Below are 59,166 nucleotides of genomic sequence, written 5' to 3'. Positions count from 1 at the left end.
CCACACTTTCACTTCATTCGATTATGATTCGACGTGAAAGGTACTCATCACTGGGTTTGGTTTTGGGGAGACACAAATGGGTGTCTACAGAAGCCCCCACTTTGACTGAGTTTGGAGAAACGCGAGTTTCGAAAACAAAAGTCAAAGTATCGATAGGGACGGAGAATGATTCAGAACGTTCTGCGATCCTAAACCACTCTTGTAACGCCGATACCTCCAAAACTAGCGTTAGTTAAACAGATAAAAGAGTTAAGAAACGCGTATCTTGCACCGTCGAGCACACGTCTCTGAAAGTAACCGATTGTTTTGATGACCTCCTGCAAGCTAGAGAATGCCATCCCATTTGAAAACCGCTACGCCTGTAACTGCTTCCAAATTAGAAGATTGCTTTGCCTGAAACGATCCTCCTTCGCTTTGATAATATTTCACGTCCAAGGGAATACTATCGAAGATTGCTTCTCTTGAAACAATCCTCAGTTGTTTGTGACAACTCTCCATAATCTAGGGAACGCCACCTTGCTGTTTTGATGTTCACTCATCTCTGAACAAAGAGCTTCTTTTTTATATGCTCTTCTGAATGATGTGTCCACGCGTCTCTGAACGAAGAGCTTGATAATAGGATGCCCACACATCTCTGAGCAAAAGAGCTTGAAAATAGGAGATGTTCACGCGTCTCTGGAACCAAAGAGCTTGATGATATGTCCACGTGTCTCTAGAGCAAAGAGCTTGAATGAAATGTCCACGCGTCACTAAACAAAAGAGCTTTGATGATATGCCCACGCGTCTCTGAACAAAAGATCTTTTGATGATATGCCCACGCATCTCTAAACATTAGAGCTTGAATGAAATGTCCACGCGTCTCTGAACAAACGATCTTTGATGATATGCCCACGCGTCTCTAAAGCAAAGAGCTTTGATGGAGATGTTCACGCGTCTCTGAACAATAGAGCTTCGGTACTTGAGCGTTTGTTGTGATAATATTCTGAAGAAAAATTTCCGAAGACCAACGTTTGTCGATCTCTAAAGCTCGCCTGAACTTTGCTTCCGCTAAAACCAGTATGTCGGTGTTTCCGTGATGAGCCAATTCTTAGGCGCTTTAAGCTAAGTGAGACGATCTTTCATCAGGTCGACCACTTATTGTGATTGTAATCAAACTGACTACTTAATCATGTCAAATTGCTTATAGGGGCTAACTGGCGTACCAAGGAACCCGAAATTGCTGTATGAGGTCGAAATCATTTTTCTGAGAGGCTTCGAGCTCTGTCGTTGCTGAGATATCTCTAGCGCCAGGAATTGACTCTGTCGCCAGACGCTGTGATAGGGTCTTCCCTATTCTGCTGCACCCGTATTTATTTTGACTATAGAACTTTTCTTATCTCTTTAATTATCTTAGGTTTGACCTAAGGTTTAGCGTTGCTTGACTTATTAACTTGACACGACTCAAGGTATAAACTTGATTCGATATGATTGACTGACTCGAGGTTGACTTGACTCAAAGTGAAATGACATATGTGTCTCATGACCCGTGTGTGCATAGTGTTGACTCAATGTGACTCAAAAATGCAAAAAAGCAAAAATTTTCCGTCATTTTTGTGGAGAGTACCGACTTTCTCCCGAAAAAGAAAGACGTGAAAAAAGAATCGAAAGTTTGAAGATGCATGTTGAATGAGCTTAGTCAAATGTTGTTTGATACTATCTCTCAAGGTGCAAGAATTAATCCATCCTAGGCTATCTCAACTGTTAACTCCATGATGAAAGTATTTGGGTAACTTAGGCACGGAGGCTAAGTACTTCATACTTCGTGATGTAATGACAATTATGATTGATTAGTAATGTTGATATGACAAGGCATGATTCAATGTTAAGATTTCATGACAAAGGGTTCCTAAGGGAAGTATATTTGGTCATGTATCTGTGATGTGTGTGATAGTGACACTAAAGTTAGGCCGCAAGAGCTAAGTGTGTGGAAAAATATTTATTTTTAGAAGAGTCAAATGATGGTGACTCTTAAGCTAAGGTAAGCTAATAATGTAAGGATCAAGCCCCCAAGTCTAGCTCTAAGTAAATAGGGATGAGCATAGGAGATCCCTTGATATGATCATGGTGTAAGTGTGTGAATGTGAATATGAATGCATTTTTATTACGGCCGCACCTCGATGTGAGGTTGCCTACGTATACATTAGGAATCAGGCCGAACGTAGCTCTAGCCGAACCTCGCACAAGCGTGTATACCTCAAAAAGGTCTTTTTAAGGGTTGTAACGTGGTAAGGCTAAAGGTTATAGAAGAAGGGGATAAAGGCTCAAGACCCTAGATAAGCCCCCAAGGTGTGCAACTTTGCTTTTGGATCTTTATATTTTTATGCTTGAGTTTCTACTCTTTTTTAGCTCTCTTTTATCTTTTGCTTTAGCATTTATTTTATTTTTGCAAGTGTGGGCAATCCCGATCATGCGGTCTATCACTCACTTGGCATTCATGTTTCTCAGATACGGTACCGAGCACTCGATAAGAGACGCAATCTGAGATGTGTTCTTGTCGAATATATTTTCATATCGAAGACATTGGAACACTTGCCCTTTTGTACACTCTTATTTATTTTTTGCTTATTATTATCTTTTGAATTCACTCAAGCCTTTTTTAGAAATGCATAAGTTGCACACCATCCCATCCCAAGGTTAGGTAGATGTAGGTTGAAGAAAGAAAGGTATATCGTTAGACGAGGCTCAAAGTGGTTTATGAAGAAAGGATTGCATATTAGAAAGGTGAAAGGAGATATGATGTGGCTACAAGGGGTGCCTCAAATCATTGGTATACCTTGTGCTTAATTCGACATGGATTTTTTTTATTATTATTATTTAATGCAAAATAATGAAATGATCATATATAAGGAAATAAATGCTCATTTTATTAAAAGAAAAAAATATAAGGATCCTACAAAATAAATCTAAGGAGAATAAAAAGGTGCCTATGCTAGACTTATTGGGGAAAGGGTAAATAAGAAAGAAATAGAAAAAAGAGGTCACGAAATCTTGTCCTTGAAGCTCGCCTCTTGTCTTGTGTTTTTTCCTTTATCATCACCCGCTCTTCTTGTTAACTGGAGGAATGGGAAGCTTGTTATTATCAATCAAATGTTGGATATCCTCCTTTAGCTTCCAACAGCTCTCAGTAGCATGACCCCTACCTTGATGGTACTTGCAGTGTTCGTTTGGATTCCAACTAGGCAATCTTTTCTTAAGTGGGGGATCTTGAATAGGTCCAATGGGAGTAATGATTCCCTTGGCATGGAGTCGATCGAAAGCATCATCGTAGCTAATTCCAATAGGGGTAAATTCCCTTTTCGGTTGCTTTCGATTACCCATGGCTAGGATCTCACTAAGGTCGAAAGTACCAACACTATTACTAGAGTAGGTGTTTCCAGAAGAAGAAGGATAGTCGTTCTTCTTCCATTTACAGCCACTGTTATTATTATTACTAATCTTGGCCTTCTTGTCGCGCGGAGGAACATGAAGGAGATTTGAATCAATGAAGTCTTGAACACGATCCTTGAGGGCGAGGCACTTTTCAGTAGTGTGACCGCGACCTCTATGGTATCGACAATAGGAATTTGGATTCCAATTGGGAAAACGTTTTTCAGGTGGAGGGTCTTGACCTTGATCATGAAGACAGTCAAAAGCTTCATTGTAAGTCATTCTTATTGGTGTGTATTCTTCAATGGTCTGTTTTTCCTGTGGCTTAGGAGCATTGAGTTATTCATTAAACCCTTGGCGAGAATTTTGTTCGATGGCCATTACCCGATTTGCTAATCCTTTTACCACATTCAAGAGCATGGCAATGACATCTTGCAGTTTTCGAACGTCCTCTTTTAGACTTGACGATTCTTCCCTGGTATTATCTAAGAAAAGACTTTCATCCTCCCCGATCATGGCCACTTCATCGAGAGAGGTCATATAAGCTGTCTCGATCATGGGCTCTCCTACAGATGTGATAAGAAGTGATGGGTCGAAGGATGCTTGGTCATCTTCGATGGCTTGAATCTCGGAAGTTTCATTGTTATCGATCAGATCTTGAATAGCTTCTTTGAGTTTCCAACACTCCTCAGTGCCGTGACCCTTTCCTTGATGATATTTGCAGTGCTTATTAGGGTCCCACTTAGATGGCCTGGCTTCTAGAACTGGATCTTTGATGGGCCCTATGGGCATGACTAGTCCTTTGTGATGTAGCTTCTCGAAAGTCGTTTCATAATCATACCAAGTGGAGTGAACACTCTTTTTGATCTTTGGATTCGTGGTTTAGAGGCGTTCGTGGCATGTACTTTGTTAGTGGGAGAGGAAGAAGAAGGATGGTCGTTCTTCTTTCCTCTTGCACCATTATCTTTTAGAAAGTCATCTTCAATGTCAATGCCTATATTATAGACAGCTTTGAAAGTATTTAAATTGTGTTGGTACTTTAAGTGCTTTGAATACTTCGCTTGAAGATTCTTGATAAACATCCTCACAGATTCTTTTTCGGTAGGAGCCTTGACCATATTAGCGGAAGTTTCCCTCAATTTATTGAAGAAAGAAGTGAACCCTTCGTTTTCTTTTTGTTTTAACATCTCAAGTTGTCTGTGGTCTGTTTCGTCTTGGATGTTGCACTTATATCTATCTATGAAAGCGTTTGTTATCGACTCCCAAGAAGAGGTTTTTTCTTTCTCGAGAGAAAAGAACCATTGTTAACAAACGGTTTCGAGAGATAGTGGGAATGGAGAGGGGAAAACCTTCTTATCGATATCCTTAATGCTCATTATAGTTTCAAAAGCTCTTAGATGGAAGTAAGGGTTATCTGTTGCCTTGAATTTAGGGATGTCAGTGGCGCTAAACTTATGCGGAAGAAGTTCCTTGTCCAGCGAGACCCCTTGTGAACTCATGCCCTGAAATTTATAGTCACTAGATAGCTTGCTTAAACTCTCTTGCATGAGGTCCATTTGTTGTTGCTTCACGGGATCATCGATCTTGAGTGTGAGTAGCTTCAGTGTTTCAGTCACGGTAACCAATTGGTTCCTAAGCTCATTGACTTCTTCTTGAGTTGCCATTATCTTTTTAGCCTTCCTCTTTTGACGAATCGGTTTATCAAAAAGTGAAACCTGAATAAAGAGGTTGTCCTTGATTAATCGCCCTTCTCTCCTTGACCAAGTATTGTGGAAAAGGAATTTGGGGATATTCATTGTTAATTATTTGACTCAAACTTTATTCAACATGCAATGGAAGGAGGAAGTGAAGAAAGATTGGAATAGAATGTGAAGAAAAATGATGTAAATGGAGGGATATGGAGAATTAGGAATAGAATGTACCCCCAACTCAAATGACGGAAAAAATCGACTCATGCATGAACCTAAGACATGGTCATGGTGACATAGACTCAAAGTGTGTGCCAAGACTAGTGAGTGTAGGTGACATGTTAAGACTTGTGTCATGACCATGTGGCTAGACTATGTGACTAGACTCAATTAATGACTCGACAAGGTGTTATTGACAGCGAAAATTAACCGAATTGATTAGCAAACTGGTTAATTAGACACTAGGTGATGACTTGACCAATAATCCGAACTGTCGGCCAAACGACAGGACTGGCGCCTCACTGTGTAGTGTAGCGCCAGACGATAGAGTTGTCGCCAGGCGCCACACTCCACAGGGTGGCGCTACATCTCAGATTTTTGCGCCAATGGTGGAGCTTCAATCTGAGACTGTTTTCGGTGTTATTAATCAACAAGGGTATGCCTAAAGTCGTACTAGGTCAATTCTGATTAAAATACTAGACTTTATTTACTAAAATTAATTAATTAATTAATTAATTAATTAGGAAAAGTTCTTTAAGTCATTAATTTATTTAATCTCAACACAAGTCAAACAAACGGTTAAGAAAACATAGAATATATGCGCAACAAATAATGCACAATTAGTCAAGTAGGCACAATATGATGCAATGAGTTTGCAACCTAACCATGGCTCTAGTTCTCTAAAGTTCGGGATATGGTTTAGTCAATAGAGGGTCCATGGTTAATTGTCCGGATGCACCGCGCGGAAGCCTAACCGTGAAGGGTTGGCGCGAGTGGATGGGACACCGCGAGCTTTAGAAAAAACTCGCTTCCATGGTTTGGTGAATTCAACATTCTCGGATTTACCCTTTGTTGCACAGAGCGTTCAATCAGGTAGATGGAGCATGAATTCCCAGAGGGTTATGTCCATATGTAGAACACATATGGGTTTCAGAAAAGTGAGAAAAAAATTCAATCAGGAAGTAGGATCGAGCAAACAATACAAAAACCGGTTGAAATTATAACGCATATTTCTTGCTCGGTATTGGGGGAAATTAGCGCCAGCAAACAGAGACTGACGCCATTTTTTTTACTGTAGCGCCTGACGTCAATGCTGGCGTCTGGCGCTACGGCTAAAAGTCTGGCGCCAATGCTCTGGCCCCTAGCGCTACTTCCCACATGCCTCATCAGCTTTCTGTGCTCGATAAAAATTTCCAGTTTTGCGCGGTGTTATTTCGGTCCTAGTTGTGAAAGATATTTCTCAAATTTCCTGCGTGTAAAATCCTATGTTTTTAACTCATTATGGATGGTCTTTCCAATGAGATCTTTTTTTATGCATATGACAATAATGTTAATCAAAATTACGCACATGAAATACTTAGAACGTTTCGAGTCTCATCCACTCATTCTAAATCATTGCCGAAACAAATTCAGGAATTAAAATAGAAATCCTCCCCACTGGAGTCGCCAAAAACTGTAGGGAATAAATTTCAAGCGTTAATCCCCTAGCTTGAACCCCACTGTGATCATACACTAAAGTACGGTGGCGTCCAAAGGGAAAGAAGATAGAGCAAAAGAGTCGCCAACAAGTTTTAGGAACTTGTAAACCGTTCACGAGGTGAAGGTTACACCCCTTAACGATCCAAGAGATCGTCAACTCCATAAGGTCTTAAACCAAATAAGGGTTCGGGGATGAAGGTACAAATCCAACCTAAAAGAGATTGAACCTGCCCTAATAATAGGCCTTTACTTTATTCTGATCGTATTCATGTGCGCTTTCTGACTAACATGCAATCAATAGGTTAACCCTAAACCTGTTTAATCTATGTTGGTTGAATTTAATGCACAAATAAACTATTATTGGCGATCACTTGAAATTATAATCACATTAACCCTAAACAAGATTATTAATTATCTTATTAAGCGTGATTACAAATACAAATTCCCCTTAAACATGCATAAAAGGTGTGATCAAGCAATAACAAATAAATATATCAAGCAACATAATAAATAATCAAAATAATTGAAACGACAATCATAATTAATAATTATAATCATAATAATCATAAAGAAAATAATCATCATCATAATCAAAACAATTATAAAAAATAATCATAAATCATGTTAAAGCATAATAATAATAATAGCAAGATCCTAGGCATGATACTAACAAGATTAATAACAAACCCTAGCATGTCACTAAGCAATAAAAATCAAATATTTAACCCTAACATGATACTAACATGAATAAATGTTAGGAAGAACATAGGAAGCATCATAGAAATCATTGTTGATATTAAAATTACCCTAGACATGATACTAGGAATCAAAATAACAATCTAAACATGATTTCTACATCATAACATCAATAAAACCATAAAAGTACTTACTTTGATGTCTCGTACCTCTTTCTAATAACAAAATACACACGTTAGTAACTTCAAGGAAAATAATAATCAAACTATTAAATTAAATAACTGAAAGAGAGATTTGGGACCAAACCCTCAGAAATTAAGCCTTTCACGTCTAGGGCGAAGGAAACTTCGAATATGGCTAGGTGTTTCTAGATCTTGCGAATGCGGAATTTTGTATGTAAAAGGCGAGTTTAGAAAAAGAGAGAGAGAGGAAGTTGGTGAATGAGAAGAGAATGAGAGAACGACGAATGAAAACTGGTTGTAGGTGTATATAATTGAAAACTGGTTGTTGATGAATGAAAACGGAGTTTTTACGACGTTATTTATAGACAAAATCAGCCAAAAAGATAAAATTATTAAAACAGAGTTTTGGCGTACCTAAAATAGATTTGGCGCCAACGCCATCTGATTGGCGCCAGGCGCCAACATTAGCGCCTGGCACCAATGCTAGCGCTAGGCGCCAGGCTTAGCGCCAGGCGCCAACGCCTAGCGCTAGGCGCTAACCCTGTTTTTGACGCGTTTTCTAAAATCAGATAAATTTTGCCGTACAGGAGGATAAAATCGTATCTTTTTTCAAAAATGCTCTTTGATTTTAATTAAAACTCTGAAAAGTCAACAAAAGTCAATTTATCAATGCTAATTGAATTAGAAATGAAAAGAACCTTCTAGAAGAATCTAGAAGACTAAAACCATTCCTAATTGCATTAGGAATGATAAATCATATTAGGCCCTCCCCTAGATCATTGGGCCGCATATAAGGCTCAAATCGGGCCTAGTTTAGTAAATTGGCCATAACTTCCTCAATATTCATCAGAATTGGGCTTATAATATATCGTTGGAAAGCCCTTGTCAAGCCCCATCCAACTACACTACTATTGGACCCATATCATGGATCAAACAAACTGGATTGACTGCTTTCTTAAAATAAGTTTTCAAAAACAGAGAGAAGAGAAAATAAATTAAAACTATCCGCAACACTAAACTTTCCACACTTTCACTTCATTCGATTATGATTCGACGTGAAAGGTACTCATCACTGGGTTTGGTTTTGGGGAGACACAAATGGGTGTCTACACACATATATTTAATAACGTACACATATATATAGAATATTTCTTGGTTTTATAAATATGTTTTTTGTACATCAATTTTGAAAATACACATTTTCACAATAACAATCCCTCACATACTTAGATAATATACAAAAGTCGGGTATTTTGATTATATAAGCTTCTACTCCTTAATACACATATTAGGAACTGTATAAGTTGGGGTTTTATCTTGGGTTCGACGTGCCGTTTACTTCCTGTGATTTGTATTAGAGGACGTGAATCATCTTGAGGAGAGCTGAAAGTGATCCGCGACTCACCCAACTAAATTTCCAGATTATTGTTCACTTTATATTTCTTTATTTTTTTCCTTATATTATTTCCAACATTGTAGTGTTACCATTTTGGCTTGAACTTTCCACGCGGATCATGAATTTGCACTCGATTTTCTTTAAGTACCAAGTCCCCTTTTTCAATATTCCTTTCAATTCCCTGACATTTTTATTAAAAGTCTAAGTGATGCATTTTTGATAGAGTTGAATATTGTGAAGGGCTTGTAACCTTCGTTCACTTGCTAGAGAAATTTCATCGTATCGTTCTTTAAATCATTGTTTTTTAGATACCTCTGTTTTGTTCATTACGCAAAGTGATTGAATCTCTGTCTTGATTGGAAGAAGTGGGTCCATTCCATATACCAAAGAATATGAGTAGTCCTAGTTGGTGTTCGAATGGATATTCTATACCCTTAAAGTGCATATGGAAGTTTATCATGCCATTCCCTAACCTTATCTGTCTTCTAGGGGATTATCATCTTGATGGTTTTGTTAGCTGAGTTCAATAGCAACATTGGTTTGAGGACGATATGACAATAATTGGTGATGCCTGATTTTGTACTTTTCAAGGGTCTCTTTAATATGTCCTTCGAATTCCAAAACATTGTCGGAGATAATATCAAAAGGTATCCGATACCGACATTTGATGTTATTAATCACGAATTTTGAGACTTGTTTTGCTCCTAATTTTGAATATGATGATGCCTCCACCCATTTCAAAAAAAAGTCAACAACTACAAGAATATATTAATGTACGTTCGAAGCTTTAGGATGTATTTGCCCAATTCAATGATAGCTATACCCTAACATGAAAAGGGCCATGGTGAAGTAAAATTATTCAGACTAAAAGGCGGCATGTGATAAAGATTTGCAAATATCTGACAATTTTTGGATGTTCGTACGAACAGGATATAATCACTTTACAAGGTTGTCCAATAATACCCTGCTCAAAGATTCTTCCAAGCAAGCATTCTTCCATTCATATGAGGTCCATATTCTCCATTAATGCATAATTGTAGGCCAGGTTTCCATTAAAATTTTTATGATAAAATAAACCTTTTAATGTCGTGAAATGAGAAGCTAGCCTTTGAATAGCCAACTGATCTTTCTTGTGGCTTCCCTCAGGATACTCTCCATCGATTAAATACTTTTTAATATTAGTATACCAAGCATCCTCATTATCTTCCCAGGTTAACAGAGCAATTATTGGTTCATAATTAACCACTAGAATTTCTTTTTCTACCATCATTACCAATTGTACCTTTACATCATCATCCCAAGTCAAATTCACCGCAAGGTTTGCCAAAGCATCGGTGAAGTTGTTTTTCTCATGGGGGGAGATGCTTGAATTCTATATCTTCAAAGTATAGGATAACTTGCTGAAGATACTCTATGTACATTTGCAACCTTTCATCCTGAATTTTCCAAGCTCCAATAGTCTAGGAATTTATGAGATAAGAATCAACGTATATTGTGAGATGTTTTGCACTGGCTACTAATGCAGCTTTGATTCCGTAGATGCAGGGTTCATATTCATCCGTGTTATTCATCGTTTCTAGGAAACTAAGCTTTACAACGAATGAAATATGTACTCCACATGGATCAATTAATAATACTCCTGCACCATTTCCCCTCTTGTTAGAGGCTCTGTCAAAGTACATTTTCCATTGTGACGTACTAAGACAGAATATATGCTCATTTGGAAAATCATCATCAATATCATCACCTGATATAGGTCCATTAGCTAAAGCTTCAAATATAGCCTTTCTTTTTGGTTCATGCATTGAATGTCAAATTCTGACAATATTACATGCCATCTTGCTATTTATCCTTTCACTTAAGATTGGTTTCTCAAAGATATACTTGATTGGATCTAATCTTGAAACTAGATAAGTAGTATGTGCTTGTTGATAATGTTGAAGCATCTTTGTTGCATAAATAAGGGCAATGAAAGCTATTTCTAAAGGAGTATTTCTAGTTTTATACTCAAGGAACTTTTTACTAAGGTAGTAGATAGCTACTTCCTTCCTGGTACCCTCTTGGTATTGTTCCAAAAAAGCTACCATGGCCGTTTTCATGATAGTAAGATATAATATTAAGGGTTGCCCCGGTTTCGGCGACATTAAAATTAGAGGGTTGGAGAGGTGTTCTTTCTATCATTCCATTTTGTAGGGACATTTTTAAGTAGCTTGAATATAGGTTCCAATCGGGTTGTCAATTGAGATATATGAACTTATAACTATATTGGATTCTACCAAGAAATTCTCGAATCTCCTTTTTTGTTCTTGGTAGAGGAAGCTCTCGTGTAGCCTTTACCTTGTCAGAGTCTACCTTAATTCTGTCTTGACTTACAACAAATCCCAGAAGCTTTCCAAAGAAACCCCGAATACACATTATTAAGGATTTACCTCATATTGTATTTCTTAATTTTGTCAAAAATGATTTTAAAGCATTGATGTGAATCTCACGATCATGACTTTTGACAATCATATCATTAATATAGACCTCTACAATATCATGGATGAGATCATACAAAATTGTCGTTGCAGCCCATTGATAGGTAGCCCTTGCATTCTTTTTCCGAAGGGCATTACTCTATAACAAAAGATCCCCCATGGGATGATAAAAGAAGTTTTCAACATATCCTCTTCTAACATGAGTATCTGATTGTATCATGAGAATCCGTCCATGAATGAGAACATGGCGTGTCATGTAGTGTTATTAACCAAAACATCAATGTGGGGCAATGGAAAATAGTCTTTTGGTGATGCTAAATTCAAATCCCTAAAATCAATGCACACTTTGACCCTTTCATCATTCTTGGACACTACCACCACATTCGCCAGTCATTTCGGATGCTTGATTGGTTTAATGAAGTTGGCATCAAGTTGCTTTTGAATTTCTTCCTTAACTTTGAGACAAACTTTCGCTTTCATTATAAGAAGCTTTTGTTGCTTTGGCTAGCTTTCGGGGTAGAGCTAGAGGTATATGATGTTCAGCAATATCACGATCGACACCAAGCATATTAGTATAACACCATGCAAATACATCCACATATTCTGTAAGTAAAATAATGAATGCATTTTGTTCATCAAAGGAAAGGGAAGATTCTATCTTGACTTCTTTTACATCACTTTACGTACCCATGTTTACAATTATAGACTCTTCCATGGGTGTCACGCATGATTTAAGTTCATTATTAGAAGATGCATCATGATCAAGATTAATTTCTTGTACCTAAACATGTAACAAACACCTTTTTCGTTGTCTTCATGGTATGAGGTATCGGGCAGTGTATGGATAGATGATTGGCTAGATGATGAGCTATTAGTTTCATGTCCGTCGAGGTTGAGGATTATTGAAAGGTATGCGGTTAATGAAAGATGATATTGTTGACTATTTATAAAGAACGGTTATTGTTGACTATGTTATATGATATATACGTTCGTTAGAAAATATGTATAGTTCGCTGGAGGATATATATTATTTGATAGAGGGATAATAAAAAACTTAAGGGCATGTTCTAATAGACTGAAATCAGGTGAACTAAACTGAACTGAATTGAACTGAACTGAATTGAGCTGAGCTGAACTGAACTGAAATGAATATTTTATAAGAGAAGGAAATTAGGAGCTGAACTGAACTGAGCTGAGCTGAAATGAACTGAACAGAAAATAAATGTATGAGAACAGGCCCTAAGAGTTTAAGGATTAGTAATTTTCTGAAATTTAATACTACCAAAAAATCATCATGACGGGTCTCGAGCTTCCACCTTGCACCATAAGCCTCTTCCAACCCAAAAAATCATCATGACGGGTCTCGAGCTTCACCATACGCCTACAAACCAAGAAATAAGAACCAATAAAAGAGAAAACAAGAGAAAATCTACAAAAATGAAGAAAACACAATATAAGCAAGAAATAGAAAAACTAAGGAACAAATGAACAAACTAAGCATGCATATAAAGGGAAAGAAAGCTATTAAAAGAAAGCAAAACATCCTAAAATACTACCATTTGAGTGCCATAATGACACCCATCAATAACTCCATCGCATTGTTACTGGAAAAGAGAGGAAAGGTGGCAAATGGATGTCGAAGGCGTAGTGAGGAGAGAAAAAAAAAGTTGAAAATGGTGTCAATTAGAAAAGAGAAAATTGTGAGAAAGGACCTTTTAAGTGGTCGACTTTTTGAAAAAGGACCTTTTAAGTGAAAACTTGTGAAAAAGGACCTTTTAAGTTGTATTTTGTTTGTATGGGGTACTTGGGTGAGCTTGCATGGTGGTAAACGTCGGAGCTTCGACGTGATGGTCAATGCGGTTAGTCACGTGACTTTTTTTTTTAAAATAAAAAATCCCCGAGTTTCCCTCCTTTCCCGACCTATCCCTTTCATTGAATGCTTTGTCTTCAATTTGGGTTAGGTCGAGAAAGGAGGGAAATTTAGGGAATTTTTTTTTATTTTTATAAATAAGTCACGTGACTAACATGTGATAGTCTGCGCTGGAGCTCTGGCGTTGACAACCACGCAAGCTCACCTAAGTACCCTATACAAACAATATACAACTTAAAAGGTCCTTTTTCACAAGTTTTCACTTAAAAGGTCCTTTTTCAAAACGTCGACCACTTAAAAAGTCCTTTTTCACAATTTTCTCATTAGAAATTGATTGCAAAAACAAAATTTCGGCATCTAAGAAATTGATTAGTGAAATCGCCAATCAATTTTAGGAATTTAAGAGAAAGAGGGGGGGAATCGTATTGGAATTTAGATAGAGATTAGAGAATAGCTGCAAGAAATTCAAGGGTTTCTATAGTAGCCAACGATGGGGTGTGGTGGTGGTTGCGGTGGCGGGTGGAGGAGAGAGAAAGGAAAAAGCGTTGGGCATATTGTAGTTACTAGTGGATGAGGAATTTTGTGTGATGATGATGTGATTATATTGCCGTTGCTAGCTAGTGAGAACCATATATAATCGATGTCTCACAAACTGTTGCCTCACCCAATAGTATATGTTAATATTTACAATTTTCATAATTTTTACATATATGAAAATGAAGATAAAAATCATTATAACACGCATCTTGGAGACCATAATTAATCAATAGGCTAAATTATTAGGGACAAAGGGAGTATATGTTATTAAAATAAAATAAAATAAAAGGGTAATATTTTGGAAACATACATAAACAAAATACTTTACTAGTACATGATCAAAGTTAGCATATAAATCAAAAGACAAATTAGGGCCTATTCTGATTTACTGAATTGAGCTAAACTGGCCTAAACTGAACTGAACAGATTGGAGCTGAACTGAACTTAATATTTTATAAGAGAAGGAAATTAAAAACTGAACTAAATTGAAACAGATTTGAGCTAAACTGAATTAAACTGAAAGTAAGATGAAGAGAACAGATCCTTAATGCAATTATTACGAAACAGAAATAGTAAACAATGTCGACAAGATATTATCAAAACTTTGTAATAATTAGCCTCAACTACATCGTCTAACCTGTTAGGACAATCCTACCCACACTCTAGTCGAATAATCGAGAAGGTTAAGGTAAGCCATATCATGAGTTGCACAATTAACTTCCCTATTTTATTAGTAATGGACAATGGGCATAAAAATAAGGATAGAAAAAGTATTACTCATATTTAGAGGTGTCAAAAGCACACCCGACCCGATCCGAAAAATATCCGATTCATATTTAAACTCGCATAGACATAACAATTTAATATGACTTAATTTTAAAAATTTACCCGATTTGACCCAACCATATCAGACCCGATCCGATCCGATCATGCGAATTGATACCCCTACTCATATTTAATGAGTTGCACAAGCTTAAGATTTAAAATTTAAATAAAGCTTTCTAAAGAATCTTAAGGTTTAAAATTTAAAATTTAAAGAAATCTTTCTGAAGATTTATACGTACAAGCAAAAGATTTAGCTAGGTCTTCTTAGGATAAGAGTGGTTCACTCAAACAGCTACTCTACAAGTCTAGAACATGCGCGGGAATTTTGAGTGATGCTACACATACAATGGTTGTATGTGGGCTACCACATACAATACCATTGTATGTATGCCATGTCAAAAGGGAGCAAAAAAATAAAAGGGAAAAATAGAGGGAAAAAGGTGGACCCCAAAATGCAAACCAATTAAATGCTGCCAACAATGGTTGTATGTAGATGGCCCACATACAACCATTGTATGTGTAGCCTTTTCCGGGAATTTTATTACAATATTTTTTTATTGGTTAATGCGGTGTTATAAATTCACTCACTCACTCACTCACTTTTCTTCTGTGTTAACTCCTGTCACTGATCATTTTGTGATAAAATTCAAACACACTTTTCTTCTTTCAAAATTCAAACCCTAAATTCCTTCTTTTTTTTTCTTTCTCAATTACTATCTTCTTTACTTCATCAATTGCTGCTGTATTGTGTCGGTAATGTCGCTGGAGGCATCGTCAGAGGAGCTACGGCTTAATGTGTCGAGGAGTCGAAGAGAGATTGTGTTAGATGCGCTTCAAACACTTGAATTCCGAAAGGTTTTCTTGATTCTAAATTACATTGGAAGGTAATATTCGTTTAAGTTTATTTCTCACTTGATTTTAATTTATCTACTAATTTCAGAAATTAAGGTTTTTTTTTTTTTTTGGGGGGGGGGGGGGGGGGGCAGTTGTAATCTGGAGGATGTTGTTTCTGCTGATAAAATTATGAATTATCAAACACTTTCTATGAAGAATTTGAGGTTGAGATTTGGAATTATTTTGGCAGAATCATTCTCCATGAAGATGACCGACTTAATATGGTCAGATTATTATTGTTGCATAATTTTTAATTTTGCAGTATTTCATCACTTTATTATTATTATTATTATTATTATTATTATTATTATTATTATTATTATTATTATTATTATTATTTTATTTTATTTTATTTTATTTTATTTTATTTTTTTATTAATGAAATTTACAGGTGAACTGGGAAAGTAGAGAAAGGTACTACTACTATTGACTGGCGGACCTACTACCCCTCAAAAAAAAAAAAAAAAAAACTGCAAAATGTTTAAAAATACTACAGCAATATATATATATATATATATATATATATATATATATATATATATATATATATTTCATATATTAAGTACAATGTGCATTGCTCTGGTGGTGCGGTCAATGTGGTTAGAATTGTTTAATTGCAATAGGTTGGGAGTTAGAGACCTATAGGCTACTCATTTAATGTGTTTTTTTTTTCTTTTTCGAAAGCTTCCCATTTTCGTATGAATTACCATGTAAAAATAACTTTCTAATTTACAATACTCTTCCCATTTTCGTGCATATCTTTTTTTCTTATATTCAATGCATCATGCATTCATGACGTATAAAACTTTAACCAATTGATAGATAATAATTCTAATACATACTTTGTACAAGTAACAGTGTTTATGAAAATTTACATAGAAATGTATATAAAAAATATCGCATGTTATATATATATATATATATATATATATATATATATATATATATATATATATATTCTTATATTCAATGCATCATGCATTCATGACGTATAAAACTTTAACCAATTGATAGATAATAATGCTCATACTTTATCATTAAATTATTTAGCTTTATACAAGTAATAGTGTTTATGAAAATTTACATAGAAATGTATATAAAAAATATCGCATGTATATATATATATATATATATATATATATATATATATATATATATATATATATATATATATATATATATATATATATATATATATTCTTATATTCAATGCATCATGCATTCATGACGTATAAAACTTTAACCAATTGATAGATAATAATTCTAATACATACTTTGTAATGTATAATTCATGGAGCATTTAAGGGAGTACTTTTTAATTTGATAACAATTATAAACGGAATATATATTATGGACAAATTAAATGGCACTAATATTAGTAAATATGGGGTTTTGTTTTAACAAGTCAAAGTGGTACATGTATAGTAAAAAGGTCAAAATTGTGCATGCACTTAAAAAATAAGAAGGGGGTATAATTTTTAGATAACGCATTATTCCCTCTGTGTTTTAATAAGTGTTACAGTTTGACTTTTTCACTATTCACTTAATGTTTTGACTTGATTAATTTACCAATATATAAAAAAACAAATGTTATTGAATAATACATTGTTGGATTCGTTACAATGCATACTTTCATATTACAAAATTTCCTATGATTATACTAACATTTAATTAGATAAATTAATGTTCAAAGTAGTGTCTCGACATGCATATTTGATCAATTTGTAACACTTATTAAACACACGGAGGGAGTATATAAAGTTAACCCAATTCGTTCGTTTGATTGTAGTATACTGCGACAATTTAAATAGTTTATTATGACTTTATGAGTTCTAGCTATTTACAGTTTGCTAATAGTTATTTAATGCGTAGTGCTACCCCTAGTTTGAAATCCTGGATCCGCCACTGATGTTTATTGTCATGTTGATGGACAAGGAAATTGCCGCTTCAAGGTTCTTACTTATCCTTGTTACTGTACAACTTTTTACTTCTTCCATTATTACCTCCTTTCACCTTCTTTTCCAATTTATACGTGTAAATTTCTAAATATCAACTAGTTTTTAGGGTTGGGCGATGCCCATGATCAAATTATTACATAGAAGTATAGACCTGATCATTAATATATATATATATTGTAATTTATGATCAATTTTCTTGTAATTAATTTGTTGCTCATACTCTCATTTGCTACATATTTATATTTCACAAAGCAAAAACTAATTAGTGCCCTCGGATTTCTAAATAAGAACAACATTTAATGCATCGCCTTTCTCACATTTATTGCTCATATATCAAATAAGGGCATGTTCTCTTACGTTGAAATTCAGCTCAGTTCAGCTCAGCTCCTAATTTCCTTCTCTTATAAAATATTCATTTCAATTCAGCTCAATTCAATTTAGTTCAGTTCAGCTGAATTCAGTCAATGAGAACAAACCCTAAGTAGTATTGTTTATTGTCCCCAAAAAATATGCTAGTAATTGAGTACTATGTGAATACTGAGTAATTCCAAGTTTCTCTTCTTGTTTGCGTAAAAAAAAAATTTCTTCTTGATAAACATGATAAGTATCTCAAAGGGATGTTTTTGTCATTTTGGGTATGTAAGTGGGGCTAATTATGTAAATTGTTCTTAAACTGGCATTCTTTTCCTCTGTCCGTTCTCCTTCTTCCCTCCATCTGTTCTCCATTCTCTCACCTACTTTAATGAGATTCAATGGAGAAATCAGAATACATGAACATCTTCGATGAAGGTAAAAGTCGAATCTTTCCCTAAAGGGTTAACCAAGCCCTAATTTCTCTATTTTTATTAGGGTTTTTCGTTTGATTCGGTGGTGAAGCCGCCGAAAAGGTATGGAGGTTGAAGAAAATAGGGGACGACGAAGATGATGGTGGTTTATGAGCAACACGATGATGGTGGTTTATGGTTGATAGTGGTTTAATGGAGTACACTGGTGATTTGGTGAAGGTGAGGGGACAAAAGATTAGAAACAAAAAAGTACAAAAAATAAAATAAAATATTAAAAAAGTTACTTTTATTTACCAATATGCCATTTTGAGATACAATGATATTTATTAATATGAGAAATTGGGGATTACCCGTGAATACTAACCAATAAATTACTGCCATAACTTTCATTAAATAACAGAAGATAGAAAGCCAATTTATTTTACACGTATATCAGTATATCACTCTAGTTCTTTCAATTGTCATAAAACAAAAACAAAAACAAAAAGACTATCAACACAACAAAAAGGTAATATACTCCGTAGTATAAGCAAATAAAAACGTAAAGTTCCAATAATATTGGACATTGACTATCGACAAAACAAAAAGGGTAATTATGTAAGCAATTCACTCTAGCATATAGAAAATAAAGAAGATATCGTTGAAAGAGGTTACAGTATATTATTTCTTGAATATTGGCAGCATATTATAGTCAAGAATATATACTATTTGGCAACTAAAGTAATTCTAGGAGAAAATTACGAAAGAAATACAACTAAATTCTAGAGCTAATTTAACTATGGAATGAATATTAACCAAATACGATGCAAGTAATTGTGATAGATAAGGATGACTTTGAAATATAATGGCTACCCAATAATAGTTGGGTAGATAAGGATGACTAAGGTTAATAAGTCAATCCCTATCATAGCATGCATGTAGTTTATGAATCAGGAGCAAAGCCAGGATTTTCAAATCCCGGGGGCCGGACTTATTAGACAAAAGATTGATGGAAAAAATTAAAGTGTACTAATATTTTATTGTCACAAAAAAAACGTTACTCGATGATTTTTCATAGAAGCAAAATCATGAATCAAAGATTAAACATTAAAATCTACGACAATCTCTTTTTCTATGTATACAATCAAAACATCTCTAAGAAAATCATATTCCTTTTTACTCCTTAGTTGAATTTTGACGATATTCATTGCAGAAATGACCCTCTTGTTGAATATTAACTTTTTGTAAAAAGAAATTTGCCTTTGAAGTGGAACCCTCTTGTTGATTATTAACTTTTTTGTACAAAAAAAATCTAGTGTTTTTTATTTCATGATTTAATCTATATCAATACAAAAATTACAATTCTCAAATTAAGTAGAATATAACCGTAAAATTTGGTCCTAAATGTCCATTCAATAAATTAAAAATTACCCAAAATTATTAAGTAAATAAACATATTAAGCAAGTAAACAATTAAACCTAGCCCACTTGAAAAAATAAAACATTACCCAACCAACATGACAAGGTATATTTATTGTTATAATTGTGTCTTGAATATTATACTCCCTCCGTCCCCGATTGATAGTTACTTTAGCCATTTTTGGTGACTCAAAATGTTAGTCACATTTGCTTTTTTCAAGTACCATTAATATTATTTTTTTACCAAAATTCTCTAACATTTGCAAAAATATTTGTGCAAATTTAACTTTTCCATGTAAATTTTACTTTCCTATGCATGTACTTTAATTATTTTCTCTCTCTACTTTTTGCATACCCAATGTAAATTTACTTTTTCAATGTACTTCCTTTATTTCTCCTTAATTCCCGTGATTTTTTAGCAAAAATGACTATTAATGGGGGACTGAGGGAGTATATACTAATTTTACTGGGGGCCATAAACTATAATATATGGGCAGCCCTTTGCCCTTGTTATGAATTGTTGGATTCTTTAGCTCTCTTCGTTATCTCGTAATAGTACTATATAGTGCTAGCATAATTTTTATTTTTATTAAATTTACTTAAAAAAAAAATTGTGTCTAATATTTTATTTTCTGATTTTCTAGTAGCAAAATGTTTTATTGAATGAATGGATGAACCTTCATCAAATAAATAAATAGTTCTTGTAAAAAAAAAAAAAAAAGAAATAGCAATGTGTGGTTCCTACACCCATGATACCCCTGCATTTTGAATTTCAAATTTCAAATTTTAAAATTTTAAATTTTAATTTCTTTTTCAAAATCTTATTATCCAAAATACTATATTTAGTTACCTTTCTTTAAAAAAAAAATCATATTTTTTCACCAATTTTTTTTTTTAAATTAATAATAATATTTATTTTAATGATTATTTTGTGTACTTTTTATGAGACTCTTTATATGACTATATAATGTTCTTTATATATAAAAAAAATTATTCTCTAAAATTATTTCACCAAAAAATAACTTAAGATTAAATTTCAAAATTTAAATTTATAAATTTCATTTTAAATATTTAATTTTTAATTTTTTTATAATTTCATTCATATTTTTCACCTTTAATATATATAGTTACAATATTTATTTTAGGGTTGGTATATATTATTTTTTTGTGATGTTCTATATGTGATTTAATAATGTTTTCTATTGGAAAACATGATGTACTTTATAGTTGTTTATAATGTACAATTATTTTTTAAAATTATATCTTTTTCCTTATGTCCATAATTATATCATATAATGATTTTTATTAGATTTTTTGATAGTTTTTTTTTAAATGTCCACGTTTTTTTATTGTAATTGCAATGTACTTTTATCGTCACATAATGTTCATTGCTTATAATTATTCTGAAATGTTCTTTGAATTTTATCTTTGGATCGTGGTAGGTATATAAATAAGTTATGTTCATTACATATTATTATCATGTTCTTTAATAATAGGAAAAATGGAAAAGAAAAATCCAACCTTTCAACTTTTTCCTTACAAAAATCCAACCTTTTGATTATTCCTCAAAAATCCAACCTTTATACCTCTCCTTCTCCAACAGATCCATTTAACCTTTAACCTGTTTAACAGGTTAAAAAGAATATATATTTTTTTTATTTTATCACTTTCCTTTATCACTCCTCCTCTTTCTCTCTCCTCTCTCCTAAAAACGGAAAACACCACATAAGCTACGCCGGCGCCACCAATTTCGCCACCACACAACAACCAACCTTGCAGCCCCTGCTCGCCTCCCCACCTCGCCACCTCTATTGTACTTCCGGCAAGCATGCACCAAAAAAAACCCACGAGTTTTTCCAGAAAATTTAAAGACCACAAAACAAATTGAACCCATCTCTCTGTTTTTTGAACCCACAATTTCCAGCGAGAACTAATTTGTGCTCAATTTGGAAGTGGATTTTGTGGGTTCGTAGGAGGTGGTGGTTTTTGTGGGATTTCGTGGGTGTGTAGGTGGTGGTTTTTATGGGTTTTGTGGGTTCGTGGTAGGCGGTGGTTTTTGTGGGATTTCGTGGGTTCGTGGGTGTGGTGGTTGTTTGGTGATTGTGGCTGGCGAAGTGGTGATTACGGGTGGCGAATGGGTGCTGCAAATGACGGTTGAGGTTGGTGGTAATGGTGGACATTTGGTGTTGTGGGCTGTGAGTGGCTTGTGCGGGTGTTATGGGTGGGTTCACTACTACAAAACTTGAAAAAGTGACCCCCAATTACAGACCTGTTATTTGACTAACGGGTTTGTTTGATATAAGAGATCCAATATCAATTATAACGGGTCTCTTATATGTGGGAGGAAAAAATCACTACTAGAAATAGGCTAAATTGCGACGGAATGCTTACGACGGACATGTTTTTCCGTCGTTAAGGTGGATATTTTCGACGGAAAACATTTCGTCGCAATTTAGCGACGGAAAATTTCGATTACGAGGCATTTTCCCTCGTAAAATTTACGACGGAATTTATTTCCGTCGTAATTTAAAACTTGCGACGGAATATTCCGTCGTAAAGTGTTTTGCGACGGAATATTCCGTCGTAAGTTTTAAATTACGACGGAAATAAATTCCGTCGTAAAGTTTACTGTCATTTTTTGAAAATTAAAATTGCGACCTTGCCCTAAAAAAAGGGGGAAATAATTGAAACGCAGAGAGAGAACTGAAGCAGCGCGAGGAGAGAGAGAAGGAGAGAGGAGAAAGAGAACGGCGACGGTGGTTTCCCTTTACGCCGGCGACGCCTGCAGACGACGCACATCAGCCGCCGAGAAAGAGAACGGGAAACAGAGAGGAGAAAAAGAACGGGAAAGAAAGAGAGAGGAGAAAGAGAACGGGAAAGAGAAAGATAAGGAGGAAGGGAGGAAGGGAGAGCTGTCGAGCCCTGGTGGTTTCCGGCGAGCCGCCGCGTCTAGGTAAGTGTGTGCAATTGTCAATTAATTTTTTTTATTTTTTTTTGCAAAAAAACTACCAACGGCTAACATATAACCACCACAACGCAGCCGCACCTCCGTCCCCTAGCCGTGACTGAACCCACCGACCCTTGGTTGTTTCCGGCGACGCCCCACCTCCGCCTGACAGTAAGTTGCCTTTGCTTTCCCCCCTTTTTTTTCAATTTAATTTTGTTTACTTATAAACCCTTAATTATTTTTTTTTTTTTATTTTGTTGTAGGATTTGTACAATTTTGTTGGTTTAATTGTTAAAAAGAAGTGCAGATCTAAAGGTTAGTTACATTACAAACCCTAATATAATGTATATGTGTATCTTACTTTGGTTGTTAGATATTCAATAACTTTTAGTTTGGTTAACTTTTAGTTTGGTTAATTTAGTGACATTGGTGATATACATTGAAGTTTACCACTCATATGCTGCTGAAATTCCAGGAGGAGAGGAAGCTTAGTCATTATATGCAGAATTCTCACCCTTATGCTGCTTTCAACAACTCTGCTTCTGCTATCTTTTGCTTTGTGTTACAGTTTCTGTTTGTAGCTTATATTTGCTGTATTAGGGAGTACTTTGAAAGTTTGGAGTGGTATTATATACCCTCTGCTTTCCTTTTGTTTGATCTGCTGGACAATATCAGCAATCATCATCCTTTTGTACTGATGATCTACTTCATCAGTTTTACTATGATATAATATAAATATGCTCCCCTTTGTGCTAAAAAAAAATTAATTGCTCCCTTCTCTTTAAAAAAACAATATAATGTTAGTTTGGTTTAGTTTAGTTTAACATAATGTAGTTTAGTTAAGTTTATGTTAATATAATGTGTTTTAGTTTAATTTATTTTAATATAAAGTACCTTATTGTAGTTTCGTTTTTTTAGAAATATGTTAGTTTAATTTAATATATAAAACGGTAGTTTGGTTTGGTTTAGTTTAATATAATATATTAGTTTACTTTGGTTTGGTTTGATTTGGTTTATATTAATAGTATGGTGTTATGATATGTTTCTCTTGTTTAGTTTAATCTTGATATATTTTTTTAATATTATGTATGTTAGTTAAGTATATATATTTTTAAATAAATCTTATAATTAATTAATTGCTCCCTTGATCTTTAAAATAAACAATGTTAGTTTGGTTTAGTTTAGTTTAACATAATGTAGTTTAGTTAATATTATCTTAATATAATGTGTTGTAGTTTAATTTATTTTAATATAAAGTATCTTAATTTAGTTTAGTTTTTTTTAGAAATATGTTAGTTTAATTTAATATATAAAACGGTAGTTTGGTTTGGTTTAGTTTAATATGATATATTAGTTTACTTTGGTTTGGTTTGATTTGTTTCTCTTGTTTAGTTTAATCTTGATATATTTGTTTAATATTATGTATGTATAGTTAAGTATATATATTTTTTTAAAAATCATTTGCATAATCATATGCCTAGATACCCGTTCAAGGCATACACATTAGGAGTATGTCTTGAATAGTCCCCGGTTGGGACTGTCCTTGTACGTTTATTCTCACTTAGGTGGTGAATGTATTCCTTTGTTTTAATTCTAAGGAAGATCCTTGCTTGTCATTTCTCTACAATGTTCTCTAGGTACATATATAGGTGTTTCTAATCGCCTACATTGTGTATCGGGGAACTGTAGGGAGATGCTGCCGGATTTTCCATAGAATTGAAATTCTGGCATACATTTACTAGTGAGATTGAACGTACAAGGATGGGTTAGGTTGGAGTGATAAGGACCCTTGGAAATCATTTCTCTTCTCATTTGCATTTCCATAACAGTTTGATCTATAATGAATATATATTGTGCTTTATGACTAATGTGATTAATGGCATATGTGTTAGTTGTGTAGAACTTGTAATCATGAAACGAAAAGAACGTAGCTGGATGTACGAAAGGAAGGTTGGGAATTCTATTAATCCTGAGTTCTTGAAGGGGGTAGATGAATTCCTTAAATATGTGGAAGATCATCCCGAGAGTAGCAACCCGAATGAAGTTAGGTGTCCATGTTTTAAATGCAAAAACAAACGTCTCTGAGATCCAGATACGGTCAAACTTCATTTGTATCGCAGCGGTTTTTTACCTAATTACTACGAGTGGATGTGTCATGGGGAAGGGTTTCCAGGAACTCGTAGAAGGGAGTCAAATGAATATCGTGAAATGGTTTTGGATGCCTTTGGTCAGTCTCAAGATCAAGGCCATTCCGAAGAGCCACCTGTTTCATTAGAGGAGGAGCCTAATGCACAAGCCAAGCCATTTTTTGATTTGTTAAGGGATCTGAACAACCGTTATACGAAGGGAGTTCATTGTTTGTGTTAGAGATGGCTTCTAGAATCACTAGCCTAAAGTGTGAGTATAATTTGCCGCACAGATGTGTTGATGGATTTGCTTCTTTGGTTAATGAAGCGATTCCTAACAACAACCACATGGCCGAGACATTCTATGAGGTCAAGAAAATTGTTAAGGGGTTAGAGCTGCCCCATGAAAAGATTCATGCATGCCCGAAAGGATGTATGTTGTTTTGGAAAGATGATGCTCAATTATCTACATGTAGGGTGTGTGGCAGCGACCGATACAAGAAGACTTCTAAAGGTAGCTTAGTGCCTTTGAATGTTCTATTTTATTTCCCTATCACACCTAGGTTGCAAAGGCTTTTTGCAACTAAAAACATTTCTGAGGAAATGACATGGCATGCTAAAAATCCTCGAGTTCAAGGCACAATGGCACACCCTAGCGATAGTGAAGCGTGGAAACACCTAGATAGTTGCTTTCCTGAGTTTGCCTCTGAACCTTGTAATGTTCGACTTGGCCTATGTACGGATGGATTTGCTCCACATGGTCAGTTTGGGGGACAGTATTCATGTTGGCCTGTCATTTTGACCCCTTATAACTTGCCTCCATCAATGTGTATGAAAAGACAGTTCATGTTTCTTTCGTTACTCGTTCCTGGTCCTAAAAACCCTAAGGGCAACTTGGATGTTTACATGCAGCCGCTCATACACGAGTTGAAACAGTTGTGGGAAGTTGGGGCAAATACTTACGATATTTCGAGAAAACAAAATTTCAATCTTTGAGCAGCCATCCTATGGACCGTTAGTGACTTCCCGGCTTATGGTATGTTATCTGGTTGGACCACAGCCGGTAAGAAGGCTTGTCCATATTGCATGGAGAAAAGCAAAGCATTTTGGCTCGAAAATGGTGGTAAGGTTTCTTGGTTTGACTGCTATCGTCAATTCCTTCCGACAAATCATCCTTTTCGAAATAGTAAAAATGCATTTTGTAAAAACAAAGTCGAAAAAGGTTCACCACCTCACATCATGTCAGGAGAGGAACTTTGGGAATGTGTGAAAAACCTCCCGAAAGCAACAGATGGCCCCGAGGCACTGAAACGTCTCAAGAATGCAAAAAAAGGGTGGTTCAAGCAAAGCACTCTATGGGACCTTCCATATTGGAAACATCTGCTTGTTCGTCACAACTTAGATGTCATGCACGTTGAAAAAAACTTTTTTGATCAGTTGATTCACACTATAATGGACGTGAAAAAGCTATCTTGTGACACGCCATCAGCTCGGAATGACATTGCTAAATACTGTAAACGGCCCCAGCTACATCTTCAAGAGGATGATAGAGGAAAAGAATTCATGCCAAAGGCTCCATTTGCTCTTGACAAGGCTCAGAGAAAGGTTTTGTGTGAGTGGGTCAAACAGCTGCGGTTTTCTGATGGTTACGCTTCCAATTTGAGCCGATGCGTAGATTTGCAATCAGGTAAGTTACATGGAATGAAAAGTCATGATTGTCACGTGTTCATGGAGAGGTTGTTGCCCACTGCTTTGAGAGAATCGCTCCCTACCCATATATGGAATGCAATTACAGAGATAAGCCAATTCTTTCGCGATTTATGTTGCTACACAATTACAGTGCAAGCTTGAGAAGGTTGAGAAAAAAACATAGCTGAGATCCTGTGCAAGCTTGAGAAGGTTTCCCCCCCCCCATCTTTCTTCAACTCCATGGAGCATTTACCAATTCATTTGCCATATGAGGGCAAGTTATGTGGACCTGTTCAATATCGGTGGATGTATCATTTCGAAAGGTAAATCAAAGGTCCTTTCTCAACTCTTACTTTCATCTCTTTCATTGATTTCCGTTACTTATACTTCTACGGATACATAAACATAATTACAGGTTCCTCAATCACCTGAAACGAAAAATTGGTAATAAGGCTCGTGTTGAAGGTTCCATATGCAACGCTTATCTCACTGAAGAGATATCAAACTTCTGCTCCAATTACTTCAGCCCTCAGTTGACACAAAAACACGAGATCTAGGTCGAAATGTGAATGCTAATGTGGAATCCCCGGCTGACAACGATGAAATCCCAGAGCTGTTCACGGTGGATAAGGGTCGTGTGTCAAATTTGGGTAAAACTCGGTATTTAGATGACAAGGAACTCGAACGTGCTCATTTGTTCGTTTTAAGAAATACTGGCATTCTTGGTGAATACGAAAGGTATATATGTTTACGATAAACTTTTGAAAATCCCTTAAATTTAATATAATTGCTGCAATGATTAACCATGTGTCATTAATCTATTAGGCAGTTTGAGGACTACATTCTTAGTACTCGAACTTATTTGCGTCGAAAAGATGTCATGGAGAAATGCGAAAGTGAATTCCCTGATTGGTTTCATCACAAGGTGATAATACTTTTCGAACATTGCATCTCGATTAATTTGTGATAATATAATATAATATATTTCATTTCAATTAGTGTGACGCTTGTATTCGTAACGGTTATAGGTGAGAGAACAAAAACCAAGTTCCGATGTGTTGCGAGCATTGTCTATGAGGCCTTTCAAGCGTGTTCGAACTTGGAACCAGATATTTGTCGGTGGCTTTAATTTCCACACACAGTCCTATGGCAAACACAAATCTACGATGAATTACGGGGTGTGTGTCTCAAGTGAGGACGGTGGAGAGTACTTTGGCATTTTAAACGACATAATTGAACTTGTCTACACCGGTCCCGAAAAAGAGTACAAGACTATTTTGTTTAGTTGTAGTTGGATGGATTGTGGTAAAGGAATGAACATTCATGAACAATACAAGCTTGTCGAAGTAAATCATACTAAGAAGTATCCCAAGTATGATCCATTTGTCTTATATTACCAAGTGTCTCAAGTGTATTATGCATCTTACCCTAGCTTTAAACGTGATCGGGTTCAATGGTGGGCCGTATTTAGAACTCAAGCAAGGTCGATGATTGATGCTCTGGTGGATTTAGAGTTTTTGCAGGGTCCTTCATCACAAGTACATGCAACGCTTTGTCCACCAAATGAAATTCCAGACTATGAACTTGATAGTGATGATGATGATGACGATGGCTTTATTATCTCAAGCGATGAAGAAGAAGAAGAAAGCATTGGCTCCAGTGACAGTGACGAAGAAGAGGACATCGATGTATTTTTAGATGACACTAGTGATAGTAATAATGATAGTGATAATGATAGTGGTAGTAGTGATAAGAGTAATGAAGAGGAGAATATGTAGTTACTCCTTTAACTATTGTCTTCGAATGTTTAGTTTTTAATGACTAATCGGACTTGTAATATTGCATTACATTTTTGGTCTCATTTTATTATTTTAATGTCTTATGGATCTAATTTATGAATTTACAATGTGCGATTATGGTACTAACAACTTTTTCAGGTGGTCATCATGGGAGGAGGAAATAAAGGAGAAACGTCCAAGAGGAGAAAGTCTAAGGGGAAATCTCCGGTTGTACGTGTTGACGAGGATGAGTCAATGGAGGAAGAGGAGGCACATAATTTGGGGGCCTCTCAAGAAATCGTCAGGAATGTACAAGGGCAACAGGAGCAACAGCAGCATTAGGAACAGGAGCTACAGGACCCGCATCCTAATGACTTGCTAGAGTTGGACCCTTCCACACTTTGGTGCGTATGTATTTGTATAATGAAATATCCTTAAATTCGTATTTACTTTGATAAAGTGAATTTGTATTACTTTAACCATGTTTTGTTCACTTTTTGTTGATTATCTACTTACATGAATGTCTATCCTTTATTATAGGTTTGATGATATCCCGGTGAAGAATGTGCTCTCCGACTCGCTAACCGGCTACTATGTTCAGCCTTGGAGGAATTATGGAGAGGTTGATGAAGATTCGAGAGAGCACTTTTGGAACTTGTTCAACGTATGATAACTTTAACCTAACATAATACATGTTTTATAAATTATATTGATGGAGTTGAATTTTGTAATAAAGACATTTTCTTGATTTGCAGAAAAAATTCAAGTGGGCACCTGAGTTAAACAACCAAGTGAAGGACACTTTCGAAGAAAAGTTTGCAAATCGCCTACGTGACACGTTCTACAACATCACACACAGGCTGAATGGTCGCAAACCAAGATGGCTTAATAAGGATGTCCACGAAGGCATGATGCGAATTGTTGCCACCGATCCAAAATATAAGAAGCGGTCGGAACAAAACAAGAAGAACCGAAGAGGCGGATCCATGGAAAATGTCGTTGAACCGACCCACTTTCAAGGTTCAATGTCATCTGTACAACATGCTAAAAAGATGGTAAGGTTCCTACAATATGTCCAATAACAATTATGTAATTTGTCTATTAATGAATTTTGGTGGGCTAACATGTTTTCATTGATTTTCTGCATGTACATATAAAGGCTGCAAAAAACCAAGGCCAATTACCAAATGCCCATGATCTTTTCTTGAAGACACACCTCAAGGAAGTACCTGGAAAAGGCCAAGTGGCTGTCAACAACAAAGCAAAAAGGATTGCGGTAAACACTTATTATATGAGTTGATATATGGCAAATTAGCAAAGTAGAACTCATTCTATGCTTATTTTGGATGAATTTGGATGAGTTAGGGTCGAACATTGACACATGTGCTTATTTCTATTAATTTCTATCCTTCGGCACTTAAAAGTATGTGATATTGGAATGTTAGAAGAAAGAAACCTTACATTTTCGATGTGCATGGTTTTAGCCATATAGGCCAAATTTTGATGATTTTCGATGAGTTAGGGTTAAAAATTGACTTATGTGCTTATTTCTCTTAATTTCTATCCTTATGAACTTAAAAGCAATTGATATTGGAATGTTAGAAGAAAGAACGAGTCCATTTGCTTGAAAACTTAGAAAATAGGCATGGTTTTAGCCATATAGGCCAAATTTGGATGATTTTGGATGAGTGAGGGTTGAAAATTGACATATGTGCTTATTTCTCTTAATTTCTATCCTTAGGCACTTAAAAGAAATTGATATTGGAATGTTAGAAGAAAGAAACCTTACATTTGCTTGAAAACTTAGAAAATAGGAATGGTTTTAGCCATATAGGCCAAATTTGGATGATTTTGGATGAGTTAGGGTCGATATTTGACATATGTGCTTTTTTCTCTTAATTTCTATCCTTGGGCACTTAAAAGCAATTGATATTGGAATGTTAGAAGAAAGAAACCTTACATTTGCTTGAAAACCTATAAAATAGGCATGGTTTTAGCCATATAGGCCAAATTTGGATGATTTTCGATGAGTTAGAGTTGAAAATTGACTTATGTGCTTATTTCTCTTAATTTATATCCTTAGGCACTTAAAAGCAATTGATATTGGAATGTTAGAAGAAAGAACGAGTCCATTTGCTTGAAAACTTAGAAAATAGGCATGGTTTTAGCCATATAGGCCAAATTTGGATGATTTTGGATGAGTTAGGGTTGAAAATTGACTTATGTGCTTTTTTCTCTTAATTTCTATCCTTAGGAACTTAAAAGCAATTGATATTGGAATGTTAGAAGAAATAAACCTTACATTTGCTTGAAAACATAGAAAATAGGCATGGTTTTAGCCATATAGGCCAAATTTGGATGATTTTGGATGAGTTAGGGTCGATATTTGACATATGTGCTTTTTTCTCTTAATTTCTATCCTTAGGAACTTAAAATCAATTGATATTGGAATGTTAGAAGAAAGAACGAGTCCATTTGCTTGAAAACTTATAAAATAGGCATGGTTTTAGCCATATAGGCCAAATTTGGATGATTTTGGATGAGTGAGGGTTGAAAATTGACACATGTGCTTATTTCTCTTAATTTCTATCCTTAGTCACTTAAAAGAAATTGATATTGGAATGTTAGAAGAAATAAACCTTACATTTGCTTGAAAATTTAGAAAATAGGCATGGTTTTAGCCATATAGGCCAAATTTGGATGATTTTGGATGAGTTAGGGTCGATATTTGACATATGTGCTTTTTTCTCTTAATTTCTATCCTTAGGCACTTAAAAGCAATTGATATTGGAATGTTAGAAGAAAGAAACCTTACATTTGCTTGAAAACCTAGAAAATAGGCATGGTTTTAGCCATATAGGCCAAATTTGGATGATTTTCGATGAGTTAGGGTTGAAAATTGACTTATGTGCTTATTTATCTTAATTTCTATCCTTAGGCACTTAAAAGCAATTGATATTGGAATGTTAGAAGAAAGAACGAGTCCATTTGCTAGAAAACTTAGAAAATAGGCATGGTTTTAGCCATATAGGCCAAATTTGGATGATTTTGGATGAGTTAGGGTTGAAAATTGACTTATGTGCTTTTTTCTCTTAATTTCTATCCTTAGGCACTTAAAAGCAATTGATATTGGAATGTTAGAATAAATAAACCTTTGCTTGAAAACATAGAAAATAGGCATGGTTTTAGCCATATAGGCCAAATTTGGATGATTTTGGATGAGTTAGGGTCGATATTTGACATATGTGCTTTTTTCTCTTAATTTCTATCCTTAGGAACTTAAAAGAAATTGATATTGGAATGTTAGAAGAAATAACGAGTCCATTTGCTTGAAAACTTAGAAAATAGGCATGGTTTTAGCCATATAGGCCAAATTTGGATGATTTTGGATGAGTGAGGGTTGAAAATTGACATATGCGCTTATTTCTCTTAATTTATATCCTTAGTCACTTAAAAGCAATTGATATTGGAATGTTAGAAGAAATAAACCTTACATTTGCTTGAAAATTTAGAAAATAGGCATGGTTTTAGCCATATAGGCCAAATTTGGGTGATTTTGGATGAGTTAGGGTCGATATTTGACATATGTGCTTTTTCTCTTAATTTCTATCCTTAGGCACTTAAAAGCAATTGATATTGGAATGTTATAAGAAAGAAACCTTACATTTGCTTGAAAACCTAGAAAATAGGCATGGTTTTAGCCATATAGGCCAAATTTGGATGATTTTCGATGAGTTAGGGTTGAAAATTGACTTATGTGCTTATTTATCTTAATTTCTATCCTTAGGCACTTAAAAGCAATTGATATTGGAATGTTAGAAGAAAGAACGAGTCCATTTGCTTGAAAACTTAGAAAATAGGCATGGTTTTAGCCATATAGGCCAAATTTGGATGATTTTGGATGAGTTAGGGTTGAAAATTGACTTATGTGATTTTTTTCTCTTAATTTCTATCCTTAGGCACTTAAAAGCAATTGATATTGGAATTTTAGAAGAAAGAAACCTTACATTTCATTGAAAACATAGAAAATAGGCATGGTTTTAGCGATATAGCCCAAATTTGGATGATTTTGGATGAGTGAGGGTTGAAAATTGACTTATGTGCTTAATTTTCTTAATTTCTATCCTTAGGCACCTAAAAGTATGTGATATTGGAATGTTAGAAGAAAGAAACCTTACCTTATATTGTTGGTTGTTTTTTTAACAATATTTTTTTTATCTTCAATATTTTGTAGGACACCTACCAGAAGAAGCTCGAAGAAACAAGGAGTCAGGGGATTCAGAAGAGTCCCAATGAGCTGTACTGGGAGTCGGTGGGTGGGCGCAATAAGAAGGGGCGTGTGAAGGGACTTGGCCAAAGTGCAGAGCTCTACTATGGAAAACAGGGTCGAGGTTCCCGTTCTTCACAGCAATACACGCCGTCTGTCATTTCTCAAATGCAAGACCAGATGGAACACAGGGTGCAAACTCTCCAAACTCAAATGGAAGCCTGAATGGCTGAAATGGAGAGGAGATACAAGGAGAGTTTCGATGAGATGATGAGTCGTCTCACCAACAACGACTCATGTTCCACCATTCATCCTCAGCATCGAGACCCTAGGAACGACTCGGGTGGTGGTGGAGTAGGCCAGGGTTTCCAGGCGATTGTGTAGCTTAACTTTAGTCTAGCATAGAATCACTCTAACCTAGCTTTTGTTTGGTATAGATACCAAAATGTGGACTATCTTTTGTACTAGGACATAATTATTATATATATATATGTACATAACCCTAATTTCGTAGGTCAGTAATTAATTTTTTTTTAAAACAACAATTTTAGGACTCAATATTTAGTTTTTTTTTTTGTCGATTTATCATTAAAAAAATTCAGGTTTGAAAATGCAGAAAATTACAAAAATTTGTTTTGGGCTGGAAATACAATTTGCGACGGAATAATTCGTCGTAATGTACATATTTGCGACGGAATTTTCCGTCGTAAAATATAATTTGCGACGGAATTTTCCGTCGCAAATATATACATTGCGACGGAATTTTCCTCGTAGATAATAACTTGCGACGGAATTTCCGTCGTAAATAATATTTTGCGAGGGAATTTTCCGTCGTAAATAATATTTTGCGACAGATAATTCCGTCGTAACCTAAGGTTTGCGACGGAACTGTTTTCGTCGGAAGTTTGCGACGGATCTTCAGCAAAGGCCAATTCCAAGTCCGACGATATTATTTCCGTCATAAATTCCGTCGTAAAGATGGTTTACGACGGAAATTCCGTCGTAAAATGGCTTCCTACAAAGGGTTTTCCGACAACCATATACGACGGAATTCCGTCGTAAACCAACTTTACGACGGAATTTACATAGTTTACGACGAACTTTTTCCGTAGCAATTTAGCTGTTTTCTTGTAGTGAATACAAAGAGATAAGAGACCCGTTGTCAAATTTAACGGGTCTCTTATGCAAAAAAAATGCCCCTTTTATTTCGTACTTGAAACTCATTCCATTGCAATTTATTTAATCATTCTCCCTCTTCAAACCCTAACTCTAAATTAAAACCCTCATCTTCTCTTAGAATCCGATACGCCGTCACTCCTCTTCCTTTGCTTCCTGCCTTCCTCCATTAATTTAAAACACTCTATTTCTTTATCCTCTCATTTTCCTCACATTTTAGAAAGATAATACCAAGATATGGTAAAAAAAAGCCATAAGAAGCAATATCAATACTACCGGCACTCATCGTTTTCAAGTGCAAAAATATCTTCATTTTTTTCTGGTAATTTATTTGGATTTTGTTTTGCTTTTTTTTTTTTTTTTTTTTTTTTTTTTTTTTTTTTTATAATTGGTAAGGTGTTATTTCTTATGGAAATTAGATCTTCAAGGTTTTGACAAAAATTTCATCCTACTTTATCTCTAGATAAATTGTATCCATGGTTTTTGTCATAGTGCCGATCGAGTAATTACTTATACAATTAGTCACCATTGTTATTGTCGATATTTTGTTGCAAGTTTTTTTGATTGATTGGATGTTAATTGAGATGAACATACATGCAGAGTACTGATTTCATGGTTGCAATAATTTTATGCTTTTATAAATTGGTTTTATTGTGGCCTCTAGTTGCTATTAATTAAAGTTGTGATTTTTTTCAATAATTTTGGTGCATCTCCTATTTTCCTTGTTTTTTATTTATCGAATGTTTTGCATAACTTTTCTGGTATATTTCTTAATTATAATTGTTCTTTTTTTTTGTTTTGTTTTTGTTTTGTCAGATATTGATTTCACCTCACAAAATTATCAAACGAAGAGAGAGAATGTGGTCATTTGGAGTACTCAACTACTCAAGCCTTAATGTAATTACAATTGTGAATTTTAGTAACTTAAATTTATTCTTTTTTTTTTTTTGTTTATTTGCTACGAGTAGGATTGTATGTTGGTTTTATTGTATCAAATCAACTTTAGTTTAGCCCATTATTATTCTATTGTTCTTCAAGTGTAACTTACTATACTTCCAGTAGTATGAAATTTGTGCCAAATGCAATTCGTATAAAGCATAGAATACAAAAATTTCAAAATTAAAATGCAAACAATTTAAACCAAAACCAATTTTTTTTTTTTTTTTTAAAAAATATTGACAGCAAACAGACCAGTTAAGTGATATGATAGATCTGTTTGATACTCACTAAACATACCCTATATCTCAAATAACGGGTCTCTTTCCCTTCAAAACTATCAATCTCAAAACATATATGACAACTCTTGTATCACTAACAACGGGTCTTTTTGTCCTCATAAACAGACCCCCTTTAATGGACGGGTCTCTTTATCAAAGAGAGCCTTGAGATAGAGACCCGTTCTAAGGCGGTCTTTCAGGCATATTACAACGGGTCTCTTTGCCAATTTTTTTAGTAGTGGTTGTGATTGTGGGTGGCGAGGGGAATGAGGTTGCTGGGTGTCGGTGGCTGGTGGGTAGTGGGGTGTGGGGTTGAAGGGTTTTCCGGTGGGCGGTGGAGATAGGGTGGTCAGGCAACGAGGGAGGGTGGGGCTTGGTTTTTCTGAATTTTTTTTTTTAATATAATTATTTTTTTTTAATAATTAAAAAACTAATTGACCAATTAATGGCCGACACGTAGCATATGACTTACAAAAATCGGTCATCAACAAGTAATGGATCTATTGGAGAAGGGGGGGGTATAAAGGTTGGATTTTTGAGGAATAATCAAAAGGTTGGATTTTTGTAAGGAAAAAGTTGAAAGGTTGGATTTTTCTTTTCCATTTTTCCTTAATAATATTACGGATGTTCTTTAAATCTGAAAAACAATCATCAATAGAGGAGATCTCAAAAGAATATAGTCATCAACCTTCACGATCCTGATTTTTTAAAAATATACGTAGTTAGTGATAATTAATATTAAAAAATATATATATAATTAAAAAATGATATATTATTTAAAAAATATTATAATAATTCAAATAACATATTGAATAAATCAAAGAACATAAAGGATAAAAATAAAGACCATTGATATAATTGTTCAATAACTATTATAACGAACATAATTATTTAAAAAATATTATAATAATTCAAATAACATACTGAATAAATCAAAGAACATAAAGGATAAAAATAAAGACCATTCATATAATTGTTCAATAACTATTATAACGAACATAAGTACAATTTATAAAGAACACCATGTTCAACATTTGACAAAATATAAATAACATTATGTTCAACCTTTGACAAAATAAAAGAACATCATCTTTAACCTTTGTCACATGGATCTCAAATTTATAAATATCAAAATTGAAAAAAACAACAACGATATTTTACAATAATCGTGCAAAATAATAACGAAATATAATTAACCTAATAAGCAAAATCCTGAAATTAAAATCATAACAAATAAAATCAAATTACCTTCTCCGATCCATCGATTACAATGTTCTCATAATTTGCTCTGTATTTTTCTTTCTACAAGTATTTTTTAAAAACTTAATTCGAAATTAAAGTATGAAAAAATTTATTTTGAAAGTTATGTAAAAATGGAGAATATCACGTTGAATCCTATGAATTGCGAAAAAGATTGATTTTTTTTTTTTAAATAACAAACTGACAGCTTACAAATGAAATGATAAAAAAGCATAATTTAACACTAGGTGTACCATGAGCATGTTACACCCTAGTGTACTATGCAGTTTTCAAAGAAATAGTTGCCATTGAGGATGATTCATTTTTAAGGGTTTTCACAGCTTTCCCAACGGGGTTGACTCTTCCCCTATTTTCTTTGTTTTTCTTTAGGGTTTTGATTTTAATTTCGATGCTAGCAAAGTTATTGATTAACTAGTTGTGAATTTGTGATGGCATGGCACTGGGGTTATTATGGATTGCGGGTGGTGATGGCATATCAATTTTTTAGGATAGAGTATTATACTACGGAGTACAGATTAAAAATAAGCTTTTTAATTCTTATTTTGGAAATCTAAATTAGTTGATCATGTATTAATCTGCCTAATTTAATGCATTTATAATTATTACCGATGTCATTATATGGATTACATAATTTTTTGCTCTTATCTAACGCCCCAGTGCGCCCGTTAGACGCCCCGGGGCGTTCGTTAGCAAGACCCTAAAAAATTATATAATTTGGTGGTAAGACATTTAGTTTCAGAATTAGTGATTTGGTGTTCAATTCTTGCGGAGAACATTTTTTTTTTTTTTTTACTATTATTAGTGTATGACATGTAATGAAAAACAAATGGAAAGAAGTGAGGGGAGTTTACGTGACACGTAAACAAACGCCTTATAATTATCGATGTTAATGGTCAAAAGAATTACATTTCCAAGTGTGAAATGACTAGTACTAAAAATAATAATGAAGTATTCGTATTATGCAATGAAATTTGTTTTTTTTTTTATTTATTTTTTATTTTTCTGTATTGAATTCATGGATTTACTCTTTTATACAGGGTCCATACCTAAACAAGGCAGGTTCGCTCTTGCAGAAAACAGTAGGAGATGAAAATGTACTAATTGTCAAGCTTACGGACCAACAAACTCAAAGTCCTGTTTTTGATATGCTTTCTCAAGGAATCCATGTTGGTAAAAAGTGTTACCGCTTTTTTGGTGAGTTTTTATTGTTATACAATATACAGTAGTTTAAGTTTTTGCTTGTGACATGAAAGTTGACACTAATGATTATTCCTGATTTAGTTTTTAAGAAAAGTGTAAGAAAGGAAAAGAACAACTGCTACTTCGTATGTATGGAGGGGTTCCGAGTCTGTTGAAGATGCCACCTCATCTTTTAAATACTATCTCAGTGCAAGATGCAAGAGGTTTATTCATGCACATACATAATGCTACCAGTGTGTGGAATTATATGGCCTGGTATTGTAAAAATGTGTGTTTCCTTTTTTCTTTTTTAATAAATTTACCTACTTTCAAATTTTCAGTGTACAACTATGGTGATTTTTTCAAAGTGCAATTCTTTATTAAAGTATATTTCTTGATTTCCCTTGAAAAGAGAAGTGATTAAATTATAATATATAGAATGGAAGAAGTATAAATAAATACGAGTCTAATGTTATCATTGTTTGGTGTTTAATCTGTTCATGCTGACAGGTTTTCTCTTGTACTGCCGAAAACCATAACATTGGACCTAAATTTTGATGATATGCATGTTGAAATCATTGAAGATATACCTTGTCGAGTAAACACAAATAGAGAGTACTGATGTTTGAAGAGAGTTGCAAGTAAGGTACTGAAGTTAGAGAAGTTGCAATTAGAGTACTCAACCCTTAATCAACCTACTACAACAGGTTACCATTTGCAAAAAAAAGGAAAAATTAAATTAATGACACATTTATCAAAAGATACTAATGTTTGGAGAGTTTTAACATTTGACTGTTACAAAAGTTACAGAAAAAAAATTATTACTTCATATATATATATATATATATATATATATATATATATATATAGGGGAGGGATCCGGTGAGAATAAGTTCATATGTGAGAATTCATACTTATATGAAAACTAATTTAAAATTTAGAACACATGAGTAAAAATTTAGAACATGTGAATAAAAATTTAGAACATGCGAGTTAAAATTTAGAACATGTGACTCAAACTAAAATTCTGAACATATGAGTAATAATTTAGAACATTTGTGTGAGTAATATGTTTAGAGCATCTGATTTAAGAATTAGAACAAGTGATTAAAAATTTATAAAATTTGCTTTATGAAATTTTAAACATATGAGTAAATTTAGAACATCTAATTTAAGATTATGAACATGTGAATAAAAATTTAGAACAAACTGATATAGAATATAGAAAGTGTGAGTAAAAAATTTAGAACATACGTGTAAAAAAATAGAACATACGCTTTAAAATCTGGAACATATAATTAAAAATCTTAGAACACACGTTTTAAAATTTAGAACATATAAATTAATTAAAATTTTGGAACAAGTTATTTAAAATTTATGACATCAAACTTAACTAATTTATGGTTTAGAACATGTGAATACTAAATTAGAACATTTGATTTAATTTAGAACACCTAAGGAAAAGTTTAGAACATCATATTTAAAATTAGAACATACGAGTAAAAATTTATAACATAAAGAGTATTTTCACATAAGAAAAATTCTCATATAAGAAAAATTCTCACGAGAGTCTTCCCCTAAATATATATATATATATATATATATATATATATATATATATATATATATATATATATATATATATATATATTACATACATACATACGTACATATTACCCTCACTCCTCACTCCTCATATGCATAACACCACCCATATCGGCAACCACGAAACCACCAATCAGCCTTTTGCCACCCACCATGGACAACCAAATCTCTTCCCTAGCCGACCCAACGCCCTCCTCTCCGGCGTCGACCCACAACAAAGCCCACGGAAAACACAAATCGAAAAAAAAGAGTGAGCAACAACAGATTATACTCATATATCACTTTCTTCAGGCAAATGATTCAATCTAGAAGTTAATTAAGAAATTTTTGTGCATTTGTCTTTTTTTTGTAAGTGGAAGCAATTGATTCAATGTGGTACTGCTACTACCTACTAATGAACAACAGCCTTCAATCACTTCCGCTAATCACACTATTCATATTCAATACCTTAGCCCTCTAATTTCCAGCCAAAAAACCCCAGATCATTAGTGATAGGTTTATTATGGCAACCATTTTTTTAGGTGATTGGGGGTTAAATTTATTTGGGGTTTAGGCTATTGATATTATGATTTACTTGTGGTTGAGTTTGAGGAATTGGTCGATTTAGGTGCTAGCTTTTATTCATGTAGGATTCTATTTTTATATCTCATGGGATTTTAGTTGAATTTATCTACATTTCATGGTGAAGGAAGCAATTATGGTTGCCCTGCCATGGAAGGGAGTAGAGAGAAAGTTTTAGGAAAGGGGATGAGGAAAGAGAAGAGACTTTTTATCTATTTTTAATTGCTCCAATTCAGCTTTTTCCTTCATTTTTTAAATAAAAAAAAAAAAAAAATTAAATTGAGGTAACTGGTTGGAACAGGTAACCACCGGATTTTTTAACTCCAGCCAAGGTTTCGGTACCTTGTTTGCAACTTTAATAACTTGAGTACCTTGTTTGCAACTTTTGCCAAACATTAATACCTTCGATTTGTATTTACTCATACCTTCGATTTGTATTTACTCATACCTTGTCCGGTAAACCAACTGTTTTTAAAAGATTGAACCATTTGTAATATTCTTTCTTATTGATTCAATATGCTGGTCATTTTATGGTCATTTATTGTTAAATTGTGGGGCGCCCCAGTTTCTCTTCTTGAGAAACAAATTGTTTCTCTAACGGCATTTATGAAATTATAGCTCATTGGGAATAGTAAAGTAATAGTATTTTAATGAAAAGAAGTGCTGACTAATGTGACTATAGCATTCACTCATAGTGGCGATGTGGAACCATTTAGACGGTGTGAAATGGTAATTAACGTCGTTCTTCGACATCCATTCAAGCTATCGTTACAACCAAAGTTACTCCACATAATTTTCACTTACAGTACAAGGTTCCAAATCAATCAATCAATCAATCAATCAATCAAAGCCTTAATCCCAAAAGTGGGGTCGGCTAACATGAACCAAATTTGATTATTCCGTGTAGTCATCAACATAAATCTTTCTCCTCCATCCCTTACGATCCAAAACTTCATCCTCACGTAAATCCATGCACTTCATATCCTTCCTCACTCCTTCCAACCAAGTCATCTTTGGTCTCCCTCTTCCTCGTTTAATCCCTCCATGGTCCCACTCTTCCACTCATCGCACCGGTGCACCCTCGGGTCTCCGTCTTACATGTCCAAACCAACGCAGACGATTTTCCCTTAATTTATCTACAATGCCCGCCACACCTACTTTCTTGCGAATAACCTCATTTCTGATTCTATCTCTTAAAGTGTTTCCACACATCCACCTTAACATGCGCATTTCCGTAACCTCCATCTTTTTAATATGCTCTTTCTTAGAAGCCCAACATTCTGTACCATAGAGCAACACTGGTCTTATGGCAGTCCTGTAGAATTTTCCCTTCAACTTTAAGGGAATGCTGCGGTCGCATAGCACTCCCGTGGCCGCTCTCCATTTAAGCCACCCTGACTTAATCCTGTGGGTCACGTCTTGATCAATGTCACCATTCTTCTGGATGATCGACCCTAGGTACTTAAAACATTCACTCATGGTCAAATCCTTTCCATCCAAACTCACCACTTCATTGCTTGTCCCCCTCTGAGTGCCAAAACGACATACCAAATATTCAGTCTTACTCCGACTTAGCTTAAACCCTCTAGATTCCAACCTTTGCCTCCATTGCTCCAACTTGACATTAACCCCATCCTTAGTCTCATCCACCAAAACGATATCATCTGCGAACAGCATACACCATGGAACCTCATCTTGAATTGGTCTAGTTAATTCGTCTAGAACCGTTGCAAAAAGAAAAGGGCTTAATGCAGACCCTTGATGCAATCCGATTGTAATAGGGAAATCTTTTGTCAACCCTCCGCATGTCCTCACATTTGTTGACACATCCCGATACATATCCTTAACTAGGTCTACATACCTTCGTGGGATACCTTTCTTCAACATTGCCCACCAAAGTATCTCTCTTGGCACCTTGTCATATGCCTTCTCTAAATCAATAAAGACCATATGAAGATCTTTCTTCTTTACCCTATAAAACTCCATCATTTGTCTTATCAAATGGATTGCCTCCATAGTAGATCTCCCAGGCATAAAACCAAATTGGTTATCTGAAATGCTTGTGCATGCCCTCAACCTTTGTTCAATCACCCTTTCCCACAACTTCATAGTATGGCTCATAAGCTTAATTCCTCGATAGTTAGAACAATCTTGAGCGTCTCCTTTGTTTTTATAAACCGGGACCAAGGTGCTCTTCCTCCAATCTTGTGGGATCCTTGTAGCCGTCCATATCTTGTTGAAAAGGTTTGTTAACCAATCAATACCAATCTTACCCAAACACCTCCACACCTCTATCGGTACCCCATCAGGGCCAACCGCCTTCTTAGGTTTCATCTTCCTCAGTGCAATCTCCACCTCTACTCTCCTAATCCTTCGCACATACTCCATGTTGATTTCTTCATCACTCATAGAGGTATCTCCTATCACAACTCCATTACTTCCATTAAATAATTCATCGAAGTACCCCTTCCACCTGTCCTTGATGCCCTCCTCTTGCACTAGGACCATTTGGTTCTTATCTTTGACACACTTCACCATGCCAATATCCTTCCTTGCCTCTTGTCTTCTCTTTGCCATCTTATAAATGATCCTTTCTCCCTCCTTGGAATCAAGCTTTTCATAAACCTCCTGATATGCCTTTTCTTTTGCTTGGCGAACAGCTGCCTTTGCCTTACTCTTAGCCTCCTTATACGCTGCAAAGGTTTCATCACTCCTACATTTTCCTAAGGCTTGATAGCATTCCCTTTTTTGCTTAATTACTGCTTTCACCTCTTCATTCCACCACGAAGTATCTCTCTGTACCGAAGTTCTTCCCCTTACTTCCCCTAAGACCTCTTTGGCCACTCTTAGGAAACAGTTCTTCATTCGTAACCAGGTCATGTCCGGATCCACCTCTCCATCCCAATCCGCTTCTTCAATTACCTTTTCTGTAAAAACCTTAGCTTTTGCATCCCTTAGGGTCCACCATCTTATCCTTGGTTCTTCTTGTCTAACTTTTTTCTTCGCCTTCTCTTTCAGACGAATAGTCATTACCAATAGCCGGTGTTGGGTGACCACACTCTCCCCTGGGATAACCTTACAGTTTATGCAACTTTGTCTATCTATGCTCCTTGTGAGCAGGAAGTCTATTTGAGTTGCATTTGCTCCATTCCGAAAAGTTATCAAGTGTGAATCCCTCTTCTTAAACCAAGTATTAGCCAAAATTAAATCATATGATTGGGCAAAATCCATAATAGCTTCACCACCGGCGTCCCTCTGCCCATACCCAAAGCCTCCATGGACACTCTCATAGCCATCTCGGCTCGCCCCAACGTGCCCATTTAGATCCCCTCCAATATATAACTTCTCTGAGTGGTGGACACCCTGCACCACCTCGTCTAGGTCCTCCCAAAATTGTCGTTTCTCTTCTGCATCTAAACCCACTTGGGGAGCATAAGCACTGATAACATTCACAATCTCCTTGCCACATAGCAACTTCAGCCTTATCAACCTATCGTTCTTCCGATAGACCTCGATCACCTCTTTTGCCAACCTCTCATCGAGAACCACACCAACTCCGTTCCTAGCTCCACCATTCCTTGTTCTGTGGCTCGTTTCTTGCCCAACATACCATACCTTATACCCCAAAACCAAGCCTCGAGCTCCTTCTCCTGTCCATCTTGTCTCTTGGAGGCACATGATGTTCACGCGTCGTCTTTTCATTACTTCTACCAATTCTGCTGATTTTCCCGTAAGAGACCCCACATTCCAAGAACCAATCCGCAAACTAAATTCTTTTCTCCCACGCTCCCTCCTGATCCCAACTCCAAGTCCTTGATTATTTGACACCACAATTGGGCAATATGGCGCGTCGCTTCTGGGCGACGACCTAGCAACCCTTACATACTTATCACTGCACCCGGGTCTGGGAAGTGCAGCGCGTCGCTCAGTAGGGAACGCCCCAATGGCACGCCCTTGCTCATTTGACACCACACTCGGGCAATGTGGCGCGTCGCTTCTGGGCGACGACCTAGCAACCCTTGCATACTTATCACTACACCCGGGTCTAGGAAGTGCAGCGCGTCGCTGAGTAGGGAACGCCCCCACGAAAATATCTGTTTGGCTCATGTCATGGGATGTGACGAAGTTTTATACTGGCTGTCACTGGCCTACCGTAACCCTCCTCCTTTATCCAGGCTTGGGACTGGCAGCGGGAAACCCACTGGCGGAGTTAGTACAAGGTTCCAAATCTGATCAGAAAACTTGAACAAAAGTGAAGTTTAGTTCAAATTGCTGTATGTAGTTGTCTGCCGTCTTCAACCTCCTTAGTCTTCCTGGCGGCTTCACCGCCGAATCAAACGAAAAACCCTGGAAAAAATGGAGAAATTAGGGATTGGTTAACTCTTAAGGGTAGGGTTTGACTTTCACCTCCATTGAAGATGTGCCTGCAATTTGATTTCTCCATTGATGGAGGTGAGAGAATGGATGGAGGAAGAAGGAGAACGTATACAGGAGGCTGTGAAGGGGGAAATTTAGGAGGGTAACTTCTTTAACAGGAAGGTTACCTCATTGACGGAAGACTTAACGCCTGGTAACTTCAAAATAAACAGAAAAATGAAAAAGTCATATTTACCCTTAAGTTCCTGCGCAAATGTACAAGTTTAACCACTTGAGATACTTCCCAAGTATCTCAAGAAGATAAACTGGGAATTACCCATTTTATAATAATAGAATGAATATGGTGAAATTATCCGTGGTGAAGACGGTAAAGCCCTGATTCTTACAAATGGAACCGGTTTCATCTCTGAAGATCTTGCTCTAAGGTGTCCCCATAATTGTTACAATGGTTCCGTAAATAATGAAGGGAATGTTCAGGTTTGTTGTGCTTGCACTAGCTCAAGTTTACTTGTTTTAAAAGTGTATCGATTTCATCCTGTAGTTGGTTAATATTGCTTAAGGCTGTATCAAGATCGATATGCTTCCTATAATGATAGATCTCCTAAAATATTACAAACTTGTTAATTGGTTTCATAATCTCAGGGCTTGAATGGATCTTTTCAAGCGTATCGATTTGCAGACAACTATTCTGGATTGATTGATTTGAATTCACTTGTGGTTGTGCCGGTACTTCCATTCACATCAATCTTTGGGTCTATGGTTTCATGACATTTTTATGCATGATATTGATATGTTATTGCCTGTTGTCTCCACCTTCCAGCCTTTGCTCATACAGTTTATAATGTTCTACAAAGGTCAAGTTATGAAGGGAACTGTTCTCGTAAACAGACAGGTGAAAAATCCACTCTTTCGAATCTCGACTCAACTTTTTAAAGGTGGTTAGCAGGGTTGTTTGATTCTGTTGACTTGCTGAGAATTTAAAGCTCTGTATATTGTGCATGTTTCATTGTTGATTTATTACTTCCAGCTTTAGTTCATAGAGCTTGCTATCCTGTTAAATGCTACTCTAGACTCATTCCCTTATAAACTAGCACTTGATATTTTTTTTTTGTTTTTTTATCTCCAGCTTCCCCCCAATACCATTCAAGTTCGACGATCAATGGTAAAAATTGAAGCCGATGAAACACTTTTAGATGCTCCAACTGTTAATTCATTTGAGTTTGTAGCAACCAGGTAAACCAGTGCATGATTTGTGTTAACTAGTGTATGATTTGTTGCATTTCATTGGCCGCTCTTGGACCCAATAATTCGATAGTGGAGGTGTATGCACATTGCTCATTGTGCATATTTAAAACGTCAAACCTAACTTCGAAACATTACATCATCGTAGTTGTAGCCTTATTAATTTCTTCCCTTAATAGATTCCTGAAGCATGTCTACAATTCAACTCAATGGTACATAACTACATACCCTAAAAATCTTAGAATCAGGGTTGTTATTGGGGGTTAGTTATCTAAGAAACCGTATGATGGCCTGACCCGTGATTCATAGTTTAAAACCATTTTCCATTCGCTGTCTATCCCTCTTCTACTTCCTATGGCTATACTAATTATTTGCCACTAAGTTACTCTCAAAGTATTTTATTGTCTTACTATGTAGTAATATGTAATTATTTTCTTAATTGTTGTTTACTATCTGTCAATTTCTAGTTATAAACCAAAGGCTGCCGCTCTATCAAAAAATTTGATCATGCTGCTTAACTACGGTGGGGTACCAAAGGAATTCTTTTTGGCTAAGCTGTGGAAGGCTTTTACAAAACCTCTGTCTGTTTGGTATAATATACAAGCAGCAGCAAGAGGTAATGTTGCTAAATTTTATTTCTTTGCCAAGTCTGGATTTTGTTCCCATCCTTTTTGTTATTATTTTTTGTTGGATATTTGATCATTGGTAGACCAATATTGTTTAGTTTGAGTCATGTTTTTAATTTTTGCTTATTTGTTGGTCTATAATTTTCTTGACCAGTCTTATGGAAACATTCTAAGAGCTTTCATTCTTTCCTTGTCTCTTTGATGATTTGTTCAGGTGTGGTTGTTACTTGGGAGTTTGTTGCTGCAAGGATGGTTGCATATGGGATTCCTCTAGATGAACCATATCTTCAACATTGTTTATCTGAATTTGCAAAAGATAATTATTTGAAGAGTCCGAAAAGAGGGAAACTTCCTGTTAGTGACAGTTTCTATTTGATGGGAACAGCTGAACCCACTGGAACGCTGAATAGTGGTGAAGTTTGTGTTATTCTGTATGTATTTATCTCTATTGAAATATCTAATTCCTCCATTTTTAAGTGTATCACTTCTCTAAATCGGCTGGATTTTTTTCCAAGATATCACTTGGGAAATAAAAAATCAAGGGATTATTGTTTCATGTTGACTTTGAATTGTCCCTGTACAAGTTTGTCTTCCACGATATCACTTTAGTAATTATGATTTTCAACCATTCCATTAGTCTATGAATAAATATTGTATTACGATTCTTAATTTGTTCTAGTCACTGATATATCTGTATGGACTATGGAGTCTACAAAAGAAGTTAGAAGTGGTCCGAAAGGTTAAATAAGAGAGTAGGCATAAAGCTTGTCATAAGCAAATGTCCGTATATATGATCAATAGAATTTATATGCAATTAGATATATGTGGGCTTATTTTCATAAAATATTAAGCTATCAAATGCATATATTTTATGTTCTCATGTTCTGACTCAATTTTGTTCCCTGTTGATGTAGGGATCAGGGTCAACTTTCTGGACCAGTATTAGTCTAGAAATCCAGGCATTCACCCTGGGGATATTCATGTTGTGAATGCAAGATATGTTGAAGGTTTGAAGGATTTTGTAGGAGACGCTAAATACGGAATATTTTTCCCTTCCAAGGGACCAAGGTCCATGGCAGATGAAATTGCTGGTGGTGATTATGATGGAGACATGTATTGGGTCTCCACGAATAGTGAGGTATGCACTTGTGCTCTGTTCATAATCATCTTTTTATTTTCTCTTTACAAATAAATAATATAACACCTTCATTATTAACTTAGCGAAACTTTCTGTTGATTAGTGTATGTCAAACTTGTTCCCTCAACCTTTGGGTATAATTTCTTGCAGTATATTTTCTTATTACGTACTCGCGTGCAGATTTTTTTATTTTTATTTTTGAACTTTACTGGAGTTAAATTACATTGCAAATCCATGTATTACAACCTTAGGCTCTAATCCTTCAGAGTCAAGCTATTAAAACCTGTTAATAGGCTAAGAGTCTAAGACAACTCTTATGTAGCAAGTAGTAAAAGGGTTTAGACAAATCTTTGGTCTTTTCAATCTGACATAATCTTTGGTTTAATCTTCATCTTCTACAAAAACTGATTAGGGGAGGCTTCATATGTGCGGTTGTATACTTGTGTTATTCTTTCATCTTGGTTTTTGTGATGAATTGCCTCATTTATTATTCTTCTTATTCATAATGTTTAAAGTAGGCTCATCAAGCTTTTCTTTTCAGCTTCTCAAGTTTTTCAAACCAAGCGAACCTTGGAAATGTAATTCTCTCACTAATGTCAACAACAAAAGTCTTCCTTCAGCCGAGACATTGGAGTGCGAACTTATGCGTCTATACAGCGTGACTAGGTTTCATCAAAAGTACAAACAATTTACGGAAACTGTCAGATCATCGTAATTCCACATGTCTTGTGATCACTCTTTTTTTTATCCTCACCACCTAATTGTCAAAAGAAGAGTTTTTAATTGCCCAATTGCCATGGTATTGATATGAGTTACTTCATATGTTACCAGTATGTGATTGCTAATGTTTTGCAATCCTGTTTTAGTGAGGCAATAGCCAAAGCTGCAGATTGGTGGCTTGTTTATATGGATCAATTGTTGACGTTGGGAGATGACCGTGCTGATGAAAAAGTTGTACTGATGAAAAAAATTGATCAGTTGGTTGACCTCTACTATGATGCTCTGGATTCACCGAAAAAGGGATTAAAGGTCAGTTCCCCTAATATTTGGTTCAACTATTGGAAGCAGTGCTTGTAGTCGTGTATGTGAGAATTTTTCTCAGTGCTCCTGCTTTCTGAAATTAATTTATTTAGTTTACGATGTTTGCTAGGTCTGTCGGACTATTAATCTGATAAGCAAGATGAGTAGTAATGATGTTGGTCTTGGCATAGTTTAGTCAAGTAGTGATTTGATTCATCAAGTTTCTGATGTCGGTTTTGCTTTTCCATGTTTTATGAACTGGTATATGCAGATTTATGTTACAGAGGTACTGAAACCAGACAAATATCCCCATCACATGGGAAGAGGCGAGGATTGCACTTATAAATCCAAGTCCATATTGGGTGAAATTCATTACATAGTGGATCAATTCATTGCTCCAATAAAATGTGAGCTCTTTAATTTGTTTGACACTCAATTTGGTACGGTAGATAATTATATAATGCAACAAAATTCAATTACTATTGCAAAGTTTTCAGCTTCTTTTATAGCAGCAGTGAAGCACTTAATGATCACCGTATTATGCTCCATAGCCTCTATACAATGTGAAGTGTTGCATCTTTACACAGCAGTAACCATATAAAATACCAAGGAAATTGGTCAAAATTTATGTGTTGCATCCTTTCCCAACAGCAGCCATATAAAATATTAATTATTTGTATTTGTGGGTGTCATGTCCTCCCATTAATGCTTTACAAGCATTTTATTGTGTTAATTTTGTCTATTGTACATGTTAAACGGTTTCTAGTGCTGGAGCAGCGCTTCTGTGGTGCTTGACTGCTTGAGATTGATCTTTGGTTCTGTACTTTAATATCTGATCCTTGATAGTGTTGCTACTCATTTATGATAGATAAGGCCACTAGTGTTGTTGATCAGTGATGCTATAATAACAGTATTTTTGGGTTTGGTATTATTTTTTTTATTTTTTTTGACAGTTTGGAAACTTAAATGCTTTGACGTTGAAATTCCCGAAGTGCACCTAGCAGATTGGAAAAATTATTACTCAACTTACAGAACTGATATGCTGAGGGCTCTCAATGAATCTGAAGACTTTGCTGCAGTTTATCAGCAGTACCGAATGGTAATCTGTCTACACATTTCATAAAATTTGTGCATATGTTCTCTTGTAGAACTTGTATTAGGACCCTGATACATGATAAATTACACATTTTTTAGGTACTCTATGGCGGTGTTGATGATTTGGAGTCGAGCGAAAAGGATTGGGAAGAGATTCAACTTGAGGCCTTGGCAATATATCATGTGTGCTATGACTATGCTATATTAATAGATGACCCAAAAAAGTGTGGATTTGCTTGGAAAGTCGCGGTAGATGCCTTGCTGAAGATATATCTGAACAAACTGAAGACTACAGGCGAAAAGCCTATATTGTTTGCAACTTTGCGCCGCTAGTTGTCCGCAAGATGATGCGTTAAAATTCATTGTTATACAATTTACAATGCATGTATTACAATGCAAGTCTTAAGTTGTACTGTAATATGTTTAGATTTATTCAGACGGCTAGATCTTAAATGAGCATGATGTCTAGTTTCTTTATTTAGTCTTAAGCTCTTAACTAATTTTGGCTGCTATAGCTTGTGTAAAACTTTGGCAATTATGTTTGTTGTAGACTTGTGGTAAGCCTTATGTTTTCTCCGACCAGCATTTCATTGCTTATTAATAGGATAGCTGGGTATGTTCCTGGTTGGGGTTATTACTTCTAAATAGGATTTCTTACTTCCGCTTGTATAAAGTGTTAAATTTGTATTAAGCAGTGTAGTTTCCTTTTTCTTAGGTGAAATTATAGTGTTATGAATGAACTGAATTTGCAGATTTCATTTACGTCTATTTTTCAGAAAGATTATTTTGGGATAATCGTCGTGCTTAAGAAAATGAGTTATAATTTGTGTTGATGATATAGCAAGTCATAGAGTTTTAATTTGAATTTTTTTTTTCTTTTTTTTTTGACAAGAAGCTCTAACAAAGAAAAAACACACTAATAAAAGCTAAAAGGACCAACAAAGCAACTAACGACAACGAGCTTGAACAGCCAACCAGTGAGCCGGGGCAACCTACTGATGAGAAACTTTGCGAAGCTTGCAAACAGAGAACCATAAGAGAGTCAGCCGAATATCTTGAAGCAACCAGTGGCAAGAAATATCTCCATCACGACCATCCTGTAGAAGGGAAAAAAGATTCAATGAGTCGGAGTAGATAAGAAGACGACGAAAGCCTCGACGACTGGCAGCCCGAAGAGCCCACAAACAAGCCTGAAACTCAGATTGAAGAGCCGAAGAGGAAAAACATGCTCTCGAGCAACCACCTAACACAGAATCTGAAAAAACATCCCTAAAAATCCAACCAGCTCCCCTGCTAAGATCTCGATTGCTCCAAGCCCCATCAAAAAGAAGGCAGACATCAAAGGAAGAGGAGGAGTCACCCTGCAGATAGCAAGAATAAGAATCTACCAAAGTAGGGGGAGAAGGTCTCCCTAACAAGCGAATGCGGGACCTGAACCCTTGCGCTGAAACACTCCTAGAAATCCATTTCTCCACCAATTGGAAAATCGCTCCGGGAGACAATACTGCATGTCTAAAAATCTTATGGTTACGCGCAAGCCACACTCCCCAACAAAAGGAGGCAAAGGAGATCAAGTCGTCCCAATTCCGAGAGAAACGAATTGAAACTGAGAAATCGTGTCAACGAACCAATTAGTAAAAGGTTTTCCATGCAAAAGAGGAGGATAGCAGACAAACAGAGCACAAGCCCAAAGATGGGAAGTGAATGAACAATCACAGAATAGGTGGGCCGATGTTTCACGTTCCTGATGATAGAACACACAAGTCGGATCTATCAGAATTCCCTTAAGCTGCAGATTCTCAGAAAGAGGCAGAGCGTTGTGAAGCAATTTCCAGCAAAAGCACTGAATTTTCGGCAGAAGAGGCAATCCCCAGAAATGCTTCCACCAAGAGATTGGAATTGTACCCAAGACCCCAGGAGACACTGAATTACTAAGTAACATAGCATAAGCAGACTTAGTTTCCAGTAGACAAAGTCGTCCATCGGTTGAAGAGGGCGATCCAAAGCTCGGATGCAAAGCGCCATAGAATTATCAAAAAGCCGATGAACAGAGGTCGAATCCCATGCGTAAGAACGCGGACTAATAATATAAGAAACATGTATCGGAGATCCTGACACACCAGAATCGTGACGAAAAACAATAGGCCCCCCCCGGGACCCAATTATCTTAAAGTATCTGAACCTTAGAGCCTGAACCAACTTTCCAGGATATTCCTTAAGAGAGAGTGAACATACCCGACAATAGGTTACGACAACCCCAAGATGGCCGAGGAATCTGTTGAGTCTGAAAAGAACGCAGGGAAGGATACTTAGCTGTAAGCAGCCTCGAAACCAAAAGCTAAGGGTGTTGGTGAATGCGCCAGCACTACCGAGCGAGAAGCACCGAGTTAAAGCTTTCCAACCGACGAATACCCAAACCTCCCAACCCTTTAGGCAAATGAAGTAGATATTTTGAACGCATCGCTAAACCCCGAGACTGAGAATTAGATTTCCACCAAAACCGAGCCTTCAAATTGTCAATGTGAGAGCAAACCGAAGGAGGGACCTTAAACGCTGACAGGATATGATTGAAAGAAGCAACCAATATCGAATTAATTATAACCAATTTAGCAGCAGAAGACAATCCAATAGTCGCAAAGTCCAAAAGCCGCTAACCACTTTGTCAATCAGAAAGCCAAAGTTAGCCACTTTACAACGGCTTAACTCAACCGATAACCCAAGATAAGAACTAAGAGAGGACTTGCAATGAAGTTTCAGACTACGAGATAGATAATCCCGATAATCATCTGGAGTGTTAGGGCTAAACTTGATGAACAACTTTTGTAGGTTAATCACATGTCCCGATAGTCCACAGAACTCAGTTAGGGGAGCCAAAAGATTGTCACACGCGGAAGGAGAGACATGAATGAACAACAAGGAGTCATCCGCGAAGAATAAATGAGAAATCGAAGGGGCTCCCCCGGAAATACTAATCCCCCGAATAAGAGAGTCCCTCTTGACATTCCTGAGCATGGCAGAGAGAGCTTCTATACAAAGGACAAACAAATATGATGAAAGTGGGTCCCCTTGACGAAGCCCACACTTAGGTTGGAAGGCTGGGAAAGGATTACTATTAATTAGAACCTGATAAGAGACTGTCGAAACACACTGACTAATGATATGAATCCAGTAAGGCGGAAAACCGTAAACTTGTAGAACCCGAAATAGAAACTCCCAACGAACCCGATCATATGCTTTATTCATGTCCAACTTAAGAGCTGCATAAAACCTCTTCTTGGCCTTTGAATTGTTCATAAAAGAAATGACCTCATGAGCGATTAACGCGTTATCCGATAGAAGACGGCTTGGAACAAAAGCATTCTAGTAATGAGCTACCAAACTAAGCAGGACCAAACGAAGGCGACTAGTGAGACATTTCGCAATACACTTATAAATCACATTGTAGAGCCCAATCGGCTGAAACTGATGAGAGATTATTTCAGGATTTTCTACTTTAGGAAGCAAAACAAGGAAGGTACGATTCCATTCCTTTAGCATATAACCATGAGTAAAGAAGTGTTGAACCGCCAAAACAACAGACGAACTAACTTCGGACCAGTGAGCTTTGAAGAAAGCCGAAGAAAATCCGTCAGGACCAGGAGATTTGTTGTTGTCGATGTCAAAAATGGATCTATGAATTTCCTTAGCTGAAAAAGGAACCATAAGAAGTTGTTACTGAGCTGAAGAAAGCGTCGGTAAATGTAATTGCTCCCACCAATCAGAACCTTGGGAAGAAGCATTATCCGAGACTAAATAGAGTTCCTTATAAAAGTTCAAAGATAAAGAAGCAATACACTCAGGATCCTTTTGCCAAACACCAGACGAATCTCGCAACCCATAAATCTTATTTTGACGATGTCAGGACTGCACCAAGGAAAAGAGGAGTCGGGAATGAGAATCACCCAATGCATCCAATTTATTTTTTGCTCGTTGACACCAGAAAAGATAACCTGTTTGTACCTCTGCAACTTTTTCATCCTTTGTAGTAAGAAATAGGCAACGATTGATTCAGGAGGAAAAAAATTGAAGAAGCTTGCTTAACTTCTATAACCAGAATCTTCCAATTAATCCCCCCGGCCTTATTATGAGAAACACACCAAGCTAGCAACCGTTCTCTAATAACTGATAATTTCCGAGATAATAAGAACATTGGTGAGCCCGGGTAAAACAAGGAGAGAGCAGAGTGTACAATTTCACAAACCTCACTAGCCGACAAACACTAGTTTTCCACTCGGTGTAGGGAATAATTTCAAGCGTTAACCCCATGCTTGAACCCCACTGTGATCATACACTAAAGTACGGTGACGTCCAAAAGGGAAGAAGATAGAGCAAAAGAGTCGCCAACAAGTTTTAGGAACTTGTAAACCGTTCATAGGATGAAGGTTACACCCCTTAACGATCTAAGAGATCGTCAACTCCATAAGGTCTAGAACCAAATAAGGGTTCGGGGATGAAGGTACAAATCCAACCTAAAAGAGATTGAACCTGCCCTAATAATAGGCCTCTACTTTATTCTGATCGTATTCATGTGCGCTTTCTGACTAACATGCAATCAATAGATTAACCCTAAACCTGTTTAATCTATGTTGGTTGAATATTAATGCACAAATAAACTATTATTGGCGATCACTTGAAATCATAATCACAATTAACCCTAAACAAGATTATTAATATCTTATTAAGCGTGATTACAGGTACAAATTCCCTTTAAACATGCATAAAAGGTGTGACCAAGCAATAAAAATAATAACAAGCAACATAATAAATAATAAACAATATCATGAATAATTATAATAATCATAATAATAATAATATCATCATAGATAAAATAATCATCATCAAAATAATAATAATCATAAATTATAATCACGTTCATGTTAATATTAAAGCATAATAAAAATAGCATGATACTAACAAGGTTAATAACAAACCCTAGCATGTCACTAAGCAATAAAAATCAAATCTTTAACCCTAACATGATACTAACAATCATAAATATTAGGAAGAACATAGGAAGCATCGTAACAATCATATTTAATATTAAAATTACCCTAGACATGATACTAGGAATATCATAAGAACAATATAAACATGATTTCTACATCATAACATCAATTAAAACCATTAAAGTACTTACTTTGATGCCTCGTACCTCTTTCCTCAGAAATTAAACCTTTCACGTCTAGGGCGAAGGCAACTTCGAATATGGCTAGGTGTATCTAGATCTTGTGAATGCTGAATTTTGTATGTGAAAAGCAATTTTTAGAAAAGAGAGAGAATAATCAAGAAAATCTTGATGAGAGTTGGTGAATGATTAAAGAGAGAATTAGAGAATTAATGATTGCGAATGAAAACTGATTGTAGGTGAGAATTCGTGAGAATTGGTGAATGAAAACGGAGTTTTTAATACGTTATTTATTGAGAAAATCAGCCAAAAAGATAAAATAAACAAAACAGAGTCTGACACAAAAAAAAAAAAACAGAGCTGGCGCAAACCCTGGCTAACTGGCGCTAGGCACCAACACTAGCACCAGGCGCCAATGGCTAGCGCCAGGCGCCAAGCCTGGTTCCAGGCGCCAAAGCCTGGGGTTAGGCACCAAGCCTGGTTTTAACGTGTTTTCGAAAATCAGATAAGTTTGCCGTACTGGAAGATAAAATTATATAATTTCCTCGAAAATGCTATTTGATTTTGATTAAAACTCTGAAAAGTCAAAAGTCAATTTATCAATGCTAATTGAATTAGGAATGAAAAGAACCTTCTAGCAGAATCTAGAAGACTAAAATCATTCCTAATTGCATTAGGAATGATAAATCATATTAGGCCCTCCTCTAGATCATTGGGCCGCATATAAGGCTCAAACCGGGCCCAGTTTTATAAATTGGCCATAACTTCCTCAATATTCATCGGAATTGGGCTTATAATATATCGTTGGAAAGCTCTTGTCAAGCCCCATCCAACTAAACTACTATTGGACCCATATCATGGACCAACCAAACTGGATTGACTGTTTTCTTAAAATAAGTTTTCAAAACAGAGAGAAGAGAAAAGAAATTAAAACTATCCGCCACACTAGACTTTCCACACTTTCAATTCATTCGATTATGATTCGACGCGAAAGGTACTTATCACTGGGTTTGGTTTTGGGGAGACACAAATGGGTGTCTACACTCTGTAAGGACGCTTTACGTACCCCAATTCGACTTTATCCTTGAGAATAATAGCTGCATGATCAGAGAACAGGATAGGCTGGTGTAAAACTCTTGTATCAGGGTAATCAAGAAACCAAGAGGAAGAGGCGTAAGCTCTATCTACTCTTGCAAAAATCGGTTCTGAATCGGTCCTATTATTAGTCCAAGTATACTTTGGACCAGAAAACGGAACATCCACCAAATCCAACCCCAAACGTCAACTAATAAAATCCATCTGCCCTGGAATACATGAGCTACCTCCCAATTTATTTGAGAGGTATTCGGCTTGGTTGAAATCCCCAATCAAAACAATATTTGGAATGGCTTCAAGAATATTGGCAATCAAATTCCAAACCTCTGAACGAAAAGAAATATTAGGCGAGCCATACACAAACATTACATGCCTTATTTCATCTCCTTGCACCAATTTACAGAGAAACACATTCTGAGAGCGATATAAAGGAACCAAACCCAACAAAGTGAACCAACATACAAATATACCGCCACTCAGGTCCACAGCATCTTCTCCACTACAACCTAAAAAAGACAAAGAAGCTAACTTTTGTACAACAATATCAACAGACACCATAGTTTCTAAGAGACAAAGGATATCCAAACTATGAGAGCGGACTAGAGAAGAGATATAAGAAATTTTAGGGGAGTCCGCTGATCCTAATCCCTTACAATTCCAAGCACCGGCCTTCATTTAGATTCTGGTCACCGATCCCTCAGAAGTTGTTGTAGCCACCAAAACCAAATTTCCTTTGCGTTTCTTATAAGGTAAGAAGCATGGCAGACCCCCAGATTCACTAGATTTTTGAAATTGTTCCTCGGCTTATGGGGGTATAGAAGTATCTATTGCACTACTCAACCGTTTCCTAGGCCTATGGTGCTTAATCCATTCCCACATTTTTCCTCCGCTCCCCCGTAACTTCATACCAAAATATGTGAATCTTGTAGAAGGATGTTTTGGTTGTTTGAGAGGATGTGATCTTCGTGAAGAGAATGGCATACTAATCATCCCGGGCTTAAAGTTAGGACCAGGTTTTGTAAAAGGTGGGAATTTAGATGGGGTGGAGGTGTGGCTGGGTTCTTTATGAGGAGTTTTAATTTTTATGGATTCTGAGTGCAGCCTCCTCTTTTTCAAAGGGGAGACAATTGGAACAGCAATCATAAGGGATCTTTTTTTTTTTTTTTTTATTGGCTACTCTTGGGTCGGGGTGGAACAATGTCTTTGAAAAACCTTCGAGGATTCACTCTAGTAGTTCTGAATCTTTCTGTCCTTGTTAGGCCAATATTCGAATTGGATAGATTATGTTCAAAGTCAGTCATTGGCTTACATGGTCCATTGTTATCAGTCACCAAAGGATTAGGTAGACAAGAGGACAAAAGACAAGTATTCTTCTTATGTCCTACTCTGTTACACCCCGAGCACAAAACAAACAAATTCTCATATCTGAAATTGATCCATTTAAACTCAGAGTTGCCGAGGTCTAGAAGAAACCAGGTACTAATGGTTCAAACACATGAATTTGGAGTTTTACTCTAAGCAAACACGTAATTGAACCTGGTATAGGATCATCGATACACAAAATGTTCCCAGCCAAAGAAATTAAGCATTGGTTTAACTATATCTAACTTGCATAAATTCAGAGGTACCTCATCAAGTGTACCCATATAGCAGCCTCTTTGAAGCTTATATCCCTGATTGACTTACCTGAAATCCAAGGTTTAAAAACTAGAAGAGTCGCCTGGTACGCTGAGGATCCGTGCTCCAACATGGCATCTCTGTCACGGGAATCTTCACAGAGAAACAGAAAGATATTATTGAACTTATGAACATTAATTTCCCCATATTTAATCCATTGGTTTGTCACCTATTCTTGAATTCGATACTCCGAAAAATGACGATAGTCTACAAACTTCCCGAGAGCTAGGTGATGAACGAAGTCGGAAGTTTGGGATGTGTGACAAGACTGTTTCTGGCTTGGGTAATCAGAAAATTGAGGCGAAGCCATATCAAGTGAAAGAAGGGAAGAGAAACTAGGAAGATCGTGAACAGAAGACTAAAGTTACCAAAACAGAGCTAATAAAATTATAGAAACCCACTGATACGAATAGTAACACTAAGCGATAATTTAATGGAAAGAAAGCACTAACTACTCAAAAACCGTCGCCAGTGATACAGTCCGCCGAGAACACGACGATGCGGTGATGAACAGAAAACAGGGGTAACAGCACCACCAATCGTTCAAGAGGAATGGGGTTTCCGGTGAAATCAACAAAAACTTGGTTTGATTGATGTTAATCAAGCGGTAGAAGAAGTCTTCGTCGGTGAGAAATGGTGGCAGGAAGGAAAGGCTCTAGAATTCTTCTAGAGAGAGAAGCTCCCTTTTAGAGAGAGAAGTTGAAATTTCTATTTTACGAGTATTTTGTTTTAATTAGAAGTTGGGATTGAGGTTTGTCCTTGTACACAAAACATTATTTGTCATGCTATTGTCCATTTGTGCAGTTGTGCTTATGTTTGTTCGCACATTTTTTTGAAAACTTTAATTTAAGTGCACCAAAAAGATACAGTAAACCCAATTCTCCTTTATTTGGTACAGAAAAGGGAAAGTCTAAAATTCAAATAACTAAGTTTGATCTTGTACCATGTACTGTATTTTTCAAGAGGAAGTCCCGTTATCTCCAATAGAGATATATTTTTTGCATTTTAAAATGGTACTTTGGTAAATATGAAAAATTGGATGAAATTTTTGATATTTTTTTTGTCCTTTCTTCTTCCTCCTCCATCTTCTTTAATCTTCATGCTTTCTTAGCTTCCATCTTCATTGTAGTAGCTTGTGAAACACTACTTTCACCACTGATCCAAGATCAACCAATCCACTTAGAAGCTCCATGAATCAAGAACCGATTGCCCTTGTTTTAGAAACTCTTGGATTTAGCCCATTTGCTCTCAAGCCCAAATTTATGACTTTGCTCACTTGGGAGATCACTTGGGAAGCCCACATAGGAGTGTTATCTATGAGTGCATGACCCATTTACTACTTTGAGATATAATTAAGTTTGATTTATCTTTTATTTAAGTTGTAATAAGGCTTAGAGGAGTAACTAACTTTCTCTCTTATTTAGCCGTAAGCCAGCTTATGTGTGAATAGGAGTTACACAAGAGTGAATTAAGAGCTAGAGTTTTATTTAGTTTTTGTAACCGTTGAATTAATGTGACGGTTTTAGGAGATGTTAAGTGGTAAGTTTTCACTTACCTTACTCCCCATATTTCCTATAAATGAGGAGCTAATAAGTAGAGAATCACAACTTTTAATTATTGATAAAAACCGAGTGTTTTAGCATTTTGCTTTGAGTTTTTCTCGAGTTAAAGTGTTTCCTTATAGCTTTGAGTTTGTTCTTAAGTTATAAGATTAGGGTGAACTTTGAGTGTGTTCTTGAGATTTGGTTGTCTATCCCGTTTCGTGAGTATTCTAGTGTAATTCGAGAGTAACCCGTTTTAAAAAGTTTGAATTCATCAACCTATATTCAGGTGGGTGTATTTAGAGTTACATCGTCTGGTATCAGGCATTGGTGTGGGCTTATTGAAGAAAAACGAGTTTTTGGTGGTTTAGAAAAACGCTGGAATTTGATCAGTTTTTTTTGTCAACTTTGTGGGACGATATCTTGGTCGTCTGGAAGCCAAATTGAGTAATTCTTTTTCTCAATTTGGATATTTTTCTGCGTAGAATACTCATATAAAATTTTAGAATTGTTCAAAATGTGCTGCTATTAAACTTGGCAGATTTCTGAAGACAATGCAGAAAGGAAGCTGTTTCAG

General features: G+C 35.8%; 1 long non-coding RNA gene and 1 pseudogene across 2 annotated transcripts; both read left to right on the top strand.

The window, feature by feature from the left end:
• The first annotated feature begins 17,557 nt into the window (after positions 1-17,557).
• Positions 17,558-54,816, top strand: LOC145557688 (putative RNA-dependent RNA polymerase 5; annotated as a pseudogene). Its single transcript, XR_014092312.1, has 17 exons — positions 17,558-17,620; positions 37,307-37,463; positions 37,551-37,724; positions 37,959-38,046; positions 44,325-44,468; positions 44,634-44,717; positions 44,812-44,883; positions 45,118-45,224; positions 45,701-45,849; positions 46,074-46,290; positions 46,774-46,997; positions 47,539-47,675; positions 47,864-48,026; positions 48,289-48,424; positions 48,971-49,116; positions 49,212-49,427; positions 54,745-54,816. The product of XR_014092312.1 is annotated as a putative RNA-dependent RNA polymerase 5 (transcript).
• Positions 22,532-28,611, top strand: LOC145559829 (uncharacterized). The gene is made up of 4 exons (XR_014092979.1): positions 22,532-22,762; positions 22,850-22,927; positions 23,020-23,071; positions 28,509-28,611. It is a non-coding gene; the product is annotated as an uncharacterized LOC145559829 (long non-coding RNA).
• Positions 54,817-59,166: the final 4,350 nt, after the last annotated feature.

The sequence above is a fragment of the Chenopodium album genome, chromosome 9 (assembly GCF_948465745.1).
Source record: "Chenopodium album chromosome 9, dcCheAlbu1.1, whole genome shotgun sequence".
Lineage (NCBI taxonomy): Eukaryota > Viridiplantae > Streptophyta > Magnoliopsida > Caryophyllales > Amaranthaceae > Chenopodium > Chenopodium album.
The sequence above is the reverse complement of the archived record's forward strand: the minus strand, read 5'-3'. Positions and strand labels throughout refer to the sequence as shown.